The sequence below is a fragment of the Leptodactylus fuscus genome, chromosome 7 (assembly GCF_031893055.1).
Source record: "Leptodactylus fuscus isolate aLepFus1 chromosome 7, aLepFus1.hap2, whole genome shotgun sequence".
NCBI lineage: Eukaryota > Metazoa > Chordata > Amphibia > Anura > Leptodactylidae > Leptodactylus > Leptodactylus fuscus.
The window spans coordinates 91,648,138-91,720,226 of record NC_134271.1 but is presented as its reverse complement, the minus strand read 5'-3'; the positions used below and the strand labels follow the sequence as shown (position 1 = coordinate 91,720,226).

At 43.0% G+C, this 72,089-nt stretch overlaps 1 protein-coding gene across 1 annotated transcript; it reads left to right on the top strand.

Moving 5' to 3' along the window:
* Positions 1–30,519: 30,519 nt before the first annotated feature.
* On the top strand, positions 30,520–55,773 carry DLK1 (delta like non-canonical Notch ligand 1). The gene is made up of 7 exons (XM_075282468.1): positions 30,520–30,710; positions 30,837–30,988; positions 31,090–31,175; positions 46,856–46,916; positions 47,669–47,799; positions 50,630–50,771; positions 54,775–55,773. The coding sequence occupies exons 3-7, from the start codon at positions 31,112–31,114 to the stop codon at positions 55,490–55,492; spliced, it is 1,116 nt and encodes a 371-aa protein (XP_075138569.1). The 5' UTR covers positions 30,520–30,710; positions 30,837–30,988; positions 31,090–31,111; the 3' UTR covers positions 55,493–55,773.
* Positions 55,774–72,089: the final 16,316 nt, after the last annotated feature.

The following is a 72,089-nucleotide window of genomic DNA, read 5'->3' as shown; positions in this document are numbered from 1 at the left end:
GGGGCCATTTTCGTAAGTGAGAACTAGCCTCTGCTAGGCAGAAAACATTCAGAGCACACTCCTCTCATCTTTGCACCGTTGGCTGGCGGAGGAAGACGAGGGGGTTGGAGTGGCATCTGATGTCCCTATCCCACACGAGGCTAGAGGGTGCACTTCAGTGCATCCCATTGCTTCACCACAAATGGTGTGAAGGGGAGTGGAAAATGGAGGAAATGGAGAGTGACCCTTACAGTTGGGGCCAGCAAAGGCATGCCAAGTAACACACTGGCACACATGGCTGACTTCATCTTGGGTTGCTTTTCAACACATATTTCACATCATGAAGAACAAATAATACTGGATTTTTTCAAGCCTCGAACCCCGGTCTAGGTCTAATGTCTGTTCCTTTCTTATATTAGGGGAGAGGGAAAAAAAATTACTTCAGTGATACGTTTAGCGTACATAGACTGACTATTAATGTGTATCCCACTTAGTGTTGTTAGGGTTACACACCGTCACAACCTGGCTAAAGCTTCTATAGCTGTTAATAAAGTCAACATAACTTTACGGTATCCAAAAAGACAGCTGGTACCGACAGAGAGCAAGACAAATGTCACCCAAAGCTGTGAGCTCTGAACACCCACAGTGACTTTGGCGTCATCATCATTATAAGGGAGTGGGTGGTAATAAATAACTTGGCAGTGCCTAAAACCCAAAAAGCTTATACAACTATATTTACATTAAGATACACAAATGAAACTTTTTAGTAGCAGGTCATGAGACAAGCTGATAAGCTCTTCCTTTGTGCAGTGCTATTTGAAAGTTAAACGCTGCCTTTATTTTAATTCTGGAGAAGGTGCAGACATTAGATTTAGAACATGTTGTCTTCATTGTCCAAATCCTCTATATAGGTAACGCGTTTTTCGGGCCGAGCTGTCTGGGAACGAGCTGGTGCAGCACTGACAACCTGGGTGAATATGGCAAGAGCCTGAGATGTAGGGTGAATGAATCCCCAAATTATTTGTGGAATTCCCAGTGAGACAATGGCACTGTATACCAGTAGTAAAAATTGTGGGTGCACATAACCCCCATATATTCTTTGAATTCCCAGTCAGACAATGGCACTGTATACCAGTATTAAAAATTGTGGGTGCACGTAACCCCCATATATTCTTTGAATTCCCAGTCAGACAATGGCACTGTATACCAGTATTAAAAATTGTGGGTGCACATAACCCCCATATATTCTTTGAATTCCCAGTCAGACAATGGCACTGTATACCAGTATTAAAAATTGTGGGTGCACATAACCCCCATATATTCTTTGAATTCCCAGTCAGACAATGGCACTGTATAGCAGTATTAAAAATTGTGGGTGCACGTAACCCCCATATATTCTTTGAATTCCCAGTCAGACAATGGCACTATATACCAGTATTAAAAATTGTGGGTGCACATAACCCCCATATATTCTTTGAATTCCCAGTCAGACAATGGCACTGTATAGCAGTATTAAAAATTGTGGGTGCACATAACCCCCATATATTCTTTGAATTCCCAGTGAGACAATGGCACTGTATACCAGTAGCAAAAATTGTGGGTGTATATAGCCCCAATTCTATTGCTAGGGGACTTGCAGGGTATTTCTGAGGTGAAGGTGGGGGGGCACACCGTTGGAACGGGGATTTGGGGTGTATATATGGGGTATACGGGAATACACTGTCAGTGTGTTCCATTCAGGATCCTGGGAAAGCTGGGTTGCGGCGATTGAGCCCGTCAGTGCCACGTTACACTGACAAGCTTCTCCCTGGAATTGAAGTTATATGTAAGCCCAATATATTCTTTGAATTCCCAGTCAGACAATGGCACTGTATACCAGTAGTAAAAATTGTGGGTGCACATAACCCCCATATATTCTTTGAATTCCCAGTCAGACAATGGCACTGTATACCAGTATTAAAAATTGTGGGTGCACATAACCCCCATATATTCTTTGAATTCCCAGTCAGACAATGGCACTGTATACCAGTAGTAAAAATTGTGGGTGCACATAACCCCCATATATTCTTTGAATTCCCAGTCAGACAATGGCACTGTATACCAGTATTAAAAATTGTGGGTGCACATAACCCCCATATATTCTTTGAATTCCCAGTCAGACAATGGCACTGTATACCAGTATTAAAAATTGTGGGTGCACATAACCCCCATATATTCTTTGAATTCCCAGTGAGACAAAGGAACTGTATAGCAGTATTAAAAATTGTGGGTGCACGTAACCCCCATATATTCTTTGAATTCCCAGTCAGACAATGGCACTGTATACCAGTATTAAAAATTGTGGGTGCACGTAACCCCCATATATTCTTTGAATTCCCAGTCAGACAATGGCACTGTATACCAGTAGTAAAAATTGTGGGTGCACATAACCCCCATATATTCTTTGAATTCCCAGTCAGACAATGGCACTGTATACCAGTATTAAAAATTGTGGGTGCACATAACCCCCATATATTCTTTGAATTCCCAGTCAGACAATGGCACTGTATACCAGTAGTAAAAATTGTGGGTGCACATAACCCCCATATATTCTTTGAATTCCCAGTCAGACAATGGCACTGTATACCAGTATTAAAAATTGTGGGTGCACATAACCCCCATATATTCTTTGAATTCCCAGTCAGACAATGGCACTGTATACCAGTATTAAAAATTGTGGGTGCACATAACCCCCATATATTCTTTGAATTCCCAGTGAGACAAAGGAACTGTATAGCAGTATTAAAAATTGTGGGTGCACGTAACCCCCATATATTCTTTGAATTCCCAGTCAGACAATGGCACTGTATACCAGTATTAAAAATTGTGGGTGCACGTAACCCCCATATATTCTTTGAATTCCCAGTCAGACAATGGCACTATATACCAGTATTAAAAATTGTGGGTGCACATAACCCCCATATATTCTTTGAATTCCCAGTCAGACAATGGCACTGTATAGCAGTATTAAAAATTGTGGGTGCACATAACCCCCATATATTCTTTGAATTCCCAGTGAGACAATGGCACTGTATACCAGTAGCAAAAATTGTGGGTGTATATAGCCCCAATTCTATTGCTAGGGGACTTGCAGGGTATTTCTGAGGTGAAGGTGGGGGGGCACACCGTTGGAACGGGGATTTGGGGTGTATATATGGGGTATACGGGAATACACTGTCAGTGTGTTCCATTCAGGATCCTGGGAAAGCTGGGTTGCGGCGATTGAGCCCGTCAGTGCCACGTTACACTGACAAGCTTCTCCCTGGAATTGAAGTTATATGTAAGCCCAATATATTCTTTGAATTCCCAGTCAGACAATGGCACTGTATACCAGTAGTAAAAATTGTGGGTGCACATAACCCCCATATATTCTTTGAATTCCCAGTCAGACAATGGCACTGTATACCAGTATTAAAAATTGTGGGTGCACATAACCCCCATATATTCTTTGAATTCCCAGTCAGACAATGGCACTGTATACCAGTAGTAAAAATTGTGGGTGCACATAACCCCCATATATTCTTTGAATTCCCAGTCAGACAATGGCACTGTATACCAGTATTAAAAATTGTGGGTGCACATAACCCCCATATATTCTTTGAATTCCCAGTCAGACAATGGCACTGTATACCAGTATTAAAAATTGTGGGTGCACATAACCCCCATATATTCTTTGAATTCCCAGTGAGACAAAGGAACTGTATAGCAGTATTAAAAATTGTGGGTGCACGTAACCCCCATATATTCTTTGAATTCCCAGTCAGACAATGGCACTGTATACCAGTATTAAAAATTGTGGGTGCACGTAACCCCCATATATTCTTTGAATTCCCAGTCAGACAATGGCACTATATACCAGTATTAAAAATTGTGGGTGCACATAACCCCCATATATTCTTTGAATTCCCAGTCAGACAATGGCACTGTATAGCAGTATTAAAAATTGTGGGTGCACATAACCCCCATATATTCTTTGAATTCCCAGTGAGACAATGGCACTGTATACCAGTAGCAAAAATTGTGGGTGTATATAGCCCCAATTCTATTGCTAGGGGACTTGCAGGGTATTTCTGAGGTGAAGGTGGGGGGGCACACCGTTGGAACGGGGATTTGGGGTGTATATATGGGGTATACGGGAATACACTGTCAGTGTGTTCCATTCAGGATCCTGGGAAAGCTGGGTTGCGGCGATTGAGCCCGTCAGTGCCACGTTACACTGACAAGCTTCTCCCTGGAATTGAAGTTATATGTAAGCCCAATATATTCTTTGAATTCCCAGTGAGACAATGGCACTATATGGCAGTAGCAAAAATAGTGGGTGTATATAGCCCCAATTCTATTGCTAGGGGACTTGCAGGGTATTTCTGGGGTGAAGGTGGGGGGGCACACCGTTGGAACGGGTATCGGGGGTATATATCGGGTATACGGGAATACACTGACAGTGTATTCCATTCAGGATCCTGGGAAAGCTGGGTTGCGGCGATTGAGCCCGTCAGTGCCACGTTACACTGACAAGCTTCTCCCTGGAATTTAGCTCTTATAAGAGCTGTTGGTTGTCTTCTCCTTCCTATCCTAGCCTGTCCCTGCCTACCCAGAATCTAAGCCCTAGCTAGCTGGACGGAAACCTCCGTCCTCGGTGAATTGCAAGCTCAGAATGACGCGAAGCTGGGCGGCGCTGTTCTTTTAAATTAGAGGTCACATGTTTTCGGCAGCCAATGGGTTTTGCCTACTTTTTTCAACGTCACCGGTGTCGTAGTTCCTGTCCCACCTACCCTGCGCTGTTATTGGAGCAAAAAAGGCGCCAGGGAAGGTGGGAGGGGAATCGAGTAATGGCGCACTTTACCACGCGGTGTTCGATTCGATTCGAACATGCCGAACAGCCTAATATCCGATCGAACATGAGTTCGATAGAACACTGTTCGCTCATCTCTAATTATTAGTATAATAATAATTCCTACTACTATTATTATTATTTGTATACTTATTATTTGGAGTAAATGCTGGATTAATGGGATTTCTGTACTATGAAATGCCAAACTAAAGGACAGTTTTGTGTTCTCACTATAATAGTAACATACTCCTTATATTCCTTTACCAACACTTTATATAGTTGTTAATATGTGAGAATAAAAAATGTCTACACCGCCTCATGTCGGCCTTGTTTTTCTGAAGGGGAATTGACAATTCTTAACCTCTCCTGACCTCAGCTCCAGGCACTAAGTTTATCTGAAGACACATGGCAATGATTCATCCATTCTAGATCTTAACTCTTTTGATACCTAAAGTAGTTGCAATTAAATTGAATGTTTCTCTAGAAAACGTATATATCTATCTATATATATATATATATATATATATATATATATATATATATATATATACTAGAGGGAGGACCCGGCTTCATTTTATGTTTGTGTAGTGGCCCCATAAGAAATGTCCAATTTTGCACTGGTGTATTTTGTATGTGGTTTGTGTGTATGTCCATAAGCGTCATGTGATTGTGTGTATCTCATTTTGGATATCAGTGAAAAACCTATGATCAGTTGTTATGGATACCTGGAGTAAAGCTGTATCTAATCCTTCCCCGTGTAGTACTGTGTTTAGACTCAAGTATCTAATCCTTGTTGGTGTGGTACTGTTTGCAGATGCACATATCTAATCCTCCGGCGTGTGGTACTGTGTGCAGATGTGTGTATCTAATCCTCCCGTGTGGCATTGTGTGAAGAGGCACGTATCTAATCCTCCGGTAAGTGAAACTGTGTGCAGACGTGCATATCTAATCTTACAGCATGTGGTACTATGTGCAGATGCGCGTATCTAATCTTCTGGCATTGTGGTACCGTGTGCAGACAGGTGTATCTAATCCTCTGGCGTGAGGTACTTTGTGCAGATGCGCGTATCTAATCCTCCCCAGTGTGGTACTGTGTGCTGAGACGTGTATCTAATTATCTGGCATGTGGTACTGTGTGCAGAGGCATGTATCTAATCCTCCAAAGTGTGGTACTGTGTGAAGAGGCGCGTATCTAATCCTATGGCGTGTGGAACTGTGTGTATACACGCGTATCTAATCCTACAGCATGTGGTACTGTATGCAGACGCATGTATCTAATCCTATAGCGTGTACAACTGTGTGAAGACGTGCGTATCTCATCGTCTGGCATGTGAAACTGTAATCAGACACGTGTATCTAATCCTACGGCATGTAGTACTGTGTGCAGACGTGCTTATCTAATCCTCTGGTGTGTGGAACTGTGTGCAGATGTGCGTATCTAATCCTCCCTTGTGTGGTATTGTGTGAAAAGGCGCGTATCTAACCCTACGGCGTGTGTAACTGTGTGTAGATGCGTGTATCTAATCCTACGGCATGTGGTACTGTGTGCAGATGCACGTATCTAATCCTCTGGTGTGTGGTACTGAGTGCTGAGATGCGTATCTAATTCTCTGGCTTGTGGTACTGTGTGCAGAGGCATATATCTAATCCTCCCCTTTGTGGTATTGTGTGAAGAGGCACATATCTAATCCTGAGGCATGTGGTACTTTGTGCAGACGCGCGCATCTAATCCTCCCCGTGTTGTACTGTGTGCTTAGACACGTATCTAATTCTCTGGCTTGTGGTACTGTGTGCAGACACACGTATCTAATCCTCACCTGTGTGGTATTGTGTTAAGAGGCACGTATCTAATCCTGCGGCATATGGAACTGTGTGTAGACGCGCGTATCTAATCCTACGGCATGTGTTACTGTGTGCAGACGCATATATCTAATCCTCTGACGTGGGGTACTGTGTGCAGACGCACATATCTAATCCTCCCTGTGTGGTACTGTGTGCTGAGACGCGTATCTAATTCTCTGGCTTGTGGTACTGTATTCAGGCACACGTATCTAATCCTCCCCTGTGTGTTATTGTGTGAAGAGGCGTGTATCTAATCCTATTGCGTGTGGAACTGTGTGTAGACGCGCGTATCTAATCCTACGGCATGTGGTACTGTGTGCAGACGCGCGTATCTAATCCTCTGGCATGTGGTACTGTGTGCAGATGTGCATATCTAATCCTCTCCTGTGTGGTACTGTGTGCAGATGCGCGTATCTAATCCTCTGACATGTGGTACTATGTGCAGATGAGCGTATCTAATCCTCCCCGTGTGGTACTGTGTGCTGAGATGCACATCTAATTCTCTGACTTGTGGTACTGTGTGCAGAGGCATGTATCTAATCCTCCAAAGTGTGGTACTGTGTGCAGACACACGTATCTAATCCTCCCCTGTGTGGTATTGTGTGAAGAGGCGCGTATCTAATCCTACGGTGTGGGGAACTGTGTGTAGACACACATATCTAATCATGCGGCATGTGGTACTGTGTGCAGATGTGCATATCTTATGCTCTGGTGTGTGGAACTGTGTGTAGACACGTGTATCTAATCCTATGGCGTGTACAACTGTCTGCAGACGCGCGTACCTAATCCTCTGGAGTGTGGAACTGTGTGTAGACGCGCGTATCTAATCCTACGGCATGTGGTACTGTGTGCAGATGTGTGTATCTAATCCTCCCCTGTGTGGCATTGTGTGAAGAGGCGCGTATCTAATCCTCTGGAGTGTGGAACTGTGTGTAGACGCGCGTATCTAATCCGACGACATGTGGCACTGTGTGCAGATGTGCAAATCTTATGCTCTGGTGCGTGGAACTGTGTGCAGATGCGTGTATCCAATCCTTTGGCATGTGGTACTGTGTGCAGACGCATGTATCCAATCCCCCGGGGTGTGGTACTTTGTGCAGACGCGTGTATCTAATCCTTCGGCATGTGGAACTGTGTGCAGACGCACGTATCAAATCCTTCAGTGTGTGGAACTGTGTGCAGAAGCGCGTATGTAATCCTCTGGTTTGTGGGACTGTCTGCAGACGCATGTATCCAATCCCCCGGGGTGTGGTACTTTGTGCAGACGCGTGTATCTAATCCTTCGGCATGTGGAACCGTGTGCAGACGCACGTATCAAATCCTTCAGTGTGTGGAACTGTGTGCAGAAGTGTGTATTTAATCCTCTGGTTTGTGGGACTGTGTGCAGATGCGTGTATCTAATCTTCTGGAGTGTGATACTGTTTGCTGATCTGTGTATCTAATCCTCTGATGCGTGTATCTCAGTTTGGATATCAGTGTTGTATTGTGCATGTGGAGTGACCATGTGTATTGCAGTTGGAATATGAGTGAAAGACTTGCAGGTTTGTATTGGCTAAGGGGGGGGGGCACTGTGTTTGGAATGCTGTATCTCAGCAACGGTACGTCCGAGTGAGTTGGAGTCTCGTCTTAAACCTTCCCGGATATCTGAAGTATCTCTGTGCCAAATTTGGTGAAGATCGGTCCAGTCGTTTGGTTCGCATTAGAGCACAGACAGACAGACAGACAGACAGAAATTCATTTTTATAATATAGGGAGATATATATATATATTAAAATAGCAACAATCGCCATAGTTAATAATAATTGGTGATTGTTGCCATTTTGACATATATACAGTAACAAAAAATAGATTTTAGTGTTCTATTCTTTTGCTATTTAATTAGATTGACATTGTGAGGGATACACAATATCACAGTATAATAGAAAATCTTCTGCATGATCATGAATATACATAATATACATAAAATTAATTGTGTTAATGTATAATAGCAGAGCATTCGTTCAAGTTTGGCTAAGCATTTTCATCAATATGTTGTGTATAAAAAGGCATATTACTCTAAGGGTGCATGCACACTACGTAACGCCGGGCGTGTATGAGAGCCGTACACGCCGGCATTACGGCAGACTGCCGAACACTTCCCATTCACTTCAATGGGAGCGCTCGTAACAGCGGCGTTTACGAGCGCTCCCATTGAAGTGAATGGGAAGTGTTCGGCAGCCCTGCTGTAACGCCGGCGTGTACGGCTCTCATACACGCCCGGCGTTACGTAGTGTGCATGCACCCTAAATGTGTTATATAAACAATACAGTTGGTCAATAACCCCGATATTTCTGCTGGGAGATAAATATTTTGATATGCAATATGATGAACAGGATGCTATGTATAATCTTATACAGTATAACCTATATGGTACCAGTGTCATATAATATATAGAGGGATGACCCGGCTTCGCACGGGTATATTACATTTTATGTTTGTGTAGTGGCCTCATAAGAATTGTCCAGTTTTGCACTGGTGTATTTTGTATGTGGTTTGTGTGTATGTCCATAAGCGTCATATGATTATGTGTATCTCATTTTGGATGTCAGTGAAAAACCTGTGATCAGTTGTTATGGATACCTGGAGTAAAGCTGTATCTAATCCTTCCCCATGCAGTACTGTGTTTAGACGCAAGTATCTTCTAATCCTTGTTGGTATGGTACTGTGTACAGATGTGTGTATCTAATCCTCTGGTAAATGAAACTGTGTGCAGACGTGCATATCTAATCTTACAGCATGTGGTACTATGTGCAGACGTGTGTATCTAATCCTCTGGTGTGTGGTACTGTGTGCAGACAGGTGTATCTAATCCCTGGCGTGAGGTACTGTGTGCAGATGCGCGTATCTAATCCTCCCCCGTGTGGTACTGTGTGCTGAGATGCGTATCTAATTATCTGGCATGTGGTACTGTGTGCAGATGCATGTATCTAATCCTCCAAAGTGTGGTACTGTATTCAAACGCATGTATCTAATCCTCCCCTGTGTGGTATTGTGTGAAGAGGCGCGTATCTAATCCTTTGGCGTGTGGAACTGTGTGTAGACGCGCGTATCTAATCCTACAGCATGTGGTACTGTGTGCAGATGTGTGTATCTAATCTTATGGTGTGTGGAACTGTGTGCAGACGTGCGTATCTAATCCTCTGGAGTGTGGAACTGTATGTAGATGCGTGTATCTAATCCTACGGCATGTGGTACTCTGTGCAGACGTGTGTATCTAATCCTATGGCGTGTACAACTGTGTGAAGACACGTGTATCTAATCCTCCACTGTGTGGTATTGTGTGAAGAGGTGCGTATCTAATCCTATGGCATGTGGAACAGTGTGTAGACGCGCGTATCCAATCCCCCGGCATGTGGTACTGCGTGTAGACGTGCGTATCTAATCCTCCCCCGTGTGATACTGTGTGCGGAAATGCGTATCTAATTCTCTGGCTTGTGGTACTGTGTGCAGAGGCATGTATCTAATCCTCCAAAGTGTGGTACTGTGTGCACACACGTATCTAATCCTTCCTTGTGTGGTATTGTGTGAAGAGGCGCGTATCTAATCCTTCAGCGTGTGGAACTATGTGTAGACGGGCGTATCTAATCCTATGGCATGTGGTACTGTGTGTAGACGCACGTATCTAATCCTCCCCGTGTGATACTGTGTGCTGAGACGCGTATCTAATTCTCTGGCTTGTGGTACTGTGTGCAGATGCACGTATCTAATCCTCCCCTGTGTGGTATTGTGTGAAGTGGCGCGTATCTAATCCTTTCGCTTGTGGAGCTATGTGTAGACTGGCGTATCTAATCCTACTGCATGTGGTACTGTGTGCAGACGCGTGTATCTAATTCTATGGCGTGCACAACTGTGTGCAGACGCGCGTATCTAATCCTCTGGAGTGTGGAACTGTATGTAGACGCGTGTATCTAATCCTACGGCATGTGGTACTCTGTGCAGACGTGTGTATCTAATCCTATGGCGTGTACAAATGTGTGCAGATGCGCGTATCTAATCCTCTGGAGTGTGGAACTGTGTGTAGATGCGCGTATCTAATCCTACGGCAAGTGGTACTGTGTGCAGACACTCGTATCTAATGCTACGACGTGGTACTGTGTGTAGACACGCGTATCTAATCCTACGGCATGAGTTACTGTGTGCAGACGCGTGTATCTAATCCTATGGCGTGTACAACTGTGTGAAGACACGTGTATCTAATCTTCCCCTGTGTGGTATTGTGTGAAGAGGCGTGTATCTAATCCTATGGCGTGTGGAACTGTGTGTAGACGCGCGTATTCAATCCCCCGGCATGTGGTACTGTGTGCAGACGCACGTATCTAATCCTATGGCATGTGGTACTGTGTGTAGACACGCGTATCTAATCCTCCCCCGTGTGGTACTGTGTGCAGACGCGCGTTTCTAATCCTCCCCCGTGTGGTACTGTGTGCAGACGCGCGTATCTAATCCTCCCCCGTGTGATACTGTGTGCGGAGACGCGTATCTAATTCTCTGGCTTGTGGTACTGTGTGCAGAGGCATGTATCTAATCCTCCAAAGTGTGGTACTGTGTGCACACACACGTATCTAATCCTCCCTTGTGTGGTATTGTGTGAAGAGGCGCGTATCTAATCCTTCGGCGTGTGGAACTATGTGTAGACCTGTGTATCTAATCCTACGGCATGTGGTACTCTGTGCAGACGCGTGTATCTAATCCTATGGCGTGTACAACTGTGTGAAGACGCGCGTATCTAATCCTCTGGAGTGTGGAACTGTATGTAGACGCCTGTATCTAATCCTTCGGCATGTGGAACCGTGTGCAGAAGTGCGTATTTAATCCTCTGGCGTGTGATACTGTGTGCTGATCTGTGTATCTAATCCTCTGATGCGTGTATCTCAGTTTGGATATCAGTGTTGTATTGTGCATGTGGAGTGACTGTGTGTATTGCAGTTGGAATATGAGTGAAAGTCTTGCAGGTTTGTATTGGCTAAGGGGGGGGCACTGTGTTTGGAATGCTGTATCTCAGCAACGGTGCGTCCGAGCGAGTTGGAGTCTCGTCTTAAACCTTCCCGGATATCTGAAGTATCTCTGTACCCAATTTGGTGAAGATCGGTCCAGTCGTTTGGTTCGCATTAGAGCACAGACAGACAGACAGACAGACAGAAATTCATTTTTATAATATAGGGAGATATATATATATATATACTAGAGGGAGGACCCGGCTTCGCACGGGTATATTACATTTTATGTTTGTGTACTGGCCCCATAAGAATTGTCCAATTTTGCACTGGTGTATTTTGTATGTGGTTTGTGTGTATGTCCATAAGCGTCATGTGATTATGTGTATCTCATTTTGGATGTCAGTGAAAAACCTGTGATCAGTTGTTATGGATACCTGGAGTAAAGCTGTATCTAATCCTTCCCCGTGTAGTACTGTGTTTAGATGCAAGTGTCTAATCCTTGTTGGTGTGGTACTTTGTGCAGATGCACATATCTAATCCTCCCCATGTGATATTGTGTGAAGAGGCGCGTATCTAATCCTCCAGTAAGTGAAACTGTGTGCAGACGCGCGTATCTAATGACTCTGGCGTGTGGTACTGTGTGCAGATGCGCGTATCTAATCCTCCCCCATGTGGAACTGTGTGCTGAGACGCGTATCTAATTCTCTGGCATGTGGTACTGTATGCAGAGGCCTGTATCTAATCCTCCCCCGTGTGATACTGTGTGCTGAGACGCGTATCTAATTCTCTGGCTTGTGGTACTGTGTGCAGAGGCATGTATCTAATCCTCCAAAGTGTGATACTGTGTGCACACACGTATCTAATCCTCCCCTGTGTGGTACTGTGTGAAGAGTCGCGTATCTAATCCTACTGCATGTGGTACTGTGTGCAGACGCGTGTATCTAATTCTATGGCGTGTACAACTGTGTGCAGACGCGCGTATCTAATCCTCTGGAGTGTGGAACTGTGTGTAGACGTGTGTATCTAATCCTACGGCATGTGGTACTCTGTGCAGACGTGTGTATCTAATCCTATGGCGTGTACAACTGTGTGCAGACGCGCATATCTAATCCTCTGGAGTGTGGAACTGTGTGTAGATGCGCGTATCTAATTGTACGGCATGTGGTACTGTGTGCAGATGCGCGTATCTAATCCTCCCCCATGTGGTACTGTGTGCAGACGCGCATATCTAATCCTCTGGAGTGTGGAACTGTGTGCAGATGCGCGTATCTAATCCTACGGCATGTGGTACTGTGTGCAGACGCGTGTATCTAATCCTATGGCATGTACAACTGTGTGAAGACACGTGTATCTAATCCTCCCCTGTGTGGTATTATGTGAAGAGGTGCGTATCTAATCCTACAGTGTGTGGAACTGTGTGTAGAAGCATGTATCCAATCCCCCGGCATGTGGTACTCTGTGCAGACGTGCGTATATAATCCTATGGCATGTGGTACTGTGTGTAGATGAGCGTATCTAATCCTCCCCCGTGTGATACTGTGTGCTGAGACGCGTATCTAATTCTCTGGCTTGTGGTACTGTGTGCAGAGGCATGTATCTATTCCTCCAAAGTGCGGTACTGTGTGCACACACACATATCTAATCCTCCCCTGTGTGGTATTGTGTGAAGAGGCGCGTATCTAATCCTTTGGCGTGTGGAACTGTGTGTAGACGCGCGTATCTAATCCTACTGCATGTAGTACTGTGTGAAGACGCGTGTATCTAATCCTATGGCGTGTACAACTGTGTGAAGACACATGTATCTAATCCTCCCCTGTGTGGTATTGTGTGAAGAGGTGCGTATCTAATCCTACAGTGTGTGGATCTGTGTGTAGACGCATGTATCCAATCCCCCAGCATGTGGTACTGTGTGCAGACGCACGTATATAATCCTATGGCATGTGGTACTGTGTGTAGACGCGCGTATCTAATCCTCCCCCATGTGGTACTGTGTGCTGAGACGCGTATCTAATTCTCTGGCTTGTGGTACTGTGTGCAGAGGCATGTATCTCATCCTCCAAAGTGTGGTACTGTGTGCACACACACGTATCTAATCTTTCCCTGTGTGGTATTGTGTGAAGAGGCGCGTATCTAATCCTTCGGCGTGTGGAACTGTGTGTAGACGCACGTATCTAATCCTACTGCATGTGGTACTGTGTGAAGACGCGTGTATCTAATCCTATGGCATGTACAACTGTGTGCAGACGCGCGTATCTAATCCTCTGGAGTGTGGAACTGTGTGAAGACGCGTGTATCTAATCCTATGGCGTGTACAAATGTGTGCAGACGCGCGTATCTAATCCTCTGGAGTGTGGAACTGTGTGTAGACGCCTGTATCTAATCCTTCGGTATGTGGAACCGTGTGCAGACGCGTGTATCAAATCCTTCAGTGTGTGGAACTGTGTGCAGAAGTGCGTATTTAATTCTCTGGTTTGTGGGACTGTGTGCAGACCCGTGTATCTAATCCTCTGGTGTGTGATACTGTGTGCTGATCTGTGTATCTAATCCTCTGATGCGTGTATCTCAGTTTGGATATCAGTGTTGGGTTGTGTATGTGGAGTGACCGTGTGTATTGCAGTTGGAATATGAGTGAAAGACTTGCAGGTTTGTATTGGCTAAGGGGGGGGCACTGTGTTTGAAATGCTGTATCTCAGCAACGGTACGTCCGAGCGAGTTGGAGTCTCGTCTTAAACCTTCCCGGATATCTGAAGTATCTCTGTGCCAAATTTGGTGAAGATCGGTCCAGTCGTTTGGTTCGCATTAGAGCACAGACAGACAGACAGACAGACAGACAGATAGACAGACAGACAGACAGACAGAAATTCATTTTTATAATATAGGGAGATATATCTCCCTATATTATAAAAATGAATTTCTGTCTGTCTGTGCTCTAATGCGAACCAAACGACTGGACCGATCTTCACCAAATTTGGTACAGAGATACTTCAGATATCCGGGAAGGTTTAAGACGAGACTCCAACTCGCTCGGACGTACCGTTGCTGAGATACAGCATTTCAAACACAGTGCCCCCCCCTTAGCCAATACAAACCTGCAAGACTTTCACTCCTATTCCAACTGCAATACACACGGTCACTCCACATGCACAATACAACACTGATATCCAAACTGAGATACACGCATCAGAGGATTAGATACACAGATCAGCACACAGTATCACACACCAGAGGATTAGATACACGGGTCTGCACACAGTCCCACAAACCAGAGAATTAAATACGCACTTCTGCACACAGTTCCACACACTGAAGGATTTGATACATGCGTCTGCACACGGTTCCACATACCGAAGGATTAGATACAGGCGTCTACACACAGTTCCACACTCCAGAGGATTAGATACGCGCGTCTGCACACATTTGTACACGCCATAGGATTAGATACACGCATCTTCACACAGTTCCACACTCCAGAGGATTAGATACGCACGTCTGCACACAGTTGTACACGCCATAGGATTAGATACACGCGTCTTCACACAGTACCACATGCAGTAGGATTAGATAGGTGCGTCTACACACAGTTCCACACGCCGAAGGATTAGATACGCGCCTCTTCACACAATACCACACAGGGAAAGATTAGATACGTGTGTGTGCACACAGTACCACACGTTGGAGGATGAGATACATGCCTCTGCACACAGTACCACAAGCCAGAGAATTAGATACGCGTCTCAGCACACAGTACCACATGGGGGAGGATTAGATACGCGCGTCTACACACAGTACCACATGCCATAGGATTATATACGCGCGTCTGTACACAGTACTACATGCTGGGGGATTGGATACATGCGTCTACACACAGTTCCACACACTGTAGGATTAGATACGCACCTCTTCACACAATACCACACAGGGGAGGATTAGATACACGTGTCTTCACACAGTTGTACACGCCATAGGATTAGATACACGCGTCTTCACACAGTACCACATGCAGTAGGATTAGATACGCGCGTCTACACACAGTTCCACATGCCAAAGGATTAGATACGCGCCTCTTCACACAATACCACACAGGGGAGGATTAGATATGTGTGTGTGCACACAGTACCACACTTTGGAGGATTAGATACATGCCTCTTCACACAGTACCACAAGCCAGAGAATTAGATACGCGTCTCAGCACACAGTATCACACGGGGGGAGGATTAGATACGCTCATCTACACACAGTACCACATGCCATAGGATTATATACGCACATCTGCACACAGTACCACATGCCGGGGGATTGGATACATGCTTCTACACACAGTTCCACACACTGTAGGATTAGATACGCACCTCTTCACATAATACCACACAGGGGAGGATTAGATACACGTGTCTTCACACAGTTGTACACGCCATAGGATTAGATACACGCGTCTTCACACAGTACCACATGCCGTAGGATTAGATACGCGCGTCTACACACAGTACCACATGGGGGAGGATTAGATGTGCGTCTGCACACAGTACCACATGCCGTAGAATTAGATATGCGCATCTACACACAGTTCCACACTCCAGAGGATTAGATATACGCGTCTGCACACAGTTGTACACGCCATAGGATTAGATACACACGTCTGCACAGAGTACCACATGCCGTAGGATTAGATACACATGTCTACACACAGTTCCACACTCCAGAGGATTAGATACGCGCGTCTGCACACAGTTGTACACGCCATAGAATTAGATACACGCGTCTGCACACAGTACCACATGCAGTAGGATTAGATACGTGACTCTTCACACAGTACCACACAGGGGAGGATTAGATACGTGTGTGCACACAGTATCACACTTTGGAGGATTAGATACATGCCTCTGCACACAGTACCACAAGCCAGAGAATTAGATACGCGTCTCAGCACACAGTATCACACGGGGGAGGATTAGATACGCGCCTCTTCACACAATACCACACAGGCGAGGATTAGATACAGGCCTCTGCATACAGTACCACATGCCAGAGAATTAGATACGCGTCTCAGCACACAGTTCCACATGGGGGAGGATTAGATACGCGCATCTGCACACATTACCACACGCCAGAGTCATTAGATACGCGCGTCTGCACACAGTTTCACTTACTGGAGGATTAGATACGCGCCTCTTCACACAATATCACATGGGGAGGATTAGATATGTGCATCTGCACAAAGTACCACACCAACAAGAATTAGACACTTGCATCTAAACACAGTACTACACGGGGAAGAATTAGATACAGCTTTACTCCAGGTATCCATAACAACTGATCACAGGTTTTTCACTGACATCCAAAATGAGATACACATAATCATATGACGCTTATGGACATACACACAAACCACATACAAAATACACCAGTGCAAAATTGGACAATTCTTATGGGGCCAGTACACAAACATAAAATGTAATATACCCGTGCGAAGCCGGGTCCTCCCTCTAGTATATATATATATAATCTATCTAGTTACATAGTTGCAGCAGTGTTGATTGTACTACTTACACTTATAGACAAATAAAATCCACTTATGTTGCATCTGTATATATGTCTATTGCTTTGAAACACTGATTCTATTTCAGTGCATAAAATTAGCAACAGTACTGTACTCGGATTTGCCAACCTCTATACCCAATTTTCAATTACATTGGACTTGTGCATTCAGGCGTCACTTAAAAAGTGAGAGAGCACTATATAAAAATAAACCAGCACACTCATGTAACCATTGACCCTGTTGGCCCCTAAATCTAGGCTAGAGATACAAAGGAAGAAAGATTTAGATACAAGATACAAAATCTATGAGAAACTCTATACACTGGAAAGAAACCTAAAGGAGAATGTATTACAAATTTTGTAACATACTACATTTGGACTAAAATTGACATCTTATTCCATTTTTCAAAAATAATGCAAAATGTGGGTGGGGTTAACTAAAGAGGGTCGGTTAAAAATAAACAATTTGTCTTTAGGACACAGTAAAGATGGATCAAATGTGTTAAGAGACATTCATTGTTTAATAACAGACTTTTATTATTTGTGGAATATAAAACTCCAGTATTAATAAATCTCCACCAATGACCAAATTCTTGAATTACACAATCAGTGACATGTCAAAAAGAGTGACCCCCCCCCCCCTCCCCCAACCATGATGATCCCCAAGTGACTTGTAGATCCTACCCAAGTCCAAGGCCATGAGACCCCGTAGATCCTCTATAATAAATCTCAGAGACCCTTTATATTGCACTTCCTAAGAGAGCTGACAAATCCTCTGTACTACACCACATGGCAGAGATAATACTTTTCTCATGTTTAAGACCATTGTATTTCAGCAATGTTTACCAACATTGTAACAGGATAGTCAAGCATCTTATGTGATCTGCCAAGTAAGTGAGTTTAGAGATTCATGTAACTAATACAAACTGTTTACTTAGCTAACACCTATGCTGCCATGCATAGTATGTAGGTAAAATATTTGGTGTTTTAGGGTCCATTCACATGGAGGAAAATGGTGAGGAATTTGGAGTGGAATTTCAGCTCTGAAAAAAAAAGCCTACCATTGACCTTAATGGGTTCCTTTTTCTGCTAGCAGAAGTCAATGGGAGAATTTTTATTCAGCGCTGAAATTCCACTCCAAATTCCTCACCATTTTCCTCCATGTGAATAGACCCTAAAACTTGGACATCCCATAATGTTAGCGGAGATCAGACATTTAAGATCAATAGACACCTGCTTCAAACAGCTGATTTTTAGTGGTCCAATATGTAATTCATGATAAACCCCTTTAGGCTAAGGCCCCATGTATCGGCCGCAGCAATAAAGCACTATGGGAAAAACTGCGGTGGCAATGCTTCTCGTTTTTCCCACAGCACTATTCACAGAGGGTTCATAGAGGTTTCCTCTGTGGACTTTCTGCTTCAGTTATACCTATAGGGAAACTGCTGGTGTTTCCGTAGGTATAATTGACATGCTGCTATTGATATGCTGCGATTAACCCCGAAACTTCAAAATCAATTGTGGATCCGGCCACTTCATGCTTCATACTCTTCCCACATTTGGTAGGGACTGTGACAAGTACCATGGAGGTATTTGGTGCACATCCTGCTCACTTCCAGATGAACAGATCTAAGGTGCCTTAGTATTAGGCCTCTGACACATAAAGCTTTAGTCTGGGCAAGATCTATACCAGCCATGAGCCAACTGTTTCATGATCCTAACTGAGGTGCGCCTGTGAAATTCGACATTATAGGTACTCTGTCAGGGTGTTGCTTAATCTGCCATAGAGGTCAGATGGAGAGTAATAGCTACTGAGTGAAATAATGCTTCAGAATTGACATTCTTTAATATTCTTTTCTAGTGCATTGCAGGATCACTTAGTATGGGTTGATGCTTTTTTTTTATCTTTCTGTACACCATCTTATTCAAATAGACACTTGACTATCTAAGCTTAGATAAAAATAGTGAGGTTCAGTCACTAAGAATCTTGTCCAACCCCTACTTTGACACTTTAAAACCGAGTGACCATGAACCTGAAGCTAAGCGTATGGAAATTTACAAAGTACAAAAGTATGAACGTGCTAACAAAGAGAATGAAGGCGTTCAGTAAGTCCTTGCTTCAATTGTGTCAAATTTGACCCCTTCCTTATCAATTGTTCGAGCTGTTTACCCAAAACAATAGCAGTGCTGAAGAATCGATCTCTACTGAACTACTTCCACCAGTCAATGCCTTCATTCTTTCAATGTCACCCGTAGCAACCAATACTAATAGACGAAAATAAAGAATCTCAATGTTTAATTTCCGTCAGGTCTCAAACTTATTATCTTATATCTAACCTTACGAAATGAACACTGGGGCACATGGGAATGTTCTGGGAGTTTCTTTTGCTAACAAACATGAAGAGAAATTTTAAGTAAGACTGTCACCCATGATTATGACAAAATACAGAGAGAGAGGGGCACCGAGCCGACCAATGTGTAGAAATGATGGGTAAAAAGTAGGTAAGCAAAAAATTTGTCCGCTCACCTGGAAGAGTTGTGTGTGACACAACAACTCTATGACGTATAATATTGGAAGCAATAGGGACACGGGCAGCCGCTGGAAAGAACGCCTGCAAGACGTCAAGGCAATGAAGCGAAAGAGGGACCGTCCTCCTTGTGGAAGATGAAAGGAAAACCGCGCTCGCCCAGGTACAATGAAAAGACTTTATTTTGCACAACGCGTTTCGAGCATACTGCTCTTTCTCAAGTGCATATGATCAACCTTCCCTAGTTGAGGGTTAGTGCACTAACCCTCAACTAGGGAAGGTTGATCATATGCACTTGAGAAAGAGCAGTATGCTCGAAACGCGTTGTGCAAAATAAAGTCTTTTCATTGTACCTGGGCGAGCGCGGTTTTCCTTTCATCTTCCACAAGGAGGACGGTCCCTCTTTCGCTTCATTACCCATGATTATGAAAACTGTAGACAAATCCCTGCTGAGCTCTGACCTACTTGATCAAGAAACTATAATCTTAAATTATGGCGTCTTATCACCATGAGATCTTATCTTTTTTATTTATTTTATCGTCATATTTTCCTATCACTTTGGGATTGCCATGGTTGCTAACATAAAATCCCTCAAGGTTGTCCTCTACCTGTCTAGGTAATGACCATGGTGCCCATTATAAGGTGGATTCATGCTGAAAATGACCAATGGCAGACTTGGTCATCTGATTTTATTCTGTACTTTGGGGTCATGGGTCTAATTTTCATAAAGGAAAGTTCCAATCATGAAGGGGTAGGTGTCTCTAATAAATTAGTCATTTGGTGTAACAAGTGGTTTAGAAAATCCTTCAAGGTCCTCTGCATCTCTTTTACAGGAGGTTGTTTTGGTAAAGCCTGTGGATAGAAGACTTCAAGTGTGAATTTTCTTTCCGTTTCCTACTCAATTGTGCGTTTTTTCTCATGCAACAACGTCAAAAGTATACCAAAATTAGTGTGATCAACTGAAAACTGCTAATAACAGACAAGTACAATGCAAGTAATCCAGATAAGATGTCTGAAAGCTGACAGGCTACAATAGCTGACAACCAGTTTTAGTGTCATTGCTGTCTACAGAAAACTAAACAGCTAGACTCAGGTGAGTGAAAGAGTACAACAATTGGCTCAATGAACAGTTGAAAACATTGGCTGGTCAGTAGAATGCAGATTTCTGTTGCACCATGGTGATTGGTATGTATGAATATAGTGCAAGCAACATGACTCAATGAACCTTTCATTTGCAGTGACAACAGTTCAAGCTGGTAGAGGTGGAATAATGGTGTGGGGAATGTTTGCTTGGCACAGACTGCCTTGTGAAGTGCTATGGTTTTAATGGTGAAAGGAGGACCACTGCCCAATTGATGGGAGTCTCTAATAATGTGACTATTCATTTAATAGGTACAGGATATGCTGATGTATGTGACAAAAGGATACAACCAAACTTCCTGTAGAACTAATGATTGACTGAATTTTTGCCTGAAGCATCTATACCATTCTGTTCAAGAATACCTGGTTAGAAATTTGGCTAAGGTATCTATGGTACATTCATATCACATTTTTCTGCATCCATTTATGGCATCTGTAGTCATAGGATTCTGTTTAGAAAAGAATAGAAATAGAAGAACATCAGAATCATAGAAGGGCTGTGATGGAACGTCTAAGAACACATCAACTATGTTAAGTATGTGCTACCCTAGGGTTAAACATTATCTTGGGCCTCCGGCAGAGCAGACTGCACATACCCACAGGCCACGAGAAAATTGCCGCTTACGATACTGTGTAAGCGGCCATTTTCTCATGGCCTGTGGGCACGCACAGTCTGCTCTGCCTGAGACCTAGAAGTCTGAAACTTGCGCCGGAAGAAGAGGATGAAGAAGACGTTCCTGATGAAGATTGAGGCGACGCTGGAGAAAGTTCTCTGGCAGCATTGGGGATGCCCCCAGTGCTGTTTGAGCACTGAGGCCCACCCCCAGTGCTGCGAGAGAACTAATTTGCATACCTACAAGAACCAGGATTCCTACGGAACGGCGGTGCAGAGAAGACAATGAAAGGTAGGAGATGAATAGCCTTTCTTAAGGCTATTCCGTCGTGTTAATGAGAAAAAAAATGTATTTGTATGATAGGATCCCTTTAAGCAATTGGAGACCAAACCCCAAACCCCTCCATCAAAAAGTGAAAGGTCCAATCGTAATGGAAATTCCAAGGATCCCCTAACTTTGATGTATAATTTCACCAATTACCCAAACACCCAAGAACGTTTTATGGTACCGTTTATTTGATTTCCTTATACATATAATGCTTTTTTTCTATATGAAAGCAAGCTATACAACAGCCCCTATACTGGTTCAGTCAAATCCTGAAATTGTCCTTATTATTGAACTGGATATTTCAGATTGCAATGGGTTCAGTCTATTACAAAGAATGGCAGAAATAGATTTGCAACCCCTATGAGCTACTTTCTCTCAAAAATTGATTTCTGTAGAAAAGACTTAGAATGTACTATAGGGAATAATTTCTTGGCAGCACGTGTGCGTTCCAGGAGTGAAGACATCATTTAGAAGGAGTAACTAAGCAAATATTGTTTCTAACTGACCATCATAACCTAGAATTTGTCAGCTCTGTCAAATCTTTATCTCACTGCCTACTCAGTAGAGTATATTTCTTAATCTAATCGATCTTGTGATCTTTCTGTCCTTGTAAGACTAATTCCTTGTTAGGGCAGTCCCCCAATTACTCCTCCACAGTAGAACAACCACCAACTATTCTGTCCAATTTCCTAGATCTGAGGCTTAACAAGATATAAGAGAAGTATATGAGACTGACCCAATTTTTTCGAAGCCACCTAACTTTCTAAAATAAAGTAATTCAGAAACTGTGAGGTTAAAAGTATGAAAAATAACTCATAACTAGCAGGTCACAGTGGCATATAGAAGACACAAGAATCCCTGTCACACATCTTTTGGTGACCCAGTTATCAATGGAAGTGCAAGAATACATTTCTTCCTGCTACACCTGTGCCGTGGATAAAACACCTTGTACCTTACCATTGGGATTATTGTAGCCCTTGTCAGTGCTATCTTGTATTTGGGGTTATATGGTGTCTATTTGGACTTTATTATCGAGCTACCAGTTTCCAATGTGAAATATTCTATCTTCGTAGTGTTTGATCAGCCTACTTATGCATCACATTTTGTTCCTTGTTCTGGCCTGCCTTCTGCTAAAGACACTGCCGATCTTATAATTCAGAATGTGTTTCACCTTCATGGAGTACTGAATGAATTTCTGATTGTGGAATACAATTTATATCAAGATTCTGTCAGAACTTTGCCCAGCACTTGACATTGATGTCAGTTTGTCATGTACATTTTCATTCCCAGCCAAATGGTCATACTGAGCACATAAACCAAACTTTTAAGCAGTATCTACAGTGCTACATTTGCATCTCATACAATATTGTATTAAAAATTCCTCTACAAAATATACACCATTCCTTGCAATTTTGGTTTACCATGTAAGTATCCTTTCTTCAGAAATCTCTGAAATCATAGGCAAAATATAATTGTAAAATCTGGAGATGCTAAAGGACACATTAAGGATTGGTGAAGAGGAATATAAAGAAGTATTAGATAAACCTTAGCTAATCTTCAATGTGTGGAGTGAGGAATGGCTCCACAAAGGGCTCTGCAGACAATTTAGGTGAATACAATGCAGTAACATTTACTGACTTACATGTGACGTCTCTAACTAATCGTTCACATTCCCTATCTCTTTCATCTGGATGGCCATGACCACTTCTTTCTCTGTAAAAGTTGCTGCTTACTTTCCCAGGCACCTGACCCACATTGTCCTCACTTACACAAAGTCTCTCTTCGACCGCTACCCCCAATTATAAAAAATATATGATATAACTCCCCATAAAGAATAATACCCCCAAGTGCATCATTAAATTATTTACTTCCCTGTTTACCCCCATAAACAGTGACCCTTATTAATAATGCCTAGGTGTTTCCCATATCTATGTATTTTTGCAAGTACGGTCTCCAGAACTGGACACAGTATTCCAGATGTGTCTCACCAGTGCTCTATACAGTGGGATCACAATCTCTTTCTGCTGGTTATACATCTAGCTACACCGCCAAGTATCCTTCCTGCTTTCCGTACATGTAGGACAGTCTGGCTGCACTCTGCACTTTCCAAGGCTTTCTGATATCAGGACCCCTAGATCCTCTTCTTCTAAAGTCCAGTCTAGCATAGAACTGCTAATACAATACTCAGATGGAGGGGTCCTTCTCCCCAAGTTATCCTTATTTTTATTTTAAAGTGCATCTTAATTTGGAAACACTAAACTACAGTTTCCATTTTTTGGAAAAGTAAAGCTAGACGTATTTACATGTCACAAACCCTTCCAGGATTATCAACCATATTAGACCCTTTTGTGTCATTGGTCAACAGACAACATACCTACCACACCTTATCCTATGTCACTGGCAAGAGTATTAAAAGAATAGGACCTAGGACAGTTAGATGTATTCACTTTGGTCTGTTTTCCTACTGAAACCTGTTGTTCCAAATTCATTTCCAGCATTACCATAGCTGATGAACAGGAACTTTATAGTTTAAAAAATATATTAAACCCTTAACCTATTCAGAGATTTGCTGCAAAACCTAATAAAATGACAACTGTATAGCCACAAGGATACGGTATAATGTCCTATAGTGGCCCCCCCCATGCAATATAATGTCCCAAAGAGGCCCCTTCACCCAGTATAATGTCCAATATTGGCCCCTACACACAGTATAATGTCTGATAAAGGCCCCTATACAGTATTATAAAGTGGTCCCTATGATTTAAAAAAATTCCACATACATTTTCTGTCAATTTCAGGCTAAGCCGAACCTGAATTTTCTGGGCTTCAGTCAAGCTCAAAATTTTGAGAGTTAACCACCCACGAAGTACTACTACACTCTGGGGTCTCTTCCGACCCTCAGAGTATATTCAGCAGAGGCCCAGGAGATGTGGACAGACATAACGGTGTTACCGACGTCCACTGTTTATGTTTACTCACATTCCCTGGGGCCAAGGAAGAGACCCCAGAGCATAATAGTAATTTGTGGATGGTGAACCCCAAAAACTACTATGGGATGGGTGACTCTCACTATGGTGCATACCCCTGGGGGTAGTGGGACATAGCCTCAGGAGCATGCATACCGCAGGTTGTGTACCGCTGCTCTATACTACACCAAGAGAGCTAGTTGGAAGAACCTTTAGTTCCCACAGGAGAGCTGACAGATCCTCTATACTACACCACACAGGAGAGATTTTCAGGTCCTCTATACTTCACCACACAGGAGAGCTGACAGATCCTCTATACTACGCCCTACAGGAAAGCTGACATGTCCTCTATACTACACCTCACAGGAGAGCTGACAGGTCCTCTATACTACACCTCACAGGAGAGCTGACAGATCCTCTATACTACACCACACAGGAGAGAAGACAGATCCTCTATACTACAACACACAAGAGAGCTAACAGATCCTCTATACTATACCACACAGGAGAGATGACAGATCCTCTCTACTACACCACACAGGAGAGCTGACAGATCCTCTATACTACAACACACAAGAGAGCTAACAGATCCTCTATACTACACCACACAGGAGAGAAGACAGATCCTCTATACTACACCCCACAGGAGAGATTACAGGTCCTCTATACTACACCACACAGAAGAGCTGACAGATCCTCTATACTATACCACACAGGAGAGATTTTAAGGTCCTCTATACTTCACCACACAGGAGAGCTGACAGATCCTCTATACTACACCCTACAGGAAAGCTGACATGTCCTCTATATTATAACCCACAGGAGAGCTGACAGATCCTCTATACTACACCACACAGGAGAGCTGGCATGTCCTCTATACTATACCCCACAGGAGAGCTGACAGGTCCTCTATACTACACCACACAGGAGAGCTGACAGATCCTCTATACTACACCCCACAGGAGTGCTGACAGATCCTCTATACTACACCCCACAGGAGAGCTGACAGGTCCTCTATACTACACCACACAGGAGAGCTGACAGGCCCTCTATACTACACCACACAGGAGAGAAGACAGATCCTCTATACTACACCCCACAGGAGAGATTATAGGTCCTCTATACTACACCACACAGAAGAGCTGACAGATCCTCTATACTACACCACACAGAAGAGCTGACAGGTCCTCTATACTACACCCCACAGGAAAGCTGACATGTCCTCTATACTACACCACACAGGAGAGCTGACAGATCCTCTATACTACACCACACAGAAGAGCTGACAGGTCCTCTATACTACACCCCACAGGAAAGCTGACATGTCCTCTATACTACACCACACAGGAGAGCTGACAGATCCTCTATACTACACCACACAGAAGAGCTGACAGATCCTCTATACTACACCACACAGGAGAGAAGACAGATCCTCTATACTACACCACACAGAAGAGCTGACAGATCCTCTATACTACACCCTACAGGAAAGCTGACATGTCCTCTATACTACACCACACAGGAGAGCTGACAGATCCTCTATACTACACCACACAGGAGAGATGACAGATCCTCTATACTACACCACACAGAAGAGCTGACAGATCCTCTATACTACACCACACAGAAGAGCTGACAGGTCCTCTATACTACACCACACAGGAGAGCTGACAGGCCCTCTATACTACACCACACAGGAGAGAAGACAGATCCTCTATACTACACCCCACAGGAGAGATTATAGGTCCTCTATACTACACCACACAGAAGAGCTGACAGATCCTCTATACTACACCACACAGAAGAGCTGACAGGTCCTCTATACTACACCCCACAGGAAAGCTGACATGTCCTCTATACTACACCACACAGGAGAGCTGACAGATCCTCTATACTACACCACACAGAAGAGCTGACAGGTCCTCTATACTACACCCCACAGGAAAGCTGACATGTCCTCTATACTACACCACACAGGAGAGCTGACAGATCCTCTATACTACACCACACAGAAGAGCTGACAGATCCTCTATACTACACCACACAGGAGAGAAGACAGATCCTCTATACTACACCACACAGAAGAGCTGACAGATCCTCTATACTACACCCTACAGGAAAGCTGACATGTCCTCTATACTACACCACACAGGAGAGCTGACAGATCCTCTATACTACACCACACAGGAGAGATGACAGATCCTCTATACTACACCACACAGAAGAGCTGACAGATCCTCTATACTACACCACACAGAAGAGCTGACAGGTCCCCTATACTACACCACACAGGAGAGCTGACAGATCCTCTATACTACACCACACAGGAGAGCTGACAGGTCCTCTATACTACACCACATAGGAGAGCTGACAGGTCCTCTATACTACACCACACAGAAGAGCTGACAGGTCCCCTATACTACACCACACAGGAGAGCTGAGAGGTCCTCTATACTACACCACACAGGAGAGATGATAGATCCTCTATACTACACCACACAGGAGAGCTGACAGGTCCTCTATACTACACCACACAGGAGAGCTGACAGATCCTCTATACTACACCCCACAGGAGTGCTGACAGATCCTCTATACTACACCCCACAGGAGAGCTGACAGGTCCTCTATACTACACCACACAGGAGAGCTGACAGGCCCTCTATACTACACCACACAGGAGAGAAGACAGATCCTCTATACTACACCCCACAGGAGAGATTATAGGTCCTCTATACTACACCACACAGAAGAGCTGACAGATCCTCTATACTACACCCTACAGGAAAGCTGACATGTCCTCTATATTATACCCCACAGGAGAGCTGACAGATCCTCTATACTACACCACACAGAAGAGCTGACAGATCCTCTATACTTCACCACACAGGAGGGCTGACAGACCCTCTATACTACACCACACAGAAGAGCTGACAGATCCTCTATACTACACCACACAGGAGAGCTGACAGATCCTCTATACTACACCACACAGGAGAGATGACAGATCCTCTATACTACACCACACAGAAGAGCTGACAGATCCTCTATACTACACCACACAGAAGAGCTGACAGGTCCCCTATACTACACCACACAGGAGAGCTGACAGATCCTCTATACTACACCACACAGGAGAGCTGACAGGTCCTCTATACTACACCACATAGGAGAGCTGACAGGTCCTCTATACTACACCACACAGAAGAGCTGACAGGTCCCCTATACTACACCACACAGGAGAGCTGAGAGGTCCTCTATACTACACCACACAGGAGAGATGATAGATCCTCTATACTACACCACACAGGAGAGCTGACAGATCCTCTATACTACACCACACAGGAGAGATGATAGATCCTCTATACTACACCACACAGGAGAGCTGACAGGTCCTCTATACTACACCACACAGGAGAGCTGACAGATCCTCTATACTACACCCCACAGGAGTGCTGACAGATCCTCTATACTACACCCCACAGGAGAGCTGACAGGTCCTCTATACTACACCACACAGGAGAGCTGACAGGCCCTCTATACTACACCACACAGGAGAGAAGACAGATCCTCTATACTACACCCCACAGGAGAGATTATAGGTCCTCTATACTACACCACACAGAAGAGCTGACAGATCCTCTATACTACACCCTACAGGAAAGCTGACATGTCCTCTATATTATACCCCACAGGAGAGCTGACAGATCCTCTATACTACACCACACAGAAGAGCTGACAGATCCTCTATACTTCACCACACAGGAGGGCTGACAGACCCTCTATACTACACCACACAGAAGAGCTGACAGATCCTCTATACTACACCACACAGGAGAGCTGACAGATCCTCTATACTACACAACACAGGAGAGCTGACAGGTCCGCTATACTACACCCCACAGGAGAGCTGACAGATCCTCTATACTACACCCCACAGGAGAGCTGACAGATCCTCTATACTACACCCCACAGGAGTGCTGACATATCCTCTATACTACACAACACAGGAGAGCTGACAGGTCCGCTATACTACACCCCACAGGATAGCTGACAGGTCCTCTATACTATACCCTACAGGAAAGCTGACAGGTTCTCTATACTACACCACACAGGAGAGCTGACAGGTCCTCTGTACTACACCACACAGTAGAGATGACAGATCCTCTATACTACACCACACAGGAGAGCTGACAGATCCTCTATACTACACCACACAGGAGAGCTGACAGATCCTCTATACTACACCACACAGGAGAGCTGACAGGTCCTCTATACTACACCACACAGGAGAGCTGACAGATCCTCTATACTACACCATACAGGAGAGCTGACAGATCCTCTATACTACACCACACAGGAGAGCTGACAGGTCCTCTATACTACACCACACAGGAGAGATGACAGATCCTCTATACTACACCCCACAGGAGAGCTGACAGGTCCTCTATACTACACCACACAGGAGAGCTGACAGGTCCTCTATACTACACCATACAGAAGAGCTGACAGATCCTCTATACTACACCCTACAGGAGAGCTGACAGGTCCTCTATACTACACCACATAGGAGAGCTGACATATGCTCTATACTACACCACACAGGAGAGCTGACAGATCCTCTATACTACACCACACAGGAGAGCTGACAGATCCTCTATATTAGACCACACAGGAGATTTGACAGCTCTTCTGTGGGGTGTAGTATAGAGGATCTGACAGATCCTACATACTACACCACACAGGAGAAACAACAAAACCTTTAGACTCTGCTACACAGGAGAGCTGACAGATTGTCTATACTATATGTCACAGGAGAGCTGTTGGATCCTTTATGCTACACCACACAGGAGAGTTGACAGACTTTCTATACTATAACACACAGAAGAACTGGCAAATCCTTTATACTACATCACACAAGAGATGACAAATCTTCTGTACTACAGCATACAGGAGATCTGACAAATCCTCCTTTAGTGCACCAGACAGCTGAACTGACAGAGCCTCTATACTACCCCAAATACTAGAACCAATATGTACTCTATTCTACACCAGAACTGACAGATCCTTTATACTACACCACATGGGAGAGTTGACAGATCCTCTATAGTATAAGACCCAGGAGAGCTGAGAGTACTTCTATACTATGCCAAACAGATGAACTGATATATCCTTATACTGCACAAGTTCTATATACCACACTGGCACTTCCTCCATATTGCACCACACATGAGAGTTGACATATCCCTTTTACTACACCACACAGAAAAACTGACATGTTTACTCCATAGCTCACAGCCCCTCCATACTATACCACACAGGAGAGCTGACTGCCCCTCTATACTACATGGGAGAACATTACAGGTATATATATATATATATACTGTTTGTTACACTATACAGCAGAGATCACAGATCAACTACAGAACACCAGACAGGTGAATTGGCAGGTTCTAAATAAATGATGATTATTCCTCATTTATTATAGGCTATTATAATAATTGAAATATAACAAATTGATAAGAATAATAAACAAATCAAATTGTAGTAATAATAATGATAATAATGATGATAATAATAATAATAATAATAATAATAATAATAATAATAATAATAATATTTGTTTTTTATAGTGTCAATATTAAGCTGGTGCCAAGGTCATATTTTCCCAAGGCACACATCCATTCACATCCATCATCATCATCATCTTCTTATAAGATGCGTTATAAATCCACTTCATGTTTTGTGAGGAGCTTAGAGAGTGAGTAGCAGCAGTGTCGGAGGCGTGCTTATCCCGAGCTCTGGAAAATAATCCTTAGTTCAGTTGTTGCTGTGAAGAGATGGAGTGGTTCTGGCTTGAGAAGAATTGATGCTGGGCAGCGCTGGCAATGGCTTCTCATTATCCGCTGCTTTATGATTGCGGAGCTGCATGACTGGTGAATTGCTTTGTTTTCTGTAAGGCTGGAAGATTTCTGCTGCCTGGGACTTATTGGAGTAAGACATTATACTTCTTGGAGAGCATCTGATCTGAAGCTAATTGGGGCATCTGCTTTGCTTTCTAGTTTCCCAATGAACTGCTGAGAGTCAAAAGCTGGCATCTAAAGGGCATCACATTAGTAGAATCTCAGAAGTTTGGCTGCAGAACCCTTGAAGGGCAATGAATGGAGAAGTGCTGGTGACTTGATTAGCATTATCGCTGGGTGCAGCAATTAAGGTTAGTGCCTCAGTGGTGCCACCCTTGTGCCAACATGGCTAGTTCATATAGCACAATGACTAAATGGGCTTTCGGCTAGTAACACGTGTGTTGTGTTTCAGGTCCCTGCAGGAAGAAGTGGTGATGGAGCTGCCAGTTCTTCTTCTGTGTTTCATCTTATCGCATTCTATAGTGTCAGCCACTCAAGGTAAATCCAATTTGATGACGGTCATTCATTTCCCAGTCAAGAGTGTCTAGCAACCTGTGGCTCATTTCTCACAGTGGGACTATAAGTCACATCATACTCTTACAGGGAATTATAGAAATTGTAGGCTAAAGAGTCACAGGACTGAGCAGTTCTGAAGGATGTCACATATGTCAATATATAAAGAATAACATGTCCCCACTGATGATATATATATATATATATATATATATATATATATATATATATATATATATATATATATATTGTTGTGTAGAATGTTTTCTGCTTTATGTTAGGTGTATCCTATTAAAGGGCTAATACAAATCCTTTATTAAATTATTTTGGTTCATTTAATACTTTTCTAATAATATAATGTAATGTTTCAAAGGAACCAAGAATTCTAGAATGATACAACAATGTAAGAGGAGAATATTTAGTACAAATGTGATTGTTAAGGCAGAACTCTACCTAAATGTATCTTTTGGTATGTCCCACAGATACAAAATAAAATAACATTTGTAAGGGGAAATTGGGGAAAAATCACTGGAAATCCCCAGTATAATGCCAGCAATTACTGTCGTTACTATAAACAAAATGGCTATGGACAGTTATTGTTATGTTTATCTGACACTTACCTGACTGATGGTGTAGATGGCTGCATGTTTGATGATAAAAGAGGACAACACCCTATATGTACTGTATGTCCATACCTGTGTAGGAACAGGGAGGAAGTGGTTACAATGTATTCCTACACATCACAAACCCTATTATAACCCTGCATGTGATGTGACCCCATTGAAGGGATTTTACTCTGTACTATTAGCATGCATAAGATATAACCCTTAATAGATTAGAATCCTGGGAAACCCTTACATTTAATGAAACAATCATGTATTGGGTATAACACTCTGTAGGAAATCACCATGTATAGGTCTGCCCATTTATACTTATTTGCATCTCATTAACCGCAGCGACTGTATGCCCAGTATGTAAATGCACGCTAACTCAGTGCCTATATTTATGCATTGGTATACGAATTGCTCCCATGAGCTTTGGCTCTTTTCCCAGTGCATCAGTATCTTGCTGTCATATACTCTATCTGCATCCTAACCTTTCATCCCATAATTCAGCCAGCAGAGATGCTACATGTCAGAGTCCCAATAAGTGCCTGCACCATTTAATATCCTGTTGATATATTATACAGATAAATCTATCTAATTTTAACCCCTCCTCCACTCCCTGGAACCTAATGCAATATTGAATTATGTAATGAAGTCTCATTAATCTTAGAAATTCCAATATAATCAGTGAAAGTATCCCTCCAGTGTTACTTTCCTGCCCAATTTGACATTGAGTGTCGAGAGACACAATTGCACGCTGGGTAATACAGTTGCTCAGGTAACCGTACAATGCCCAGCGAGTATTGTGTATGGGTCCTATTCTAATTAATTGGACCACTTCACCATATTTTTTGGGCATCATATGGTTGCCTTGGGAACTGTATGGCCCAGAAAGCAGCTGAATCTCTCCATACCTGTTGCTGGATTGAAAAAGGCAAAGACATTGTATGGACACTCTAATTCAAGATTCTTAGTAAATAGTCGGCGGCCCAAATCTTACTCCTGTCCTGATAGTTTACTACAACGTCTGGAGTCAAGGATGGTTCGCTCACAGGGGATTTTCTAAACTGGATACAATAATGTTAGGTCTGTACATGTTCCCATGATCCTGAGAGAGGCAAGGAATTGAAACATTCTATTTTATTATACAATAATGTTTTCTTGTTATTCCTGCTTCTGGGGAAAAAGGGATTTTTTTCAGACTATAACATTCAAGGTTCTCACTCTTATCATAGACCATAAAGGTGTAATCTATGGGGGGTCTGACCACTGAGTCCTCCACAATCAGCAATGCAAAGGAACTGCAGAGGTCCAGTTAGCACAAAGGCTGCTGCAATGTCTATCTCACTATGGTGACATGTATATAAACAATATATGTCTATCAATCAGGAGAGCACAAAATTCACTCACTTTTTTTTTTTTTATCATGGGGGGTTTTGTGGATCAAACTCTTTTTCTTCTCATATCCTAGAAAACCCATTTTAATAAGAATCATCACTAAGTAGACCTCCCGAAGGGTTCATTCACATGGAGGAAAACGGCGCTTTGTTTGGTGCGGAATTTCAGCACCGAAAAAAAAAAGCCTCCCATTGATTTCAATGGGTTCTGCTAGTTAGAGGAATCCATTGAAGTCAATGGGAGGCTTTTTTTCAGCACTGAAATTTCAGTGCCAAATAAAGCGCCATTTTCCTCCATGTGAATGGACCCGAAGGGTACTTCGGCCAAAAACAGTAATTTTCTTATCAGTGGAAAAATTACTTTGGTAGGTGCATGACTGCTAGGATCCCTATCACTGCTAGAATGGGAAACCCTGATTCCCTGTACCCAACTCCCATAATCACAGCAAGAGGCAGTGTCATGCATATGAAGGGTGGTATTAGAAGAAATCGTGGAAGTCCAGTGTTGGGCTGAGGTTCTTGGGCCACCAGATAAAATTAGTCTGGGGCCCATTCCCATACAACACCTATGAAGAAGACAATAGTACTCTTCAAATTTGGGTAAGTTCTGTTGGACCATTATTGTTTTAGAGCTGTGCCCACTGGAGAATCCTCTCTACGACCATTCTGACACTGTAGAGGTCTCAATGGGTACGGAGGTAAACGTTTTGGCTGGAATATCCCTTTAAACGTCTATACAAGGAGTCATCACATAGCATAAGCAGGAGGTACTGTAATAAATCTATGACTGTTATATGAACCCTCATTTAGCTTCTGACTAGTCACTCATGAAGATAGCACTTTTTTTTTTTTAAATGTAGATTGTAAGCCCCCATATAGGCTCACAATGTACATTTATTTTATTTTTTCCTATCAGTATGTTTTTGTAGAATGGGAGGAAATGCACACAAAGGGAACCTTCACACGGAGTTTACACTTCGCTCATTCAGACATGTAAACGTGTCAAAGTGACCTCTGTAAAACACAATCCCATAGACTTCAATGTGTGCCGGTCTTATGCACGCTACACATTGAAATCAATGGGAGGCTTTTAAACCCATTGATTTCAATGTGTAGTGCGCGTAAGACTGGCACACATTGAAGTCTATGGGATTGTGTTTTACAGCGGTCACTTTGACACATGTTTATGTGTCTGAATGAGCGGAGTGTAAACTCCGTTTGAAGGCTCCCAAGCATGGGGAGAACACACAAACTCCTTGCAGATGTTGTTCCTGGCAGGATTCAAGCCCAGGACTCCAGCGCTGCAAAGCTGCAGTGCTAACCACTGAGCCACCGTGTCCCCCTCATGAAACTAGCACTTTATCCCCATCACTACCGTGTTTCCCCCAAAAATAAGACAGTGTCTTATATTAAATTTTGTTCCTAAAGATATGCTATGTCTTATTTTCAGGGAATGTCTTATTTTAGTTTTGTGTGCTGCTGCCACCACTGTGCTACGCTGAGATGAGATGTGCTTGCTGCGCAAAGACTGTATGAAGAAAAACATTGCAGCCGGCTGGACACTGTGTGCGGTGCTCCGTGTGCTCAGGAAAGCCGTCTGCTGCCGCTGCTGTGACACCGTACGTTGTATCCACTGTTCCTGCTGCTGTGGGATGAGCTGGGAGAGTGGACCCCCCACAGCATACGATGCTTAGTGTATGCACAGCGGCATCTCCCAGCTCATCTTACAGCAGCAGGACCAGTGGATACAACGTATCGCAGCGGCGTCAGCAGCCAGCATACCCGTGCACACAGAACATTGCGCAGTGTTCATCCGGCTGCAATGTTTTTCTTCATACAATCTTTGTACAGAAAGATTATTATTATTGGGGGATGTCTTACTTTCAGGGGGTGCCTTATATTAGGCAATTCTACAAAACCTCTGCCATGTCTTACTTTCGGGGGATGACTTATTTTTGGGGGAAACAAGGTAGTTTAGCATTCCTACTGATTCCTTACCTTAATTTGGTTTATACTGCTGACAGTGGTGGAACTTTGTCAATTCTGGTGTAAAGCTATAGAGAAGCTGCTGCTCTGATCAGGATCCTACTTTCATTTCCCATTAGTCCTCTAAAAATTAAGCCCTGTAATTTGATTGGTTGTTATGGGAAACAGTACCATTTGCACTGGTTTTAATAGGTCTCCTCCACTGTCGAATGATTTCAGCATGGGGTACTGTAAAATGTGCTATTAAGTATTGCAAGAGATGGATGGCACAGAATAACGCAGGTCGACGCACACATTAAAATAAAAAAAACTGAGGGTGGGTTCACACCTGCGCCCAGTCTTCACTTTGCAGGTTTCCATTTTCTGCCCGAGAAACTGGACAGGAAACAGAAACCCGGCAGTCAGTTTTCAAACAAAGTGTGAAAGCTATACAGAAGAAAATTCACAAACGGAAGTTATCATGGCAGTTTAGGTCGGAGGGCCTTTCTACCATAAAGTATGGTCTTATCTTAGGCCTGAGGTCTGCATATTTATTTGGGACACAAAAGAATGTCTTTGAGGAAGAGCCTGTCACCTTGTTATTATCTGTAAGCCTTTGATCTGCTGCTAGTCATCGGTCTCCTACAGCTGGTCTGCTCTGCAGTTGTTTTGGGTTTGCGTGAAAGGAAACTACCTCTCTTTCCATACATCACATCAGCCATGGTGGTCTCTGTGCTCCTTCTTCTTGGGAAACACTGGGGCTTCTCTACTTTACTTTGGTGGTAGGGAGACTTTTTCTACTCCCATTACTTCATCTCTCACTAGGCTCTCTATCACATGAGGAAGAACTGCTACCCTGAATTTGTCTCTCCCCTGCCACGGGAGCTACTGTGTCAAATTTCCATTACGAATCACCTCTGGCTCTTCCCCTTTTCTGGTGACTGAGCTACACAACAGGTGGTGCAACGTTTACAGCCAAATGCTTCCGTTCAGTCTTTAACATTGCTTTGGAAGATGAATAGAAGAAATCAGGGAAAGTTAAAATACATTTTGGACCTCATTGGTGCAGAGATATTGGTCCATCAATATTTGAGGATAGTGAGGATAACTTTTGAAAACACCATTGCTGGGATAATGTTCGACTTGGTTGCCATTAAAGCTCCCATAACTTTTCTGGATTCCTGATCTACATATTTAATAAATCAAATAAGTGATACATCTCCTGCAATACTACAGGAGATTCATTTGCTACTGAGGGGTCTGGTTGATCCATTGAGGGGTCTGGTTGATAATAGTTGTCACCCCACTATCTCAGTGTCATTTTTAACACAATGCACTTTCATGGTTAATTTGTGAAATTCACAAATTTATATCTTATAATTGAAGTTTTGCTCCAAGACACTTGTATTCTTGTATTCTGCTGTTAGCACTTAGTTTCTGCCATTCACACTAATTTTCCAGTGTTAATGAAACAGATTGAAGCTGTGAACTGATGTTAAAAATACAACTGTTGTTTCCATGGAATTGTAGGTCAACTAATGACAAATTCAAGTCTGCTAAACCTTTGCGTCCTATTTATTTGGCACATAGAAAATCTGGGCAATACATTGTAATTATTACTTTTGCATTTTTCACTACCTTAGAGGAAATCATCATTGAGCAGGATATTTGCTGTTGATGGATATTATCACAATTTTACTTCTATTGTAACTAATTCTTTTTTTTTTTTTTACACACATAGGGCCCACATAGGGCTCACAATGTACATTTTTCCCTATTAGTATGTCTTTGGAATATGGGATGGAAATCGTGGCAAACACAGGGAGAACATACAAACTCCTTGCAGATGTTTTTTTCCCCTTGGCGGGATTTGAACACGAGGACTCCAGTACTACAAGGCTGCACTGCTAGCCACTGAGCCACCGTATGGCCCCTCTATTGTAACTAATTCTTAAAGAGGACCTTTCATGGTTTGGGGCACAGGCAGTTCTATATACTGGGACCGGGACGTACCGGACAGACTGTCAGGAATGCCCTTCTGACTGTAAAGAGCTACGGTACCGGGACCGAAAGCTCTTTACTGTCGCCTTTCCCGATCTGTGCCCCGGGTAAAGAGCTTTCGGTCTCGGTACCGTAGCCCTTTACAGTCAGAAGGGCATTCCTGACAGTCTGTCCAGTACGTCCTTCTTCACAGCAGCGCCTATCGTTCCTCCCCACTCACACTGTAAAGCGCAATAGGTGCTGCTTTGAAGAAGGACGTACCTGACAGAGTGTCAGGAACGTCCTTCTGACTGTAAAAAGCTACGGTACCGGGACCAATAGCTCTTTACCGGGGGCACAGATCGGGAAAGCCGACAGTGTGCTGAATTCAGCGCACTGTCATCTTTCCAGCAGTATATAGAACTGCCTGTGCCCCAAACCATGAAAGGTCGTCTTTAGAGATGAGCGAACAGTGAAATGTTCGAAGTTCGATTTGAGTAACCGCTCAATACTCGACTGTTCGATCGAACATCGAACCCCATTATAGTCTATGGGGAATAAATACTCATTTAGGGGGAAGCCACTATTCAACTCAGGAGGGTCACCAAGTCCACTATGACACCCCAGGAAATGATGCCAACACCCTGGAATGCAACTGGGACAGCAGGGGAAGCATGTCTGGGGGCATCTAACATGCCCAAGTCACTGTATTACGTTGGGATCCCTGTCAGCTTGCGATATGCGCAAGCTGACTTTTTCCCATGGGAATGCATTGACCAGCGTTCATTGGCCGAATGCCATACAGAGTACAGCATTTGGCTAATCAACGCTGGTTCTGCCGTAGGCTCGTCTGTGAGGAGGCGGAGTCTAAGATTGGACCAGAATGGAGACTGCTGTGGACCGATCTTATACTCCGCCTCCTCCGGCAGAACCAGCGTTGATTGGCAGAATGCTGTACTCTGTAGGGTTCAGTGCACACTCAGCTAAAAAAAATCAGCTGGAAGAAAAAACTGTTACTGACTCCCACTGATATGACTGTTAGGCGTGTTATTTGAGGCTGGATTCCACCTCAAAATTAGCCTGCAAAAAACTCTTTAGTATATACTCAGGAAAGTCTATGTTCAATTACAGATCAATATCTGATGTTAATTAATTTAATTAATTAACATTCCTGTTTTCTAATCAACTTATTATATTATTAATGTAAACTCCTCAAGCTACAATCTGTGGCAAGGGGCCCGTGCACACGGCAAAATACACGTGTAAAAATAAGACTCCATTGACTTCAATGATATTTTACACTTGTATTTTGACGTGTATTTTGACATGTATTTTGATGTGTTTTTTCACACATGTAAAAAAATGTCATTGAAGTCAATGGGAGTCTTATTTTTACACGTGTATTTTTTACACGTGTATTTTGCCAAATTGCCAGATTGTTTTAGCTGCACAAATCCTAAAAAATCGGATCAAGTGGTGTGGGATGATTATGTGATACTTCCTGATTGTGGATGTGCCAGGTATCACCACTTCTCACAAACCGAGAGGGACAGAATACTTGATCTGAGAGACCTTGGTTTATGACTCTGGCAGATTGCTATGCACATTGGGCTAAGATGTCAACATTGTTCAATATTGGTTGTAAGAACAATGAACTGGAATGACAGCCATAAGTGCATGGAGGTAAACCTCTGCACGGACGGGTCATTTGATTGCAAAAATGCTAATGATCTATTCAGTACTCCGAGTGAAACTGAATATCACATTTCAAGTTTAGGAGAGTAAATAATGTTGACACAAACCATCAGAAGTCAGTTGGACGACTTTGGACACTTGATCCAAATATCCAGCTACGGATGTCAAATTAACTGTACAATGCACAGCAAAATGGCAATGAATGGAAGTCTATCCTTTTCAGTGATGAGTCCCCGTTTTGTCTCAGACTCATTGAAAGACAGAAATTGATCTCTATAAGGGCAAAACCATGAAGAAGCCTTCACAAGGCAATGTCACACTGATCGTACTTCCAGGATTATGGTGTCAGGTGGCATAATATAAAGATAGTCGTACAACCCTAGTCTTCATCTCAGGTACGCTAACAGCTCCCTGTCACATTGAGTTGGTCGTAGAACCTGCGGCACTGCTATTTCTCCAAAATGTCCCCGGATCTGTTTTTCAGCAAGACAATGGCAGGTTGCCTGTGCTACCGTGAGCAAGCTGCTTGGACTAAACAAGTTACCTTGGTCTGCAGTTTCTCCCATTGGGCATATTTGGGACATCATTGGTCAGTAACTGAAGCCAGTAGCCAATCTTGATGATTTGCATGCCCAAGTGCTTTCAGCATGGCATAACACTCATTAGACAACCATTAATAACCTCATTGATATCATGCCAAGGCTTATAAAGCTTATAAACCAAGGCTTATATATTATTTTTTGTCCAGTCACAGCATTTTGCATCTACAGTAATAAATAATATAGCATGTTACTTGATGAAAAACAGCTCAAAAGATTGTGAGGATATACTTATGCTCAACCTCAACCTCAGGATGATCAGTTTCTGCATATCAGTGTTATTGTTTGTTTAATATAAAGAAGAGGAAATGTGGCTTCCCTTTGCATCTTTGAGAGGCTTCAGGATGGAAGACAGTTTTGTTTTATCCATGTGGAGATGTGCAGAGCATTTCCTTCCAGCAGGAAAATAGGAGACAATAATTGGGCTTCTGTAGGTATTTATAGCTCTGCTGATGACAACCATTGTAAGGTCAAGAGAGGCAAGGTCAGCATGCTGCTAACAAGCACAGTATATAGACCACAGCCGGATATATGGAGTACTCATTACAAAAATATAAACTATTAATAATAGAAATATAGGACCTAGTCACTTATTTATTATTCTTTTTTTTCTCATAAATATATTTATATTGGTTTTCAACATATAAAGCACAACCATTACAAATCCTGAAGAGGATGAATGAAAAAGCAGAGTTGAAAGGGTATGTTCACACACAGATTTTTGCAGGCGGATTTTGACACGGAATCTGCCTCAAAATCCATCTGAAAAAACATCTCCCATTCATTTCAATGGGAGTCAGTGGCAGTTTTTTCCTCTAGCAGATATTTTCAGTTAGCGAGAAAAAAAGCAACATTCAGTTGGATTCCAGCTTAAAAAACCCATTGAAGTCAATGGAAGGCAGAAAACAAAAAACAGTTTTTATGCGGGTTTTGGACGTGGTTTTTGCAAAAAAATGCTAGCGTTTTTTTAAGAGAAGTTTCCAGGTATACACTGTGAGCTGGGACAAAAAAAAATGTCAAAAACCATGACAAAACCATGACAAAAAAACTCCATGCAAGCATAAACAAGGAGAAAGGATGGCCTCAATCCATAGAGGGAACCAGTTGGGGTCTCAAGTGAAGGAAGTCCAAGTCTCCCAAATTGCGATCATGCGAATGACATTCAGGTGTACCTTCTTTTTCCACAGACTAACAGAGACGTGTTCTATTTTGGTCCATTTTAGGGACCACAGACGTCCATTGAATCTATGGGTCAGCTATGGAAAAAACAAAAATTACATTTACTGCATACCGTCACAAAAATATTCATCTCATATTCACCCACCTCTGCTCTATACGCAGCCTCTCTAACTCTCCGTCCATGCTCTCTGACCATAGCCTTTTGGCATTCTCTGCCCTCTCATCTGTAATTAACTCCCCAACCCCTACACCAACATGCCCCCACAGGAATCTTAACCGCCTTGACATCTGCATGCTCTCAGACTCTCTCCTACCACTCGCTGACATATCCAGAACGCAGATGCTGCTGCTGCCTTCTATAATTCCACCATTACTTCATCCCTCGACTCTGTGGCCCCCTTCACAAACACCAGAGCTCGATCGATCAATAGGCAACCCTGGCACACTGACCTCACAAAAAAACTGAGACGTGCCTTGTGGGTTGCAGAACGCCTCTGGAAGTCCCAGAAGGACTTCCTCAGGTATAAAGAGGTAGTACTCGCTTTCAAGAACACACTCACCTCTGCAAAGAAGGTCTACTTCACCACACTCATATCTTCTCTATCCTGCCAGCCCAAACAGCTATTCACCACCTTCAACTCCCTTCTTCCTTCTCCGTCCTCCTGTGCCCCCTCCGATGTGATTTATCTCAGCTGATGACTTTGCCTCTTATTTTAAAAGTAAAATTTACACCTTCAGACACAGTGTCACCCTACACCCCCAGCAACTACTCTACCCAATTGCTCGGTGCTTCTCTTCCTTAACCTGCTTCTCCACCAAATCTGATGAAAAACTCTCCAGCCTAATCTCTAAATCCCACCTCACCTCCTGCGCGCTTGACCTGATCCAGTCACATCTCATCCCCAAACTCACTGAAGTCATTACTCCAGCCCTAACCCATCTCTTCAACCTATCGCTAACTAATGGATCCTTCCCTTCTGCCTTCAAACACGCCACTGTCACTCCTATACTTAAAAAACCATCCCTCGATCCGTCCTCTCCGGCCAACTATTGACCCTTCTCACTGTCTCAAAACTGCTTGAGCAACACGTCCACTCAGAACTCTTCTCCTATCTCTCGTCCAACCTGCTCTTTGACAGAATTCAGTCAGGGTTCAGACCCCGTCACTCCACAGAAACTGCCCTAATCAAAGTCACTAATGACCTTCTAACTGCCAAAGCCAAGTGCCATTAATCTGTTCTCCTCCTCCTTGACCTCTCCTCTGCCTTTGACAGTCGATCACTGCTACTCCGCTCTGCTCTCATCCGCTCCTCACACATCCGTCTCCAAGATTTCTCCCGTGCATTCCCCATACTCTGGAACACCTTACCAAGACGCATAAGACTGACCCCCACAATCATAAGCTTCAAGAAGGCCCTGAAGACTCACCTATTCAATAAGGCCTACAAGCCCAATAACACTACTGTCACCACACCACCATCTGAACAGTCTCTCCCCTCTCACCTTCTGTCTCTATCCTTCTTCCTTCATAGACTATAAGCCCTTGCAGGCAGGGTCCTCTATCCCACTGTACCAGTCGGTCACTGTTAGTATTATATTTGCTTGTACTGTATGTATTGTGTTCTGTATGTAAACCTTCAAATGTAAAGCACCATGGAATCAATGGTGCTATATAAATAAATATAATAATAATGATGATGCTAATAATAATCCCAGAAGAAAATGAAGACATTACATCTTTTTTCTCATTCTATCCCACAAATATTTTTTTTTACTGTTTCACAGTCACAAGGGCAGCTATTACAGGACTTCGTACCCAATTTTCTTAAAGTCCTGAGCAGGAACGTATTTAATAAAAATAAAAGAATACAAGTAGATCTCATAAATATTAATGATTTTCAGTGCAAAATTTTACAGCATCCCATCATTAACTTATATTCCTTCATGTGAGTTCTAGCTGACCGCATAACACAAAAACCTGGAATTTGCAGTTTATTTGCAACCTTTATACATTATTAAAGGATTTATTTCATCCCTCACTCTTCAGACAACCTAATGATGTTTCGCAGCAGAAGCCATTGCTGTATATCATGTACTGTCCACTGAGAAGAGCTGGTGGGTATTAACTAGAACGTCATGTCAAATCCAACCCAGTCTTTTCACACAGGCTGTGATCACACACGTCAGGGGCAAAATCCTATACATCAGCCAGCGAGGGGCTGAGGGGGCATGCAGATATTTCAACTGTATTGGCGTCTCCAGCCTACCGATACAGATGAAATACGTAGTACATCAGTACAAACAGCTTCCTGCTCTACCATTTTGTAAACTGGAGGCTTGTGGGAGCTTGTGGCTTTCAAGTTACCTGGCAACCGCTGAAGACGTCAGCATCCTGATCTCCAGAGGCGGGACACTAATGGTGCATAAAGTGGGTTGTGAAGAAGTGACAGTGGCGAAACAGATGCATCAGGGGACTGAAGGCAGGTAAGTATTTTTTATTTATTTTTTGGCTTGGGGCTGATGGGTGCACACTAGCCCAGACAGCAGAAGCAGACACCAGAGTGATGGGAAAAAGTGACGCTAGGTTCACACTAGTGCCCGAAGTCCGTTCTGAGCTTTCTGTCTTCTGCATGCAGAAGACGGAAAGGTGTCAGACCGGGTTTGGTCATGAGCGCCGGGGAGTGTTTTATGCTCTCCGCCACGAAACCGTTTTTTTTTTTAAAATCGGGCACAGAGTACTGCATGTCCGACTCTGTGTCCGGTTTTAAAAAAACGGTTTCACGTCGAAGTGGTCATGGCAATCCAAAGGGAAGAGAAAGGAAATGTGAACGATTAGTCAGAGACATCTCCTGTAAGTCATTAAATGTTACTGCACTGTATTTACCTAAATGATCTGCAAAGCCCATATATACCACTATATTGTCGCTGTATAGTTTCCCCCTCCCTGTGCTGAACCTCTCTGATCAATATGTAGTTTGATCCACAATGCCCAACTTAAGATAACATCCAACGATCCAATGTGGTTATTAAAGCATAGCTCCCAACTGTCCCGCATTCCGTGGGACAGTCACGATTTTAGACTCCTGTCCTGTGGTCCCACATGGCTTACCGTATGTCCCGCTCTGCCCCTGAAGTGTTTTGTTTATTAACAAACTTTCTCCCGATCACCACCGGCTCTTATAACAGATAAAAGGTTGTAACTGGGATCCATGCAGTGCAGGAAGAGATGGAGAGATGTGTGGTCTAAGGTTCTGGGGGGATGTGAGATGCAGGGTGGACTGTGTGTGGGGGGAGAGATGTGAGATGCAGGTTATACTGTGTGTGTGGGAGAAATGTGTGGCTCAGGGTGTACTGTGGGGTGCAGGGTATACTGTGTGGGGGGGAGAAATGTGGGATGCAGGGTGTACTGAGTGTGTGGGAGATGTGGGGTTCAGTGTGTACTGTGGGGGGAGAGATGTTGGGTGCATAGGTGTACTATGGGGGATGAAATGTGGGGTGCATGGGTGTACTGTGGGGGAGAGATATGGGAAGCATGTGTGTACTGTGTGTGGCGGCGATATGGGGTACATGGGTGTACTGTGGGGTGCTTGGGTGTTCTGTGAGGGGAGAGATGTGGCGTGCAGGGTGTACCCAACGAGAAATGGGTGGGATCAATTTAGAAGTGGGTGGAGCTAAAATTCCCACAGCCCGCCCACATTTGTCCCTCTTTCTGTCCTTTAAAAGTTGGGAGGTATGATTAACGAAATACTGGATCATGTCAAAACCAGTGGCCTACTCACCATGAAGGCAGGTAATAGCACTACTATGGGGCCCCTGGTGAAATGTGGCCCAGCACTCAATATCTTCTACTGTTTCACGACAAAAATCCACAACAGGAAGTCAGTCCAAAGAAAATATTAGGTCCCATTCACATAGCAGAGTCTGACGCTAATTTTGAGGTAGATTGCACATTAATATCGGTGGCAGATTCCACCATGATTCTGCCTCCCATTGTTTTTGGAGCACAATACTCTAAAAAAACAGAGTCTGTGATTTGAGACTCCCTGCTATTAAGGTCCATTCATCTGATCCTAATCAGCGGAAGGGGGGCAGGGGGGCGGAAAATGGAGAAGAATTTCAGGTGGATATCTGCCTCATATTCCACTGAGCTCAATAGCAGCTATATATATATAATTCTTGCATACTGAACTCCCCTAGTGGTAACTACAGACAACCCATTCTGTTATATACCTTCTGAAGGTAACAATATATTTATCCTAGCTGTCTGGTGTAAATCATGTGAGATATGGAAATATCGTGTTCGGCACCAATTTTCGTGACATGGCATCTGATGTTCAGTATAATGAATGAGGCAAAACACTACTGTTTCATTGAAAATTCTGTATGGCAAAAGGAGATTCATCAGGAGGACATGTCCCCGGTGATGAATCTATTACACGCTGTACAGTGAGGGGGTTACGCCTCTTACACTATGAATCAGTATAAGAGAAGGGCAAGCTTGGGAGATTTGTTTCATGAATAATCGTGAGGTTCTCTCACCATTTTTATTTCTCACTGATCTTGCCCAGCCGGAACCAGAAGTGCTATTATATTCTGCAGTATAACAACTGGAGACTGACGGGTGGTGAGGAAATCTGCCATACTTACCTTCCCTCACCTTTCCTGTATCCAAACTTCTTTCCTGGGCGTTTTATGGCCTTTTCCAGCCTCCTGATGTCAATGACCTCAGGGATTGATGACCCCTGTTTTTGGCGAGGTAGCCCAGGAGAGGTGGGGGAAGGTGAGCATCAGTGTTCATTATTTTTCCAAACCTAGGTACTCTGAGGTCTGAAGAGACCTCTAAAAATGAGAATGATTCATGAGTGGTGAACCCCAGAAATTTAAGGTTCGGCGAAACCTGACATCTTTAGAAAATGTATACATATGTCGCACAACATTTGATAAATTTGGCAACACTTTAACACTTCTTACTGAGCTGTTACTCTGTTTTCTATGTCACCCACTCACTGGGATGGGATTTATTAAAGTTATTATGGCAGCTTTCTGATACAAAAGTGGCACATGGTTTTTTATGCATGGCCATTTGTGTTAAAAATGTTTCTACTTTGTCATTTTCTGACCTGCTGGTCTTTATGAGGACACTTTTCTCCTTGGACAACTGGCCAGTGTTACTCTTCTTAGTAACTCGCATACACTGTCCAATCTGAGATACAAAAGAATCTGCAGGCACACACTAGGGACAAGGGGAAATGTAACACACAGTTGTCAATTCATTCATACAAGAAGGAATAGCAAAAGAGCAGAGCAAGTCAGTTTTACAAGAAATTATTTTCCAGAATATTTTGTTTTATTAGGAATACAAACATTTACTAAACAAACATGTCACGAGAGGGGATGAGTCCTTATTAACAGAGTTCCCCAAGATTTTAAGAAAAATTGGGTGATCATTAACTTAAATTTTTTTTCCTGGGACTTATAGATTGATGATCTATCCATTTAAGTGAATAGGGCTGAATTGTAAAATCAAGCACATCCCCTACAATATGTTTGGAAGGGCCCGAACACTGCAACATCTTCAACTAAATGATCAGTAGGGGTGCAAGTTGTTGAACCCAAACAATCCTATTTTGATTTTTCTAACTAGCTTACTTATATAGCGCCATCATATTCTGCAGAATTTTACAGACATTGTCAGAGCTCACAAGCTAAATTCCAGTTTCAGGGTGCATGCACACTACGTAACGCCGGGCGTGTATGAGAGCCGTACACGCCGGCGTTACAGCAGGGCTGCCGAACACTTCCCATTCACTTCAATGGGAGCGCTCGTAACAGCGGCGTTTACGAGCGCTCCCATTGAAGTGAATGGGAAGTGTTCGGCAGCCCTGCTGTAACGCCGGCGTGTACGGCTCTCATACACGCCCGGCGTTACGTAGTGTGCATGCACCCTTAATATGTCTTTGGAGTGTGGGAGGAAACTGGAATACCTGGAGGAAACCCAGGTAAACATGGGGGGAGAACATTCAAACTCCTCGCAGATTTTGTCAGTGGCTGGATTTAGGTCAGGACCCCAGGGTTACAAGGTGGCAGTGTTGGAAAAAAAAACATTTATAAAAGTTTTGCTATGGTGGTTTATCACATCTGTGCATGTATCTGCAAAGACAGTTGCCAGAAAGCAGACCAGTGCACCACCAAGGACATGAGACGTCTTAAGATAAAATATTATAACATGTATAATTGTCTTCTAGGAGCATGCAGGCTCGGCTGTCACCCTACAAACGGCTACTGTGAGAGTCCTGGAGAATGCAGGTCTGTAGTTTGCACTATATTTATAATAGGGTTGTCATTCCAGGGGGTTATTCAATTTCTAGTATTAGTGACCTATCCTTAGGACCTGGGTCCCTGCATTTCACTTGTACTGAGATAGCAGCACTATTGCCCGCCATACAAACTGTAGGCTAAAGGTGTGAGAATAGGGTACCACAACACTGTCCCATAGACCTCAATGGGACAACTCTGCAGTACCTACACTTTCCAATACAGTTTTTATGGTAAGTGAGCAGTGTGACTTATGGTACAACTGATTTGTGCATTGTCGGATCTCCACATCCCCTTTAATCCCTGTATAACTTTCAGGTCGACTACATCATAACACAGTAGCGAACATCTACTAAACCAAATATGCCAGGATTCTAATTTATTTTCACCATAAAATTTGCATATTTATTGCTAGTGTTACAATCCTTTCCCTTGTCTGACAGGGGATATGACATGGTGTGACTTGCTGAAAAGGAAAGAATAAATCTTAAGAATAAGTCTCATCATGCTCCTAATTTGCAAAATCTCTGCACACAGTAAGCCAATTAATACGCAGTATAAACTTAGACTATAGAGCTAATGCACCATATTGATCATCTAGTATCAGCCACTTAGATAAATATGGCATATTTTTAGACTGAACAGTCCAAATTAACGCTGTTTTAATATCAGACAGCGTTAGTAGATCTGCCCCAGTTTTGAGTGGAGTGTATATTTCATTCTTGTTTTTCCATTTTTTGCAGGTGTCACACTGGCTGGAAGGGGCAGTTCTGTGACCAGTGTATCCTATTTCCGGGTTGTGTCCATGGCAGTTGCAATAAACCCTGGCAGTGCATTTGTGACGAGGGCTGGATCGGCAGCCACTGCAGCATTGGTGCTCATATAAATTAGACTTTTGTCATACATTTATAAAAATTCCTGATAGTTCAAATTGTCAAAAAATTATCATAATATAATGTAGAGTTTCAGGAGATCAAAACATTCAATTGTATGGAGATGAACAATGAGAACATTTATTTACACTTATGCATTAGTATGTATTGATTTATATATCAATATACAGTCTATCTATCTATCTATCTATCTATCTATCTATCTATCTATCTATCATCTATCTATCTATCTATCTATCTATCTATCTATCCATCCATCCATCCATTCATCCATCCATCCATCATCTATCTATCTATCTATCTATCTATCTATCTATCTATCTATTATCTATCTATCTATCTATCTATCTATCTATCTATCTATCTATTATCTATCTATCTATCTATCTATCTATCTATCTATCTATCTATCATCTATCTATCTATCTATCTATCTATTATCTATCTATCTATCTATCTATCTATCATCTATCTATCTATCTATCTATCTATCTATCTATCTATCGTACTTTACATATGTTTTATGGCAGGTGTGGAGAAATGGTGCAAAGTATAGATGCTTTCAAAAATGTGCTAATAGTTTTGCCACTGAACAAAAGAGAAATCTGAATCAATTCAATATTTGATGTGACTGTCCTGTGGAGGAGGAGACCTGGAGGTGATATATGGTCCCCACAGTGACACATGAAGAGACAGAACGATATGAACAAGCCTAAATTCACAGAAGATCTGCAGTTAGTGCTTCCTTCTAAGGCTTGGTTCACACATCAGTATGCCATCCGTCTGTTTGAATTCAGTTTGAGACTAAAAACGAACTGATGCACATACTGATTGTATACTGACACCTTTTTATGCTGATAGCAAACGCTGTCGTCTCCTGGAGGACAGATAAGGGCTTGTTCACATCTGTGCCCGGTCTCCGTTCATGCAGGTTTCCGTTTCCTGCACAAAACTGAGCAGGAGATGGAAACCTGCAGGAGTCTTTCAAGCCCATTCATTTGAATGGGTTTGAAAGATGTTTGGCCGTGAGTGCCGGTGAGCATTTTATGCTCTCTGCCGCAAAACCGTTTTTTTTTTTTAAACTGGACACAGAGTCTGACATGCAGTACTCTGTGTCCGATTTAAAAAAAAAAAAACGGTTTCGCGGCGGAGAGCATAAAACGCTCACCGGCGCTCACAGCCGGACTCGGTCTGACAGCTTTCCGTCTTCTGCATTTAGAAGACGGAAAGCTGAGAACGGACAGACACCGGGCGCTAGTGTGAACCTAGCGTAAGGGGATTAAAATAGAAAATTGTAAACAGAGTAGAGATAAGGACATTTATTATATGAGTTAAGGACATTTATTATATGTCCATATCTCTACTCTGTTTACAATCTTTTAATCCCCTTATCCGTCCTCTAGGGGACGGAGAGCGTTTGCTATCAGCATAAAAAGGTATCAGTATACAATCAGTATGTGTATCAGTCCGTTTTTAGTCTCAAAATGAATTCAAATGGACGGATGGCATACTGATGTGTGAACCAAGCATTACATATCTCTTTTGTTCATTCACCTAATTTTGTTAATTGACACAAATAAACTATTAACACTTCTATTTTTTTTATACATTTTTACTTTGCAGCATTTTTACATGTCTGCCTAAAACTTTTGCACAGTACTGCATTTATTTGTTACTTTTCTGTTAATCCAGAAACATACACACTTTATATAAATGCAACTCAGATCTACCCATTTAAAGAGGAGCTGTCACCAGGTCTGTAAGACATAGCTTATCTTCAGATTTTGGTGCTTTGTTTATCCAAATCTATCCAACATGCCAAAGATAGAAGCCCTGTAAGTGTTTATGTAAATTAGGGTCTATTAGCCAAATGGGTGGTAACACTGCATCAAGATACTGCCACAAAGGACCCAGAGAACCCGTCCCCAGAGAAACCATGGTGTCGCCACCAACTTGGTTAGTATACCCTAATTTGCATTACAGTAAAAAGGCTTATATCTTTGGAAAGGCTGAATGGGTTTCGATAAGCAAAACAGTAAAATGCTCAGGGTGACAACGCTTACCAGGTGATATGTCACTGGGCTCTTCACAACTGGTGACAGGTCCTGTTTAAGAAAGAGATTAGAAGGAAAAATGTAACAACAGCACCACCTACAGTTTAGCTTGTAATTTGATATTTTTACAGAAGATATTTTTTCTCTGGGTTCTATGGCTATCTATAAGGCTAAGTTCACATCTGCCTTTGAGTCTGCCGCAGATTCTGCCTAAAATTGCCAGAGAGAAAAGTTCTGCAAGGAGGACTATAAAACAGGTGGACCCCATCGCTTTTTTTTTTGTAGCATTTTCTGCTGCGAAAAGTTTGCCGTATGATGTAGCTTTATCTAGCCAAATAAAAAAATGTTTTAACCCTAGAACGCATGACGTTAAAAATACATAAATTTTAACGTATTGGGGGCCTTTTATCCCCCATGCAAATAATATAGAAAAACACACTTAAATTACTTTCACAAGTTTATTTCAAAAATGTAAATTGAAATCTGAATAGTGGGCAAAATTTTTATTATAATGGAGCAAAAAGTTAAGCATGCAGGCCTAAAAGGCCCCAGGTATGTCTTCTAGGGTTAATAGACACAATGAAAAACATTTAAGAAAAGGTTTATGTGAAGGAGGCCCAACAGGTCTAAAGTTGCAGGATTTTGAATATAGCTTTGAGTGTGACTACAGTAGAAAAACATGATGTAACTGAAGCAGTGCATTGCAATAACTTGTAAAATGTCATGTAATATACGTTTTGTTTTTTTTTCCCTACAGATATCCATCCATGTGCTGCTGTTCCCTGTTCCAGTAACTCGACCTGTATTGAAACAGGTGATGGTGGATATATCTGTCTATGTGCTCCAGGATTCACAGGAAAAAACTGCATGGTTAAAAGGGGACCTTGTGATACAAAAGGGTAATTGATCGTCTTCAATATAAGATAACTACTGCAGATGAAAGTGAAAATAATGCATGCTGTATACATAAAACAGGACCGTATACCCTCCTTGTGTAAGGCCTTGTTCCCTCTTGCCCTGAGCTATGAATCGTACATATCCTGTTTTGCATGAACAGGTTTCTATCATGTCATATTGCTTCTTAGGTGAATTAGATAGCAGGTGAATTAGATAGCATGTTGATGAAAGCAGGAAAAAGCAAAATGTTATTTGCAATATGTGTTGTGGAAGAGGTAGCTTTGTAGCAGCAAAGGTGCGGACCCAAACAGTCAAAGACAGGGACACAAAATATGCAGCAAAACAGGTTTATTTAGAAAAAACAGGAAAATAAATAAACCTTGACTTCAGGCACAAAATGCAAAAAAAAATACAGCCTTAACTTCATGCAAAACCAAAACAAAATCCTGCTTGTCTGAGCGACTAACTAAACAAAATAATAACCCAACTATACATGTGCCTTACTACCAGCCACACGAGCAAACCAAGTACAATATTGTCTCACCGGACTCAGGGTAACAGGACAGACCCAGATACCTTCTATCACTTACTGCATCTGCACTGCAGTGCAGGATCTGCAGCCTTTTTCTGGCCCAGTAATAAGCCAAGGACTCAAAACTGGATCTAAGGCATACTCAAGACTTGCCCTAGACCACACATAAGTTAAAAACCTGGGAGAAATATAGTGTGATTCCAGCACCCTGCCTGTCACCTTCTCAAGAGTGTTCAACAGAAAGATGATGGAAGGTTGTCCTGCATGTTGAGCTATCAGCAAGGAAAACCTGGTTTCAAGTGTCCAGCAGTACTAATACAGTACAAAACAAGCATTACGTGGTGTCCATTGAAAATATGGAGATACTGTGTCCTCTAGAGAGAGACTCGGCATTGCTGTTTTATATCCCTACTAATCCCTACATTTTCATTGTAGTAATGTGATTTATTATCAATGTAGCAGTCAGCATTAAAAGAAATGTAAATTCAGCTTTGACCCTAGAAAAAGGAGATGTATAATTGAACACAGGATAGGGGATATGAGTCTGATCGCTGGGTAGAGATTAGTAAATCACTTTGAACCAAACCTTATTAAACACAAATTTTCCCAAAGTTTCAGGCTTGGCCTAAAACCAAAAAGTTTGGGACTCATCACCCATGAATCACTGTTAGTCAGTTCAAACCTCAGAGTATAATAAGAACTCAGACCCCCTCCCCTCCAGAGAACAGTGAACCAAGTTATCAGCCTGAGATCAGATACCAGGCTGGGTACCATGACGTTGTATAAACATTGGAAGGAATAATTTCACATAACAAGCAAATGAAGTGGCATTTCTAAAGCAATGTATTTAAGAAAACATTTGAATTTACATAAACTAACAGTTAAGATAGGATTCTTGAGATAGAAATATACCCCTTTAAGGCTGAGGCCCCACATTGCGGAAAAGCAGCTTTTTTGTTGTTGCGGATTTTGTTGTGGTTTTTTGAGCCAATTCAAACTGACTACAAAAGGAATGGGAAATATATAGGAAGTCCTTATATTTCTAACTTTTGCTCAATCTACTGCTGGATTTGACTCAAAAAACCCGCAACAAAATCTGCAACAAAAAAGATGCTTTTCTGCAATGTAGGGCCTCAGCCTAAGTGCCTCAGCCTAAGTGCTGGTGGCACAAAAAAAAATTAAAAAAATGTATTAGTGTACTACCTTAAACCACAGACTCAACAACCATGCCAGTGATATCCGTGTTTGACTTCAGTGCTGTGATTATAATTTTGGACAATCTTTTACATTCAGGTAAACATTTGCCAGCTTCCTGAATCTCCAGGATGTGGCCCCAATGTTCTATATGTCGGAGGAGTCAGAAAGGACTTGTTGATTCCATTATCATGAAAATACGTCCAGCTGTCTCCTGTTCTAGGGACTGCTTGTCTCATTAGCTGTTTAGACATTTGCAATTCAGATCCAATTAAAATGTCTACAGTCCTGCTAAAAAGCTAAAAATATCCCCGAGTGATCTCTAAGCCAGTGCTGCATTCTGTGTATCTCACCACAATTATAGAAGATAATGATCTTCTCTGCTATAAGCTATGGAATACAGTAAATCTTTATCTGCATCATGACACAGATAAAAAAAATATATAAATATGTTCATAGGGGACAGTATAAGGGGGCTATTACATGGGTCGTTTTTAATTGCATTAATGCGTGTGCTGCTTTTCCTACACCAATGAATATGGCTGACAACGATAAAAATACAAAATGCCTGTGTGGTTAAAAAAAAAAATACAAAGTATTAACATATGTAAAACCAGTTTCTAAAATAGCATACCAATAGTCGTTTCATTCTTATACATAAGGAGCAGTATTATAGCTTTTTGTCATTACATTCTTATATATAGGGTCAATATTATAGCATTTATATTCTTGTACAAAGGGAGCAGCATCCAAGTATATAGGAGCAGTATTAATGTAATTATAGCCTTGTTAGGGCTCGTTCACATCTGCGCCCGGTCTCCGTTCATGCAGGTTTCCGTTTCCTGCACAAAACTGAGCAGGAGACGGAAACCTGCAGGACTCTTTCAAACCCATTCATTTGAATGGGTTTGAAAGTTGTGCGGACGTGAGCGCCGATGAGCGTTTTATGCTCTCCGCCGTGAAGCCGTTTTTTTAAAATTGGACACAGAGTCGGACATGCAGTACTCTGTGTCCGGTTTAAAAAAAAAACAGTTTCGCGGCGGAGAGCATAAAACGCTCACCGGCGCTTACGGCCGGACCCGGTCTGATAGCTTTCCATCTTCTGCATGCAGAAGACGGAAAGCTCAGAACAGACTCCGAGCTCTAGTGTGAACCTAGCGTTATTAGAGAGCAGTATTATAGTAATTATATTCTTGTACATAGAAGGCAGCATTATAGTGGATATATTCTTGTACATAGAAAACAATAAAATAGTATAGTCTTGTACATAAGGAGTAGTGTAATAGACTCGTACTGAGGCGGCAGTATTACAGTAGTTACTGTATATTGCTATACATACCGTGTTTCCCCAAAAGTATGACACCCCCTGAAAGTAAGGCATGCAGGGGTTTCTGTTGAATTGCCTAATATAAGGCATCCCCGAAAAAAAGGCATGCCCGGCAGTGGTGTGCGGGGTTTCGGGGGGCGGGGCTTAGCAGAGGTTTCGGGGGCGGGGCTTAGCGAGCTCCACTTCACTGACACAGCAGCCATGCTCTGTGCTCCGTGTGCACAGCAAAGCTGGCTGCTGCCTCTGCTGTTGTAGGATGAGCTCTCCCAGCTCATCCCAGAGGCAGAGACAGCAGCTGCCATACAGAAGAGGCAGCAGCCGGCTTTCCTATGCACATGGAGCACAGAGCCGGGCTGCTGTGTCAGTGAAGTGGAGCTTGCAAAGCTCCGCTAAGCCCCGCCCCCCGAAGCATCGCTAAGCCCCGCTCACCACTTCCAGGACGAACAGCAGCACCAGCGCTGCTAGGAAGAAGGGAAAGGTAAGTATGATACCTTCCCCCCTCCCCTGCACTACCTACAACCGGCAGTCATGCTGACGCTCCACTAAGGAAGTGCCGGCATGACTGCCGGTTGTAATAAGGCACCCCCCGAAAATAAGACATGTCCTATATTTAGAGTGACAATTTAATATAAGACACTGTCTTATTTTCGGGGAAACACGGTAGGGGCAGCATTATTATAGTTATATACTTGCACATAGGGCGGTATTATTGTAATTGTATTCTTGTACATAGACCGTATTGTTATAGTCTGGTACTTAGTGGATCTTATTATAGTAATTACAGCCTTATACATAGGATGTAGTATTATAGTAGTTTATACATAAGGGGTTCACGTCACGGTAAGAAATAAAGATGTATGCTGTGTTAGAACAATGCAGTTTGAATCTGTTCTTCATCCTGATAGATTTTCATTTTCTAGATTTCTTTATGTGATGTTATATTTTTCTACAGGTCTCCTTGCAAGAATGGAGGAACTTGCATAGACAACAATGGCTTTGCTTCTAAAGCTTCTTGTCAATGTCCTTTCGGCTTTGAAGGCAATAACTGTGAAGTAAAGAAAGATGGCTGTAACCCAAACCCTTGCATAAATGGTGGTAATTGCACTAATGTTGATGCAGGAATTGAGTGCAAATGTCCAGTTGGCTTTAGTGGTCGGTCTTGTGAGGAAGTCACATCCTTCTGTAGCAGCAATCCCTGTGCCCATGGTGGGACCTGCTATGAGAAGGTCAGAGGATATCAATGCACATGTCTACCCGAATACACAGGAGCTACATGTGATGTATTGAATACCAATAAGAAGGTCCATTCAGTAGTCAATCATTATCATTTTCAGTCCCACCACAAGATCTTCCCACACCAGGGACATGAGGTCTTGAAAATCACAATGAAGGAGACTGTCCACAATATGGATCCATTCCTCAGCAGGAGTCAGATCATATGTTTCATTGTCCTAGGTCTTCTTACTTGCCTTATTGTCCTTATCACAACTGGAATTGTTTTCTTCTCAAAGTGTGAGACCTGGTTGGCCAATGCTAAATACAGCCACCTCATCCGTAAGAAAAAGGATTTCTATATGAAAGCCAACAGAGAAGCTGGTAATGATGTCAAAATTATTTTCCCAGAAAAAGTTAAAATTGCTAACTATAACAGAAATTACACCACAATTTAATGAAATGAGGTGCAAAAGGGTTAAGGCAAAAGGTTAAACCACCTGTCAAGTTAGTCATCCTGGTCTTTTTTAGTTTTCCAAGCATTCCTTCTGAGAATGGTTGATCATCTAAAAGCAGAATATTTTTGCCATATCAACCCTGGTCCCCTATATATCTGAAAATATAGAGCTAACAACACTTAAAGGAATTGTACACATGTTGCTTGCTTGTAGTATTGCAGTTCACTGTCTCTATAGTCCATGGATGTTCTCGTGCTGTTTCTGGAAGAAGCTGCATTTTAATAATCCATACAACCCCCTTCATTAATACATTCCACCCATAATGGCAACATAACAGCATTCCAAAAAGCTTACATGTGGAAAATGTATTATCATAGTAGAGAAATCACTAGGCATTCATTCATGATTAATCTTTTCATAAAAATGGCAGCCATCTTGAATTGCCATCACTGTGATTTTTGGGAGTCCAAACTCTGAAGACCGCACAAATTTGCTGCAGACCCTTTGGAGCATCCATACATGAGGCTATGCCTAGCACAGTAATTCACCCCTACTCTAACAGGTGCCACAACATCTTTATTGATGCTCTATTCATTTCTACGTGTACTCCCAAATTAATGGAGTTCAAAAAGTTAAAAAAGTAATTTTCTAGACCCAATAGGGCACATGTTTCATTAGGAAGGTAAAGAAAATCACTGTGACCACCTGTTTGTGGACCCCTTAACCAACTTCTCAGCTTCCTGGACCCTGTGAGTCTGACATGCAGTAAATATGACCAGATCTAAAACATAAAAGACCCAAGTAGGTATTGGGGCCAATAATGAATTCCTTTGCTTCACAATTCACCATTGGCAATTAATGATCGCTTTGTTCCACCCACTGTACAAAATCCTTGAAATATCGATCAAATATCCATAATAGACAACAAAAAGTGAAATAAATCCCTAGGGGTCAGCCTTTGGGGGTAAATATATACAACAATGCACTGTCATTACCCCCTACCTGAATAAAGACTCACAGGAAGAGCAGATGTCTATACCATTTTTTTGGATGGGGCATATAACTTATACACCCCAATACCAATAAAGTCTCCGGCAAAACATGTTGAGGGAAACGGCATGTTCTATTTGTCACCAATGAGAGTCTTATACCATATCAGATTGACATATCTAATTTAGGAATACTCCTTTAACTATGAAAAAACATTTTAATTCTTATATTTTTTTGTTATAGAACAAACAGAGAAAAATAAAAATTGGTCCCTGCAGTGGCTGGTTTATGTAATCGGGCCCCACTTTCTCTGTTGAAGGCCCACCTGGCCCACCAATCCCCCTTGTTTGTAAGCATTTCTGCAACTATGTATCTGTGGCAACCCATACAGGTTCACAAAGCCATGGGCCATGGGCCCAAAGCTGGCCCCATCTCATGGGTTTAGTTACATGGCCTGTCTGTTTGGAACATCTGCCCTTGGCACAGAGGTTGTCCATTAGACTGTATTATTTAAGGTATGGTAAGATGCCAACCTGAAACTTGTACATAGCTATGTTCCTGTGTTTTTTCAATGTGGTGTGCTGCTCCATTTATTCACATGTACAGTAAATTGCTGCTACCAATACAGAAGTTGTCTTTATAAACATAATAAATCTATTAAAGTTCCAGAGTTTCTATAAATATAAACAAGAGTCATTTTATGTATTCTGCCCATTCTAGATGCCAACAGATTGGGACAACAAGTTTATACAGGTTAGCATTATATAGGATTTTTTCTGGCGATTTTGGCATTTTTGAGCAAAAAAAAAATTGGAGATCAAATAAAGTAAGTGTGCTCCTCATATTCAACCTGCATAGAGGGCTGGTTCACTTAGGTATGATGTCAGACATGTACTGTGTGCTCTGAGCCAATCAGGTGTCTCCTCCTTGGTGTATGCCTCCGACATTATGCTTCAACAGAGAAGATGCACCTCCCTCCTCCCCCTTCTCCCTGTATACTAGTTACTTCATAACACTAGATGGAAATTTTGGAGGACTCCATCTCCTTGTATCATGTTCCATTTACTATACTGCTGATGCTGCCCGCTATCCTTCATCACTTTTCAACTAGGTACAACACAGCCACAAAGTTGCCACCCAAAATACAAGCCTGTAGCACTTACAAGTCATTAAAAATGGGCTAATTCATTGCTTCTGTCTAATTCTATAACACGTCTTAGCCATGCCCATTTTTGAGTCTTAGAAGGAAAAGTGTCCAGCGAGCGGCACTTTCCACAGCTTTTTGGTTCATATTTACTTAAATTTGTAAAGTGCACTAATGTGCCAAAACTATGGTTCATGTTACTTTAAAGTGTCATAAGAGCAATAGCAAATGTTCCCCAAAAACTCTTGTTTCCAACAATATAGTATAGTACAATTCCACCTGTTTGACAATAATATATTACAATACCCTCTTTCGTCAATAATATATCATAATTTTATTTGTGGCATATAATAGAGTATATCACCACCTGTTGGCCAATAATACAGCACAAGGCCACTTGTTGCCCAAAGATACAGAACATCATCACCTGTAGGCCAACCAGACCACAATGTCACCTACTGTCTACCAATATAGAACAATGCCCCCTCTTGACCAATGATATGTGAAAATCCCACCTGCAGGTAAATAATAGCACAACTTCACTTATTGGCCAATGATATGCTACAAAACAACATAGTGGCCAACGAAAGACAGCAAAGACACTTGGCTAATAATATGTTGGGCCACTAGAGAGAGGAATCTGGTAGATAATCTAGCAAAATATTCATTTTTCTTTAAATTATATGAGATAACAAACTGATTGAAGAATTTCCCCATCCCCAATATATGTGTCCTTTATACAACCTGTCAGCACATAATACCTGATGATCACATTTCAAGCATGTCCATGTTCATGTTCATTTTTATAACAAAAGTTGTAGCACAGATGAGTCAGCTTTATAATATTTAGTACCGAATCGTGATTCATAGTCCCCTCCTGCGAGATTACGCCATAGTGAATAAAACACCAGTTTCTGTCAATTAACTGGATGTGTTTCCATGTATGCTGACGCATTCCCTGTTACTATTATTGTGTGGGCTACGTAGATTGAGTAATGAATGTATCCAGTATTGTACTAGGCAGGTTCAGAAAGTAGAATCTCTACAATACAATGTTCCCAAGGTACATACAAGTGGGATTAAATGCAAAAAAAGGTCAAAATTGCCAGAATTTTATGTAAATGAAAAAAAAATTGGATAAAAAAAATGTAAAGATATAACCACCTTCAGAAACCATTTGATACACTACATATAGAATTTATTTATATAGAAAGGTCACTTTTTATATACACTACTCATCCTTTAGTGATCCTTAGTTACCGTATGGTACTTTATACTCCTGAGCTGCACTCCCTATTCTGCTGGTGGAATCACTGTGAACATATATTACATTACTTACACATATTTTCTGTTACATCCTCAATTATGCTTCATAGATATATTCACTATTCAGTTGGTCATACATGAGTCTAATAGAACAACTGTGGCGGGGCAGTTAGCATTTCCAAACTTTCATCAGATGGTTATATAGAACTTGGTGTGAAGAAAGCATGTCCCAGAACACAAATAACCAGAACAATCTTTATGCCGGTACTGACCAACTATGGAATGCTGTGCAACTTTACCTGTAAAGCCAACACAATCATGAATGCAGCTCTGGAGCACCAGCAATACATACTGCACTTACAAAGCACCTATATCTCATGTGTTTATTTGTCCTCCCACAATTCAGTGTACTGCAAATAGTAATCGATAAATAAATAGATAGCTTATCATCCACCCTCATCTTCTTGGTTCATCATTGATTGATCATTGTCATAGACAGGCAGACTAATTACAGACATTATACTCATTGCATTATACTCTAGAGCTGCATTTATAATTCGGCAAGTGTTTAAGTTTAAAGCATCTCTCTGTAAGATTTCCATGGCGTGCTTTGTAACTGTAAAACGAGCAATATGTTTCCTTTCTCCAAACCACCTATAGTGACAGTAGGGGATGATATCAGTGCCATGTTGTATGCTCTGAGTCAATCCGAAGTCTCCCCCTACTTCTGTCCATCCTCTCTTTTCCTAAATTGAATCTAAACACTGTTTAAAAGGCTCCAACTATGCCTCCCTCCTTACCATGCCAACCTGGGAAGCTTTTGCAGGTTCAGATTGGCTGATAACTACAAGCAGTAGAGAGAGCTATTTAAAACTAGCACACTTCTGCGAGCCAAGACAGACCCCCATAGGCGCCTTCATCGGAGCTCACCACGAAGCGAGTTCGACTTGCATTGAATCTAGAAATCTGAATTGTCACAGATAGATGTACCAATAATAAACGCAAAGATGCAGGAACCAAAATAAAATCTACTACAACTTACTCAGTGATGTGGAGATAAGACAAGTCATACAAGTACAGGTCAAAACCAGGAGAAGAAGTAATAGGCAGAATCAGAAGACAAAATAAATATCCGAGAAACAAGCCAAGGATCACAAATCCAAACACAGGAGGCAAATAATGTATCCAGGGAGCAAGCCAAAGGTCAATAAGCAAACAGGTACACACAGACAAAATGGAGAGCCAAACTAGGAATAGCAAACTAATTAGTTAGCACTTGTGTCAGTAGAGTGGGGTCTTATATACGCCTCCTCAGCTGCTACCTGGACCAAACCAGGAAGCCTCTGAACCTGCAAAAGCATCCCAGGTTGGCATGATAACTTTAAAGGTGCAGCAGGCAGATAGAGAATCCTGACACTCATCTTTGTCTTCTATTTATTGCATTATACTAGGTGGATTTTGTGGGGGCATATCTCTACTGATGTTACAATGGTTCCTATATTCACCTGTAATATTGATAGCAATGAAAGTTATAATGTCTTTACTAATTGAACACATAAGAGGAGAGACCCTTTAAAAGGTTAATCTTGGCAAGTAGGTAAACATATTTGCTTTCCATCCAGGGCCAGGGAGATCATCCCATCCCCCACAGCAACACAACATACTTTGTTGGCCTCCATATCTAAAACTAGAACACAGCACGTAATCCATAGGTTTAAACGAATTAGAGTGCAGCACGTGGGTCTACTCCCACAGCTGTGAATGTTGAAATGAGTCATGGCATCCATCAGCTGACATGAGACAATGTTGCAAGCGCAAAGTTAAAAGTAAAGAGATTTGCAGAGTAGCATTAACAGTAAAATAGAACACGTCTCAATATATACATCTCAGCTATGCACATAGAGGAAACAAACCTATTAATCCTCCTCCCACATTACATGTTATGGAAATCATCCAACTTTCACATTCCTGAAAATCTAACCTATCTAGGTATGTGTTATAGATTTATATTGTTATCATATCACTCAATGATTAGGCAGTTGTGCTTTGCAGGAATGTAAGAAAGCTGGGTAACAGACCTGAAGTCATAAATATAGTCATTAGAGATGAGCAAACAGTAAAATGTTCGAGATTCGATATTCGTTTCGAATAGCCGCTCAATATTCGACTATTCGATCGAATATCGAACCACATTATAGTCTATGGGATATGGCTATTCCTTAGTACTACTAACACGCTCAGCTGGGCTATTACACTAAGGAATAGCCGAGCTGAGCGTGTTAGTAGTACTAAGGAATAGTCAAGCTGAGCTAGTCATGTTATTACAGGAGGAGTAGCTGGAGGGATGGTTGGGTGTAGTGTCTGGAGTAGCCAGGCTAACCGCACGGGCACTGCTATATCTCGCTATAGGAATGCATTGACCAGAGTTGATTGGCCAGTGTACGGGCATTCGGCCAATCAACGCTGGTCAATGCATTCCTATGGGAAAAAGTCAGCTCGCGCATATCGCAAGCTGACAGGGATCCTGACAAGATAGAGCCCCAAAGAGCTAGGTGAGTGACATTCCCCCTAAATAAAGGTTATCCCTAGCTAACCCTTCCTGTAGATCTGTCCCTGTCTCTCATTCATATAGTTCACAGTCCCAAATTAGTCGAATGGTAAATCCACCATTCGTCTAAATTGGAGATTTTCTGTTTCCGGCTGCCAATTCCTTTTTCTGATTTTTTTTTCACTGCCTACATGGTCGTATTTCCTGTCCCACCTCCCCTGCGCTGTTATTGGTGCAAAAAACGCGCCAGGGAAGGTGGGAGGGGAATCAAATTTTTAGTGAGTTTGCCACCTGGTGTTCAATTGGAATCGAACACCTCGAACGGCCTGATATTCGATCGAATATCAATTCGATCGAACGCCGTTCGCTCATCTTTAATAGTCATTAAAGGTGTTTTCCCATATAGTAACATTATGGAATACTGCTAGGGTATGGTATAATGTTATTATAGGGAATTCTGACCTTTGGAACTCTCCCCTTACACCTTTATATAACATAGCAGCCGGGGGCCCTTTGTTTTTTATCCTGCACATAGATACTGGATTGGAACACCCCCATACATACTCGTATATAATATGTGAGAGAACTGTGAGAGAAACAGTAGTACCCCTAAAGGTCAGTCCCCGATATACAATTATTTATTATAGTAGGATAATCCCTTTATAGGAACAAGGGACTGAAACGTTGTGTAGAAGTGGCACATCCTTGGCACATGTTCCTGATTTACACCAAAGATGTATCACTCTTCCACCCTACTCACCTCTTTTTAAGAGAGTGGGTAAAGTGGGATCGGGATCATGGTGGTGCAAAGTTGGGACCTCCTGGCTGTCAGATTTACATGTAAATCATGCCAGAAAACATGTGTGGGTTGCAGCTGAAATCTATGCCAGGATTTCCATTCTAGTGCATGGGGCCTCCCAAGAATTATTAAGAGACTGAAACAGGGAAATTGACCGGGTGCTCTGGTTTCCTCCCACATTCCAAAGATATACTGACAGACATTCTAAACTGTGAGCCCTACTTGTGATGACAATATGTGCATACATTCCAACTGTCCTTGATTCAATGGGACAGTCCTGGATTTCGGGTCCTGTCCTGCTGTCCTGGTCAGTGGAAGGTATATCTCAACTTCATCTCACCTGCATCTGGAGGAGCCATCCACTCCCTGCTTCTCCACTGTTCCCCTGTGTGCTCCGATCCCAGGAGCTGCAGGCACGATGTGATGATATAATTTGTATCGTGCCTGCAACTCCCTGAACGCTCCGGGAGCAGGGATTGCTGATAGAGCAGCAGCGGAGCAAGGAGAGCTGAGTATGAGTGTTTTTTTTTTTAAAACTTTGGGGACAGATGGAGGGGGACATTAAACTTGGGGGGGGGGGGGGGATGAAGAGGGACATTAAAGAGGACCTTTCAAGTCCTCATCAATGTGTGATAATATATGGACTTGTACTATCAGGGGAGGCCTTCCTCACAACTCAGCTTCATCATTGGGGGGTAAGGAACACCACCTCTGAGAATAAAAGGTTATGTCCAATGATGTAACTAAAGTCTTGTGGGCCCGGGTGCAATTTTTTGTCCGGGGCCCCTGCTTCATCCCAAAAGTGAATTCTTGATAGTGATGGTTACGGGTACTAAGGAGTTTAATCAACCTTAGAGTGGTTAGGGTAATCTGTGGGTCTCCTTGGCTTATGGGCCAGATGGAAGCTGCAATCTCAATACTGACCCACTAAAGTTACGCCCCTGGTTATGTCAGAGTACAGTCATTCCTCACAGTCCAGTTACAGCTAGGCTGTAAGGCCCACCCTTCAGACACTGGGGAGATATCAGTGCTGAAATTAACAACACAGATATCTCCAGCACTGGGGCACATGCCAGGAAAACCGATGCGCTGAACTCAGCGGTATACACTCACCGGCCACTTTATTAGGTACACCATGCTAGTAACGGGTTGGACCCCCTTTTGCCTTCAGAACTGCCTCAATTCTTCGTGGCATAGATTCAACAAGGTGCTGGAAGCATTCCTCAGAGATTTTGGTCCATATTGACATGATGGCATCACACAGTTGCCGCAGATTTGTCGGCTGCACATCCATGATGCGAATCTCCCGTTCCACCACATCCCAAAGATGCTCTATTGGATTGAGATCTGGTGACTGTGGAGGCCATTGGAGTACAGTGAACTCATTGTCATGTTCAAGAAACCAGTCTGAGATGATTCCAGCTTTATGACATGGCGCATTATCCTGCTGAAAGTAGCCATCAGATGTTGGGTACATTGTGGTCATAAAGGGATGGACATGGTCAGCAACAATACTCAGGTAGGCTTTGGCGTTGCAACGATGCTCAATTGGTACCAAGGGGCCCAAAGAGTGCCAAGAAAATATTCCCCACACCATGACACCACCACCACCAGCCTGAACCGTTGATACAAGGCAGGATGGATCCATGCTTTCATGTTGTTGACGCCAAATTCTGACCCTACCATCTGAATGTCACAGGAGAAATCGAGACTCATCAGACCAGGCAACGTTTTTCCAATCTTCAATTGTCCAATTTCGATGAGCTTGTGCAAATTGTAGCCTCAGTTTCCTGTTCTTAGCTGAAAGGAGTGGCACCCGGTGTGGTCTTCTGCTGCTGTAGCCCATCTGTAGCCTCAAAGTTCGACGTACTGTGCGTTCAGAGATGCTCTTCTGGCTACCTTGGTTGTAACGGGTGGCTATTTGAGTCACTGTTGCCTTTCTATCAGCTCGAACCAGTCTGGCCATTCTCCTCCGACCTCTGGCATCAACAACGCATTTCCGCCCACAGAACTGCCGCTCACTGGATGTTTTTTCTTTTTCGGACCATTCTCTGTAAACCCTAGAGATGGTTGTGCGTGAAAATCCCAGTAGATCAGCAGTTTCTGAAATACTCAGACCAGCCCTTCTGGCACCAACAACCATGCCACGTTCAAAGGCACTCAAATCACCTTTCTTCCCCATACTGATGCTCGGTTTGAACTGCAGGAGATTGTCTTGACCATGTCTACATGCCTAAATGCACTGTTGCACTGTTGCCGCCATGTGATTGGCTGATTAGAAATTAAGTGTTAACGAGCAGTTAGACAGGTGTACCTAATAAAGTGGCCGGTGAGTGTATAACACTACACATTGACGAGGACATAAAAGGTCCTCTTTAAACTGGGGGCAGGTGAAGAGAGAAATTACACTGGGGGGGGGGCAGATGGAGGGGGACATTAAAATGTGGGGTCACTGGACGGGGACATTAAACAGGAGGCAGATGAAGAGGGATATTAAACTGGTGGGGCAGATGAAAAGGGACATTAGGGGGCATGGACTAGGCAGGCTTGAGTACAGTCGCATGTTTCAGGAGCTCCCGGACCCCGGCAGCTTTACACCAGGATACCAGGGCTATCTCCACTCACCGCCCTCTTCCCCAGCAATCGTCCGTCGGCTGGGGCGCAGAACGACCTCTTCTTCCCGGCTGGAGTCGCAGATGGGCCGTCTTCTGGTGCCGGCAGCGCAGCCTCTCCAACTCCCCGGCGGCCCCAAGATGGCGCCTGCACGTGCTGCTGCTATGGAGACCCTGGACCCACCAGCACTGCTCACAGCTTCCCTGCTGCAGCCTCCTCTGCAATCCACATCCCTGGAACCTGCTGGCTGCATTCAGAAGCCATCTGCATTAAATGACTCTGCCTTTCCTGCATTAAAGGTACCGGTGGCTTCTCTCCCTGGCTCCCATGGTGGCGACTGCTCCATCTCTGTCGCCCCCCTCCCTCTTCCCAATGCTCAGTGTCTCTCATCTGGGGCCTCAGAGCCCCTTATGGCTGCTTCTGCAATTCCTCCTCCTGGGTCCTCCTGGGTGATGCCTCCTTCAGTAAGGTCTCTTGGGTCCTCCCAGCAACCCTCGGTGCGCTCTCCTGACCCCCGACATACCCCAGCTCCTCAACTCCTCCAGGCTTCCAAAGGGGACATGGCTATCATGGGCTATGAGACTGGAGTGCCTATCTAACCCCCTGGTTCTGACTCCACCATCGCTCCCTTGGGGGTGCCGGTCTTGGCCTGTGCCTCCTCGGACTCTCTGCTCCTCCATGTGGGGTCTCAGCCCCCTCTGCACCTGAACGCTACCCCCACGGCTGCTGTAGCTCCTGGTCAGGAGACGGATTTTTCTTCTACTCCAGCGCTCCTCCGCACCCCTCGTGCTTCAGACTCCTCTGATTCTTCCCAGCAGGATGCTTCCGCGGCGACCCGCCGCCCCAAACGCCCTAAGTTGTCCGACATCTGGCAGCTCCTTCACACCATGCCTACTAAAAGCGACCTTGAGGGGTTGGTCCGTAGGGTTGAGGAGAGTCAAGACAGGTTTTTCTCCGAATTCAAATGCGAGCTTCATTCTTTGTCTGAGCGAGTTGCTGTGCAACAGCAACATACTACCTCTATTGATCACCGCCTGGAGGCTGTAGAACGTGCTTTGTCTACTCAACAGGAATTCAACCGGCATGTCCTGCTCCAAGTGGACAGGAAAACAGGGGCCGCCGGAATAACATTAAGTTGCGTGGCATCCCCGACGCCGTCCCCACTGCTGAGTTGCGCTCTATTGCTTCCTCCATCTTCAACACTGTGCTATCCTGCCCGAATGACATGGAAATCAATGTCGATAGGGTACACCGTGTTCTTGGACCTCGACGTGCTGACTCCACTGAACCTCGAGATGTCCTCTGCAGAGTGCACTTTTACAGGGAAAAGGAGGAGATCCTGCAAGCGGCTTGGCGGCATGGTCCGGTCCCCTTTATGGACGGCCAGGTGTCTCTTCTCCCTGATGTCTCCCGCCGCACTTTGGCCATGAGGCGGCTTTTGAAACCTACCCTGCAGCTGATTCTGGACTCTGGCGGTACATATAGATGGGGTCAACCCTTCCACCTGCAGGTTCGTAGAAATGGTGCAGTTTTTGTTCTACACTCCCCCGATCAAGCGGCTCAACTGGCGCAGTTCCTGGACTTGTCTGATTTATCCCTCCCGGACTGGCTTGGATACCCACTACCGCCTCCTCCACCTCTCAAGCATCCTTCCTGTCGGCCTCGCAGTCAGCGCCGAGCAGAGGGCTCCCTGCCTGTCTCCAAGTGATGAACTGTGTTTCTGAGGTTTTCTTTTCCTGATTAGGCTGAGCTCGGATTGTTGGACGTTCATGTGCCTTATGTTTTTCGTAATCCTGGATGTTTCTTCATGTTCCTGCCTGGTGTACTTCTTTCTAAAAGATTTTTCTGCCCCGGTGGTGGGTGTCACGTGGCTTGGTTGCGTGCCGCCTCCCCTCCGGTGTGTTGCGCCCCCGGATTTTTCTTCTCGACGGGCTGGGGTGTCCTGCGGCCTGTGGTTCCTTGCCTTTAGTATCATTTAGTAGTTTGGGCCTTTTGTTTCTGTTTCTGGCCCCCTTTGCTACTTACCATTTAGTTCATTTGGTTTTGCTGCTTGGGGAATGGGTAGCTTCGGGTTCCTAAACTACCTCCCCCCACTGTTAGTTTGACTTGGCAGCTCTCGGAGTACATACTGCGGTGTGCCTCCGCGATCTGCTTCAGTGGGTATTCCCCACTGTTTCGTGTTTCCCGCCTCTGGATTAGCCGGTTGCGGCTCTGTTGTATGATTTGTTCACTTGTTTTGTCTTTTCTCTTTTCCCTCCCATTTACTTATATTGTCTTCTTTTCCCTTTCCTTTCTTCTCTCTCTAGTCCTCCCTTTCCCTGCTCCCCTACCCCGAACCTTCGCCCCTCTCTCTCGGTCTAGTGGGTCTTGGACCTTTCTTTCACTGTCTTGCAATGTACCAGGACCCTCTGTTTTGCTCATGCACTGTATAGCCAGTGGGCGGGCTTCCAGATCTTGATGCGATAATATCGTGATCCAGCGCCTTTGTGTAGGTCTTTTCTGTCATTCTCTTCTCTTTGCTGGTGCTTTGATCTGGAGCTGGAAATTCTTTTGCAGTTTTTCTGGCTGTGTTTTAGGCTCTGTGACTCCTGGGAGGGGTGTTCATGATGTGGTTGGCCAAGGCTTTCAGACTTTTCTCCTGCACTCACCTACTCTTTTCCTGCTCCGCCTTGTTGACCTCCCTCTCTGCACTCACCGTGGGTCGTCTCTTGTACTCCGTGGCTTCTCTTTCAGGGCACCTATACGTTTGGAGATTAGTTTGGCTGTTGCATCCTTGCTGGTGGCGGGTATTTGGGGGGCACTTGGGGCGGCTTCCACTTTTTTCCTTACTTCTTCTCCCCTTTCTTCAGCTGTGGGACTTTTATTGTCTTGTCTTGTTTGTTTCATTTTGGATGTGTACATGTGTGTGTTTTGGTTTTGTTGGTCTGTTTTTTCCGGTCCTGTTAAGTTACTGTCTTGCATTATTGTAATTTGTTTAAAAATAAAGAATTTATTAAAAAAAAAAAAAAAAAAGAAAAGAAAAGGGACATTAAACTGTGTGCAACTGGAGGAGGACATTAAACTAGGGCAACTGGAGGGTGATATGAAACTGGGGACAGCTGGAGGGGGACATTAAACTGTGGGGGTCACTGGATGAGGACATTAAACTGGGTGCAGCTGGAGGGGGGCATTAATGTCCCCCTCTTTTTGCCTCCAGCTTAAACTGGGACACCTGCAGAGGAACTTTATACTATTGGGGCGATTGTGGGGGCATATAATGTTAGGGTGACTGTAGGAGTATCATACTGTGTGGGGGCACAAAAAGAGATGGATAGGAATGGGCAGAGTCAACGTAAAAGTGGGTGAAGCTAAATTTCCCATGGAGTGCTAAGCACGCCACACATTCTATCCCTTTTTCTATTCTTTGAAAATTGGAAGGTATGATAACTGTAAAAGTGCTGCAGAATATGTTGGTGCTGTAAGTAAGTAAAATAATAATGATAATAATAAATTGCCTAAGACTGAATAGGAATCACCCCCATGGTTGTGCAATCTTCTCTCTTTTCTTTTGTTCTTTCATAATTTCCAATACATTTATGGAATATTTTTCTTGCACTACAGTAGCCTGGAGATATATAATGTCCATAATCACCTATCATAATACTGGGGGAATTCAGCTAGGTCTGACATTTTTAAGCAGCTTAGGAATGTATGTAAAACCCATAAACCTCCAGCCAGATAACACAAAAACTGCACATATATACTATACTGTACAGACTGACTGATCTTCATTACAAATATGCAGGAGTATTTTTGTAGTGGATTGACCTCATACAGTGATGATTTGATTTATGGCTAATGCATAACCATGAGGTCCATAGACTTGTGTATCTTATAGTAAATACACTCTCAGCCTTCCATTATCATTTCCCGTTACTTTCTTAGACAGATGGTTGTACAGTTAATACTTAAAATGTTACAAGTACTATTACATGTATAGTACATAGCTATAACAGGCACTACATGTCATGTCTATACATGTCCACAAGGTGGAAGTGTTTTAACACAAAACGCAAGTTGGTTTTATATAGAATGATTAGCTTTATATTGTGTCTAATGTATCTACAGTATTTGTGTAATATTCATTTATCTATCAGTCTTTTAACACAAAACACAGTGTTACTGTGTTTGTTGCTGGAGGTAATCCATTTTACCTTTACCTCAGCTTTAGCTATTAACCTCAGACTGAATGAATTAAATCTATCAATCTATCATATCTATCTATAATCCGCCCCCTCACAATAGCGGTCTATGTAGACCGCTAGCGCTCTTTTTTCCGTGAGCGGCAACAAAAAGGAAGCAGGCTGCCCTTTCTTCAGGCGGATTCCGCAGCTGATTCACCCGCAGCGTCCGCCTCGCGACAGCACCCTCTGGACTAGGCCCATTCAATTGAGCCTAATCCGGAGCGGAAAGCCAGAATGGGATGCCGTGCACTGCACCGGCATCCCTTCGCGGCAGCCACGACGGAATATGCACCGCGGAATCCCGGTGTGGACTAGCCCTTAATCTTTATAACCACAGCAATTTCTCAAGGCATACACAGGTATCATCCACAGGTATCAGCGGATCCAGGGTGCGCCAATAATAATAGTACATTTTATTTATATAGCGCTAACAAATTTTGAACAGCTTTACAAATCATAGCGTTCATATACAGACAAATTGAGATATTACAGATAAATAAATCTATTTACACAATCGGAGTGAGGGTCCTGCAATCTATGAGGTAGACAGAGGGGGCACAAGAGATAGAGTTTTGAAATCCTGTCCACAGTTAATCTAGCACCGATGGTCATGCCTCATTCAGGATTGTTCAGATTGGCTCTTATGTTGATTCACACTGAAAGTGATCCACAGAAAAACTGCGGTCATATACTTCATTTCCATACAGAAAAGCTGAAATCAAAGGGTGGTGTCTCTAATAAAGTGGCCATAGCATCTATCTCTTACAATGGAGGATGATAAAATAGGCGCCCACTGTTATTAGTGCCAGTGCTGGGAGAACACCATGTCAGCGATGGAGTGAATAAATCCAGAGAGTGGTAAATTCTGTGAACTACATCAACCTCTGTGTACTTTCTGTTAAAAGCGTCGTAGGAAAAACCGTGATGCATTTCTGTCGCGGTTTTTCCTGCAGCACTTTTTAGCTGCGGCCCTCCACGTTGGGTCTTAGCCTAAAACTACTTTTCGCAGCCAGTTCGCTGGTGCCTGTTTGCATTGACCTTTTACTAAAGAGAAGAACCATTACCTCCCAACTTTTAAAGGACTGGAAGAGAGACAAAATTTGTAGCGCACTCTGCACCAAATTTATATATATAAAACTCAAAATCTGTAGTAGTCTGCTCTATACAAATCCACAGTTCTCGCCCGATTTGGGTGAAATTTGGCATGCCCCCTCTCCACCCACAGGAGCAGAATACTGCGCATGTTACATCTTGCTAGAGTCCCCCCGTCATGAGATTGGGGCCCCCGAAATTAGGCCCTATACATATAATAGGTAAAAATGAAATTGAAAGTGAAAGTGCTGAGGGGAAAACATCAGTTGTGACAAGAACGGATTATAGTGATGGCGCCAAAGAGTCACTGCTGAAGGGGCTGCACTAGCACACACAACACACAAACACCATACAGACAGCACACATACACTAACCCACAAGCAGAACACCACACAAATGCCAAAAGACACCACACAAACACCACCCCACAAATACCACATACACACCACACATACACACACATGCAAGGACCACAAACGCACGCAAACACACTCAGATGGATGCACAATACACACACGGACGAACAGAGCTCATGTGTACTCACACACAACTACTGCACGCATGGACACTTGCACTGCGCACACACAAATACATGTATCACATGCGCATATACACACATACATATACACGGACCACACACACACACACATATGACATGTGTAGCGCCCCACAGAGTGTGTCACTACAAATGTCATCTTATGTGATCTACACTGTACACTGTACGTTTACCTGTAACACAACTAATGTAGTATATTTAATAATATGCACCAAATGTTCCACTGAAAACCTGTATGTTGGAGAGACCGGTCAGAAGCTCAGAATGAGAATGAACGTACATTGCCATACAATTAGAGAACAAAGAATGGACCTTCCTGTGTCAAAACAATGAAGATCATAATATCACCAATGACATGAAAATTTTGATTTTAAGAGGAAATTTTAAATCCAGGAAGAATAGACGGATTTATGAGTACAAGTGCATGACCTTATTTAACACTCTGGAGAATGGAATGAACCTTTCACATGGGTTCATGGCATCCTACAGAAATCACTGAACTGAGACAGCCATAAAGACACTCTATGAACTGATAAGAACCTGGGAACTATGGATTTGTTTACTTGTACATACCAATAAGCCTCTTCCCTTCCCCCCCTCCTAAAATTCTCTCCCTATGTGTCCTGTTGTACATAAATATGCAGCCTTCAGAAATTGTTTTTAGTTATATCTGAAGAAGAAGCCGAGAGCTTTGAAACGTTATAATCTGTCATCATTATGAGTAAGCCATTAAAAAAGGTATCAACTACTGAAGACTTTCAAGTTTTTTGTTTTTTATATTTCCTACCCACTGGCTAACATGGTACAAAACAAGATTTTCCTTTATATATGCAGTAATTTTTATTCTGGTATCACATCTATTCAGTAGGGAGTGTCACAGTTTTCATATAGCCTATTGTTTATTGTAGCCTTATTCCACCTCAGGTCTATTCTCTCTATCTCATATACAATAATATTTTTCTGATCTATTATTTCCATTTATCTATGTACCTCATGCATATTTATTTTTATATCTATCTAACCCTCAGTATATCATCTACAGTATCTCATGTGCAGTTACAGTAAACTTTATCTTGACATGTTCTTCAGCACACAATAAAATAATGAGGAGTGTTGCTGGAATGGTCAATTACACCCCAGCACTTGTACAATAGGAAATATAACTCATAATCCTTCATCTATTTGCCAGAATATTTCTCCGTCATCTAATTCCTGTAACAGAAATTTACTGGTAAAGTCTGTATCAGAACCAAACTGATTAATAAGAGCAGAGGAGACAGCGGGGTGTACAGCACACTGAGGTTTTGGCTGGTTGATCTGGGGTCAGAGGTGACTCAATTACTGGGTGACTCAGCTTGTATACTTA

What these genes read in the sequence shown, in the direction of transcription:
- DLK1 (XM_075282468.1), top strand. Translation starts at nt 31,112, where the DNA reads ATGGAGCTGCCAGTTCTTCTTCTGTGTTTCATCTTATCGCATTCTATA. An exon ending in CGGCAGCCACTGCAGCATTG is followed by an intron (nt 47,800 to 50,629) that starts GTGCTCATATAA and finishes TTTTCCCTACAG; the next exon opens with ATATCCATCCATGTGCTGCT. An exon ending in GGACCTTGTGATACAAAAGG is followed by an intron (nt 50,772 to 54,774) that starts GTAATTGATCGT and finishes ATTTTTCTACAG; the next exon opens with GTCTCCTTGCAAGAATGGAG.